This window comes from Pristiophorus japonicus, chromosome 21, assembly GCF_044704955.1.
Source record: "Pristiophorus japonicus isolate sPriJap1 chromosome 21, sPriJap1.hap1, whole genome shotgun sequence".
NCBI classification, from domain to species: Eukaryota; Metazoa; Chordata; class Chondrichthyes; family Pristiophoridae; genus Pristiophorus; species Pristiophorus japonicus.
The window spans coordinates 13769060-13841148 of record NC_091997.1 but is presented as its reverse complement, the minus strand read 5'-3'; the positions used below and the strand labels follow the sequence as shown (position 1 = coordinate 13841148).

Below are 72089 nucleotides of genomic sequence, written 5' to 3'. Positions count from 1 at the left end.
TCTCTGGAGTTTAGAAGAATGAAAGGTGATCTCATTGAAACATACAAGATTCTGAAGGGGATTGACAGGGTAGATGCTGAGAAGTTGTTTCATCTGGCTGGAGAGTCTAGAACTAGGGGGCATAGTCTCTGGATAAGGGGTAGGCCATTTAAGACTGAGATGAGGAGGAATTTCTTCACTCAGAAGGGTGTGAATCTTTGGAATTCTCTACCTCAAAGGGCTGTGGATGCTGAATCGTTGAGTGTATTCAAAGCTGAGAGAGATAGATTTTTGAACTCTAGGGGAATCAAGGGATATGGAGATTGGGGGTGGGGGGGAAATGGAGTTGAGGTCGAAGATCAGCAATGATCTTATTGAATGGCAGAGCAGGCTTGAAGGTCTATATGGCCTACTCCTGCTTCTAATTCGTATGTTATTATAGCTCGACATTAAATCTGAATTAAATAAAAATTTCACTAAGTTCTAATTGTGTCGATTCATTGTGTTTTGTTTATAGTTTTCTCTCCCAGTTTTCCCTGTATCCCTTCCACCAACACAAAGTGAGCTCCTCATATCTATGTTTCTGTTTTATTCGAGAAGGCACAATAATCATGATATCTTCATTGTAAGCCTTTAAACAAAGTACTCCAGGTTCCAAATTTTTCAACGGGAGTAAATTCCAGGCCAGTGAGTCTCTCGCTAATTAGAGTTCAAGGTTAAAACCTTCATTTTGTTCTAGATTCAGGTTCACTGTGGTCATTGTCTCATTCATTTAGACAATACTAGGGACTATTCTATTGCAAAAGCTATCAATTTAATCAGAGCTTCAAGCTTCCACTCATTAATCTATGAGGTCTTTTGTTTTCCTGGTGCAAACTTACCTTATCCGTGATACACATGCATGGAATTGTTGCAAGGGTTCTCCGGCATAAGATCCAAGGAACCCCTGGAGAAATGGTTTAACTATTGACTATTCCAACGCATTCCTGACCGGCCTCCCAGTTTCTGTCCTCCGTAAGCTTGAGATCATCCAAAACTTTGCTGCCCTGTCCTAACTCGCATCAGGTCCCGCTCACCCATCACCCCTGTGCTCGCTGACCGCTTAAGCAACGCCTCAGTTTTAAAATTTTCATCCTTGTTTTCAAATCCCTCCCTGGCCTCACACATAAGAACATAAGAAATAGGAGCAGGAGTCGGCCTTTTGGCCCCTCGAGCTGCTCCACCATTCAATAAGATCATGGCTGATCTGATCATGACCTCAGCTCCACTTCCCTGCCCGTTTCCCTTAACCCTTCACTCCCTTATTGCTCAAAAATCTGTCTATCTCTATCTTAAATATATTTAACGACTCAGCCTCCACAGCTCCCTGGGGCAAAGAATTCCAGATTTACAACTCTTCGAGAGCAGAAATTCCTCCTCATCTCAGTTTTAAATGGGTGACTCCTTATTCTAAAACTATGCCCCCTAGTTCTAGATTCTCCATGAGTGGAAACATCCTCTCTGCCTCATCCTTGTTTTCAAATGCCTCCATGGCCTCGCCCCTCCCTATCCCTGTAATCTCCTCCAGCCCTAGAACGCCCGCCCCCCCCCCCCCGCCCCACCGAGATATCTGCGCTCCTCTAATTCTGGCATCTTGGACATCCCCAATTTTAATCGTTCCTCCCCAACCCTTTCTGCCCCTCTACCTCTCTTTCCTCCTTTAAGACACTTCTTAAAACCTACCTCTTTCCTGCCCTAATCTCTCCTTATGTGGCTCATTGTCAATCTTGTTTAATAACACTCCTGTGACACACCTTGGGACATTTTACTATGTTCAAGGCATGATATAAATACAAGTTGTTGTTGTTGTTGTTGTTGTAAATGGCTGGTCATGTCTGGTTTCTGCCAATCTTCCTCCAAAGTTCCACTGGGAGATCAGGAGGACACAGCGGAAATTTATGCCCACAAATATGATGAAGAATCTCTGATTGTATCATGCTTGATTGTGTGTTTCCAAGTTTCCATTGTCATTTTCCTGATTTGAAATAATCAAAGCCTCTGTGAAAGCCTTTGTAAATCCTATTTACTATTCTGTAGATGTGCAAACTGTAGATGTGAAATGTTCTGGCTGCAACAGAAAGGAGCTTTCGAGTTCCTTGCTCAGTACTTTTTCATTATTTTTTAAAAGGCAGTTTTGTTCAGCTTAGGAAGATTGAGAAAATATTTATCCGTGCAGAAAGAATTAAATATTAATAGACCATCGTAAGATCTTATTTAAAAACATGCTGATTTAGGCTCTTAAGTTCCACATTCCTTTTCCAATTCTGAATGGTGTTTAGCAATGTTACTGTTGTCTCACTGAGAGTGGTGTTGAAAAATGGATACAGCAGCTTTTTATTAAAGCTCAAAAATGCTCTATAACTATGACTAGGCAGTCAATCATGCAGAAATGTATTTGGACATTTGCAGCAAAGTGCGATAGGCTAATCACAAGCCTGGAGGTTACATTGAAAAGTGACTTTAAATGTTTGCTAATCAAGTCATAAAAATGTCATACAATCTGATTTCCCCTAATTTAGGAGCAAGCACCTTCAATTCTCTCATGTACTATTGAATTGCTAACGGCTTGCTGTTCTACTGTGGAAATGTTGCACTTTCTAACCAAAATGAATGTCCTCCAGCATTCACCAAATTTCATCAAAGGGCTAAAATTCTTCTGTGAATTATTTATACACTGTTCTAATGGTGACCAGGGCTATGATTTTGCCTACTGGGTCGGGAGCGAGGCGGCTGGGATCCGTACCGAGTTTCCGGCACGCGGCTGGTTTTATCCCGCTCTCTCCAAGTGATTGTCCCTTGGATTGGGCTTGTTAAGCCCGCCCAGCGAGATTCCCGGTCAATTAAAAGGAAGCGGCTCTGATGAAGTCATTAGATGACGCGTTATCAGCTGGTTTCCTTGGAGGGACCATATCCACATTGATTTTGACATTTGTACTGTCAGTGTTCTACAGCACTGAGTTGCTGCAAACACTGGCCAGCACTGCACAAAGGTGCTCGGCTGCACCCAGGCTCTTCCATCACTCCCTCCATATGTTTATGGAGGGAATCACAGCACGTTGGGACGTTCTCTTCCTTTCCAATTGCCAGAAGAAAACCTCATCAGGAGACCAATGCAGCCTGGTTGTACATTGCACAGGAGGGCACAAGCAGGGATGTCGTCAGGAGGAGCAGGCTGCAGTGGCGCAAATCTTTCAATGATCTCAATAGATCACGAAACATTATTGCAAAGCCACAGTGAACCTCATCCTGCTGTGCCACTCATTACATCCCCATCACTCTGCCTTCTCTACCCTACTCCTGCACATCCTTGCTCACACCCACTTACCTTGCACCTCCACCCATCCCTCTCTATCTACATTATCACTTCCCCATCTCAGTAGCCATCCCTCACATTCATCCTCATCCTAGTCTGAGTATACCAACTAACAACAGTCAATGGTAGGCACTTGGGTGTTATCGCCAATGTTCATGTAAAGTTTCTATTATTGTGTTGTCAAACATTGAAATCTTTATTTTCAACACATTGCTTTCTTGGACAGATTCGTCTACACCTTTAGAAGTGGTTTAGTGAGTTGCTGTGACTGGTGAGACAAAGGTACCCCCCCGCAATGGCGATGAGTGTGAAAGGAATGGGTTGGGCATTGCAGGATGCTTTATGGTGCTGGAGTGGGGTGGTGCCAACCTGGCGCTTCATGTGGCAACCAGGGTGTACAGCGTCAAGTGAAGTAAATCTTGCCATGGTGAGGCCATTCCTGGCGTTCCGGGCAGCAGTGTGGTCGGGTGCTGATGCCCTGTGTCCTGTGCAGCATCTGTTGATTGCGGAGAAGGTTGGTGTTGTTGATGCTGCTGGTGTGCCTGGTGATGCTCGTGTTGGGGCTGATTGTGATGGGATTCTGAGGACCAAGGTGAGACTTTTTTCAAGGGCACCGATGCTGATGAAATAGATGGCAGGTGAGGTTGAGGTGACAGAAGCAATGGTGAGAGAGGCTGTTCCAAGGAAGTGACGGTGGATAGATAGTTTACTCCAAACACTTCCAACCTGCATAAAGCTCAAAAGTGTCTTCCAAACCCTGAAGGCTCCATCTTCTGAGATTGGAAAGTGAACAGCTGTGAAATGGTAGCTTTTATATCACATTTGAAGCTGTCAACTATTCAGAAAAATGGATACTGATGGATACCCGACCTACTTACCTGACGTGATCTCTGAGCACTGTGAACTTCATCAAAAGGCTGGAAAAATGGTAAGTACATCGCAAAAGGGTGTTTAATTGGCTTTTAACAGACTCTTAATAATCTAAGTTGCCTCCTGCGTCGCTTGGTGTTGGGTCTGTTAACCGCTGACAGACCCAAGGCATGGGAGAGTAGCGAGGAGGCGGGTTGACAGTGGGTTCCAGACCCGCTGTCAATCATTTCTATTTTGACAGCTGACCCACTTCTGATCCCACCCTCTCAGCGCTGGTAAAATTGCAGCCTACAAGTATTTTATTGGCTGTAGGACATCCTGGGGTTATATAATTGCAAGTTTCTTTCTTTCTAGTGCTTTGGTAAACGTATTTGCATTACGTTCCTGTATGTGCTATTTTAACAAAGTTGTGAGCAATATTCCCTCTAATTCCTTTTTGTATTGGACGGGCCACAAATTCCTTTGAGTGCGACCTTTTTGACCATGGGCAAATTTTACAACAGCAGCTTTTCCAATAACATCTTTTCCCAGGACAACAACAGCAACCTCTTATAAACATATATACAGTATGGCATATTACCCACCGACCCAAATCATGAGACAAATAGACTCTATGCAAGTTTAACATAACTTCCCTGCTTTTGAATTCTATTCTTCTGGAAAGGAACCCTAATGCTTTATTTTCACTTTTATGGCCTCTGGAACCTGCGTTGCTACTTTTAATGATTTGTGAAGATGTAGCCCCAGATCCCTTTGCACCTCTACCCTATTCAGACTCTTATTTTCCAAGGAGTAGGTAGCCTCCCTTAATTCCCCTAATGCACCACCTCACACTTATCTGTATTGAAATTAATTTGTCATTTACATGCCAATTCTGCAAGTTTGTTTACGGTAGAATTAGTTAAAAGCTTTGAGTTCATCATGTACAAATTCTATTTAAAAAAAAAATGACTTGTCAGAAATGACAAGGATATAAAAGAAACTGCATTAACACTTCAGAACAGTCACTCAGTTACATGGTTATGCATCAACAACCAATCCAAAAGCCCAAAATGAGCTGAAAGAGGCATATCTATTTGCAATTTGTATTAATTTTACAGTTTTCAACATATTAGCCCATCCCTCATGTTCACTATAGCAATGGCTGAACAAGCAGCAGAAGCAGTGGCTTTTCGATGGCGCTGACGTGCTGTATGTCCACATAAAGAATTTGAATATTAATCACAATGCAACCAGACAATCAACAAATATAAAGTGCTGTACTTTAGTTCACAGTATTAAAAAGAATTGAACAAAAATGGGTAGCCATATTTCCAACTTCAATCACTTCCATTAATAATCCTTGCTCTTATCACGAAAAGTGCTGAATTATTTTAGGTATTTTGCAATAGATTAGCGGGAAACAAACTTCATTGTACTTTTAATTTTTAATCTCCTATTTCAAACATTTATATCAAATCGAAATTGTACATTATCAGGTTAATCAAAGTATTTTCTGTGCCTCACTTAATAAACAAATAATGGTTTCTTCTAAAATAGCTACTTGTAATTTTTATACATCATTACATAACTCTTGTTTCTATTAACATTCCACTAAATGCTTAAGAGGAAATCTATGTTAATATTATTCCTGGGACTTAATAGGTCTATAGAATGACAGACAAAATAAAATGGTTTGTGTTTTCCCCGTTTTTGGTTCTCTTTATAAACATCTTAATTTTTTTTAAAGTAATATGTAATTCCTACAAATCCTCCCCTGCCTTCCCCCTCCTCAGCAGTATGGTCGCAGCATGCTTGTGTAAAGCTACTCACTTCAGTCGATTGTTCAAAATCAAATATCAAGAAATTTCAATTTTAAAAAGTTTAAAGCAATTCAGAGCCTCTTTAAAAGCATTTGGGCTTCAAGACCTGGTTGAAACTTGTTTAGATGAAGGAAAAATAGATTTTTGCTTGTTTCTTTCAAAGGGGGAATAAAACTGTTTTTAACACTTTTTTTGTGAAAAGTTCATGAAAAATCTTTAAATTTTTTCAAATCTCGTTGCAGCTTTGACCAAAGAAGTTGCTCAAAGTTTCTCTTTCCCTCTTCAACGCTGTCATTAAACATGCAACAAAAAAATAAAATAAACTCTAATTCCAAATGGAGCTCAAAGAAGAAAGTGAATAAAGTGGTTAAACTTCCTGAGCAGGCGGTGAGGTTATCTATCCCCAGCCTTGCCGATGAGTTGGGATCAGTTTTGGAGAAGCTGTTTCCTCTTTTTCTGCTGCTGTTCCCTTTGTCTCTCGCAGAGTCTGAGGAACACACATCACAAACTTTCCTCCCCTCTCTCATAGCATGATTTAAATATCCTTTTTAGGGGATAACACCTGGCCAAATTTAATTGGAACTTACTGCAGAACATTCAACATCACTATCCTGTACTTTTTTTTGGCCTTAAACAATTTTCCAAATTAAAAAAATTTTTCACCGCGGGCCTAAAGATTCTACGATTACACTGAGCTGGGACACTCAGGGCACTCAATTCATTGGGAACACGGCCACCTCTGTGTTATTCCAAAGTGCGGCCACCTCTGTGTTATTCCAAAGTGCAGCCACCGCTCAGTTCTCGGAATGGACTACATGCACTTGGACCCTCACCCCTCTCTCCTTCTTTCGCTCTCTCTCTGTCCCACTCTCACTCTATTTCTCTCTCTCTCCCTCTGTTTCTCTGTCTATCTCTCTGTTCCTGTCATAGAAACATAGAAAATAGGTGCAGGAGTAGGCCATCCGGCCCTTCGAGCCTGCACCGCCATTCAATGAGTTCATGGCTGAACATGCAACTTCAGTACCCCATTCCTGCTTTCTCGCCATACCCCTTGATCCCCCTAGTAGTAAGGACTACATCTAACTCCTTTTTGAATATATTTAGTGAATTTGCCTCAACAACTTTCTGTGGTAGAGAATTCCACAGGTTCACCACTCTCTGGGTGAAGAAGTTTCTCCTCATCTCGGTCCTAAATGGCTTACCCCTTATCCTTAGACTGTGACCCCTGGTTCTGGACTTCCCCAACATTGGGAACATTCTTCCTGCATCTAACCTGTCCAGCCCCATCAGAATTTTAAACGTTTCTATGAGACCCCCTCTCATTCTTCTGAACTCCAGTGAATGCAAGCCCAGTTGATCCAGTCTTTCTTGATATGTCAGTCCCGCCATCCCGGGAATCAGTCTGGTGAACCTTCGCTGCACTCCCTCAATAGCAAGAACGTCCTTCCTCAAGTTAGGAGACCAAAACTGTACACAATACTCCAGGTGTGGCCTCACCAAGGCCCTTTACAACTGTAGTAACACCTCCCTGCCCCTGTACTCAAATCCCCTCGCTATGAAGGCCAACATGCCATTTGCTTTCTTAACCACCTGCTGTACCTGCATGCCTTCAATGACTGATGTACCATGACACCCAGGTCTCGTTGCACCTCCCCTTTTCCTAATCTGTCACCATTCAGATAATAGTCTGTCTCTCTGTTTTTACCACCAAAGTGGATAACCTCACATTTATCCACATTATACTTCATCTGCCATGCATTTGCCCACTCACCTAACCTATCCAAGTCACTCTGCAGCCTCATAGCATCCTCCTCGCAGCTCACACTGCAACCCAACTTAGTGTCATCTGCAAATTTGGAGATACTACATTTAATCCCCTCATCTAAATCATTAATGTACAATGTAAACAGCTGGGGCCCCAGCACAGAACCTTGCGGTACCCCACTAGTCACTGCCTGTCATTCTGAAAAGTACCCATTTACTCCTACTCTTTGCTTCCTGTCTGCCAATCAGTTTTCAATCCATGTCAGCACACTATCCCCAATCCCATGTGCTTTAACTTTGCAGATTAATCTCTTGTGTGGGACTTTGTCGAAAGCCTTCTGAAAGTCCAAATACACCACATCAACTCCCTTGTCCATTCTACTGGAAACAGCCTCAAAAAATTCCAGAAGATTTGTCAAGCATGATTTCCCTTTCACAAATCCATGTTGACTTGGACCTATCATGTCAGCTCTTTCCAAATGCACTGCTATGACATCCTTAATAATTGATTCCATCAATTTACCCACTACTGATGTCAGGCTGACCGGTCTATAATTCCCTGTTTTCTCTCTCCCTCCTTTTTTAAAAAGTGGGGTTACATTGGCTACCCTCCACTCCATAGGAACTGATCCAGAGTCTATGGAATGTTGAAAAATGACTGTCAATGCATCCGCTATTCCAAGGCCACCTCCTTAAGTACTCTGGGATGCAGACCATCAGGCCCTGGGGATTTATCGGCCTTCAATCCCATCAATTTCCCCAACACAATTTCCCGACTATTAAATATTTCTCTCAGTTCCTCCTTCTTACTAGACCCTCTGACCCCTTTTATATCCGGAAGGTTGTTTGTGTCCTCCTTAGTGAATACCGAACCAAAGTACTTGTTCAATTGGTCTGCCATTTCTTTGTTCCCCGTTATGACTTCCCCTGATTCTGACTGCAGGGGACCTATGTTTGTCTTTATTAACCTTTTTCTCTTTACATATCTATAGAAGCTTTTGCAGTCCATTTTAATGTTCCCTGCAAGCTTCCTCTCGTACTCTATTTTCCCTGCCCTAATCAAACCCTTTGTCCTCCTTTGCTAAATTCTAAATTTCTCCCAGTCCCCGGGTTCACTGCTATTTCTGGCCAGTTTGTATGCCACTTCCTTGGCTTTAATACTATCCCTGATTTCCCTTGATAGCCACGGTTGAGCCACCTTCCCTTTTTTATTTTTACGCCAGACAGGGATGTACAATTGTTGTAGTTCATCCATGCGGTCTCTAAATGTCTGCCATTGCCCATCCACTGTCAACCCATTAAGTATTATTCGCCAATCTATCCTAGCCAATTCACGCCTCATACCTTCAAAGTTACCCTTATTTAAGTTCTGGACCATGGTCTCTGAATTAACTGTTTCATTCTCCATCCTAATGTAGAATTCCACCATATTATGGTCACTCTTCCCCAAGGGGCCTCGCACAACGAGATTGCTAATTAGTCTCTCTCTCTATCTCTTTCCCTGTTTCTATTTCTATCTCTCTCTGTTCCAGTCCCTCTCTCCCAATCTCTCTCTGTCCCTGTCTCTCTTTCTGACTCTCTCTCTCCCTGTCTCTCCCTCGCTCTCTCTCCCTCTCTGTCTCTCTCTCTCTCTCTGTCTGCCTTTCTCTTTCTTTCTTTCTTTCTCTCTCTCTCTCTCTCTCTCTCTCTCTGTCCCTGACCCTCTCTCTTCCTCCCTCTCTCTAAGTCTCCATCTCTTTGTTTTACTGCCTCTTTCTGCAAAGAACATCGGAGCAAAAGGAGAACCAGAGAATCGGTGTCTATTCAGGAGAGAGCTTTCCTCTCATTTTTTTAAACATTTCAAATCCAGTCAGTGTTGAAAAATGAGCAGAATTATTTCCTTCTTCGGGGAAACGCTTCTTGACCAGCTTTTCTATCTGTGCTCTTGTAATAATTAAGGTGCTCATAGCTCCAATAATGTATTCCCAATTAGTTGAATGCCTTAGTGTCCTAACTCAGTGTGATTAGAGAACCATAGAAATTGCAGCACAGAAGGAAGCCATTCAGCTCATTGTGTCCATGCTGGCCAACAAAGAGCTAATCCCACTTTCCAGCTCTTGATCCGTAGCCCTGTCGGTTGCTGCACATCAACTGCCTGCAGCAGCACGCGCTGCTCCCTCTAGTGGCCCCGGCCCGCTGATGATCTTGCGGGCCGGGACCCCGCTGGTTTCCGGGCCGGACCGCCACACATTGCAGGACGATCAGCAGGCCAGGGTCATTTGTGGGTACGGCGTGCGGGGCCCAGCCCGGAGATCGATGCGGCCCTGGCCTGCGGGACCATCGGCGGGCCGGGGCCATTGGAGGGAGCAGCGTGCGGTGGCATACCACTGCAGGGAGCAGTGCGTGCTGCTGCAGGAGGGCGACGGCTGCGAAGCCAGGTCGCTGATTGCAGGCACAGCTGGAGGGGCAAAGGAGCGGCAAGAGTTGTTGAGGGAAGTGACCGGGGCCCAGCAGAGGTGTGAGTTCGGGACCCAGCAGAGGTGTGGGCCCAGGGGCAGCACGGGCCAGCACACACTGTGACATGCGCTCTAGGTCCTTGCAGCAGAGCTGGTCTCCAGTCGTCTTGGTTAATACTTGCCACTGGACCTGGCTCTGTCAAGCCCGTGTGGTGGCTGGTGTGCAACGGCCACCACACATTTTAAAAATCCACACACCGGCATCTTCCATCCTTCAAGATGTAGTTCGAGATCTGGAATATCAGATCCTTCATTGAAACACCTGTGAACTTATCCCTTTTTGGCGTGGAAGCAAGTCATCCTCGCATCGAGGGACTGCCTATGATGATGATGATCCAAGTTCTTTTTATATGTGGTGAGGGTTTCTGCCTCGATCACCCCTTCAGGCAGGAAGTTCGAGACCCCCACCGCCCTCTGGGTGAAAACATTTCTCCTCAAATCCTCTCCACACCTCCTACCACTTACTTTAAATCTATGCCCCCTAGTTATTGACCCCTCTGTTAAGGGGAATAGGTCCTTTCTATCCATTCTATCTGTGCCCTTCATAATTTTGTACACCTCAATTAGGTCTCCCCTCAGCCTCCTCTGTTCAAAGAAAATAACCCCAGCCTATCCAGTCTTTCCTTATGGGTAAAATTCTCTAGTCCTGGCAACATCCTCGGATATCTCCTCTGTACCCTCTCTAGTGCAATTACATCCTTCCTGTAATGCGGTGACCAGAACTGCACACAGTACTATAGCTGTGGCCTAACTAGTGTTTTATAAAGTTTAAGCATAACCTCCCTGCTCTTATATTCTATGCCTTGGCTAATAAAGGCAATTATCCTGTATGTAAAGTCCTGACCCTGCAGTACAGACTTATACGAGGCATATGCTGAATCAACGTCACTCTGGACCTGCACCTTTATTTCACAGCTCTCGAGTGCCACACTTGCCTGAGACCTGCCTTTATATACCTGTGTGGAACAGGTATGCAGTGTCTCCTACAAGTGCACCCTGGTGGTAAAGTATGCTTGCAGTTACAGGTCATATCCAGTTACAATCATGTATAGCATGGTAAGATACAGTTATATACAGTAGTGTGAGATGCATGACATCACCCTCCCCCAAGGTCTTATTGTCTTTATAGATTCAGTCTCTCAGGTGGTCTACGCTCTCGCGTGGAGCATCTTAGTTGTGGTTCAGTTGTTTGCCTTGGTGCCTGTTTTTCTTTCGGTGTGATTGCTGGTATCTCGCCTGGGCTGTCTGTTGAGACTGCCCTTTCCTCAGGTTGTTCCCTCTGTCTGTCCACCAGGTGTGGCGTGAGTTCCACATTGTAGTCTGCCTCTGGTTCTGCAGTGTTGTTGGTGAATCTACTTTTTACTCGTCAGGTTTGTCCATTGTCCATTTGTACAACCAGTAGCCTGTTTCCTTTCTTGCCTGTTACTGTCCCTGCAAGCCATTTGGGACCCCTGCCATAGTTTAGCACAAACACTTTGTCCCCTATCTCATTCCACCTCCCCCTTGAATTTCGGTCATGGTACTCAGTTAGCTTCCGGCGCTTTGCCTCTACAATTTCATGCATGTCTGGGAGGATTAACGAGAGCCTAGTCTTTAAGGTCCGTTTCATCAATATTTGCACGGGGGAAACCCCAGTCAACGAATGCAGACGAGATCTGTATGCCAGCAGCAGTCGTGACAGGCGGCTCTGCAGCGTGGACCCTTGGATTTTTAGCATGTCTTGTTTAAAGATTTGCACTGCTCGCTCCACCTGGCCATTGGAGGCCGGCTTGAACACTGCCGTCTTAACGTGATTTATGCCATGGTCAACTATGAAATCTTGAAATTCTGCGCTGGTGAAGCACGGACCATTATCATTGATCAATATGTCAGGAATTCCGTGCATTGCAAACATGGTTCTGAGGCTCTCCACAGTGGTGGAGCTGGTGCTCAAGTTTAAAATGGTGCACTCGATCCACTTTGAAAATGCATCGACGACTACGAGGAACATTTTGCCCATGAATGGGCCCACATAGTCTACATGCACCCGTGACTACGATTTCGTGGGCCAGGGCCAGGGGCTTAGGGGGGCCTCCCTGGGGGCATTACTGAATTGTGCACAAATGGTGCACCGCCGGACGCAGAACTCCAAGTCCGCGTCAATGCCAGGCCACCAGATGTGGGATCTGGCTATGGCCTTCATAAGAACGATCCCCAGGTGCTCACGGTGGAGCTCCCGGACAAATGCCTCTCTGCCTCGCAAGAGCATAACTACTCGGCTGCCCCACATCAGGCAGTCTGCCTGGAGTGATAGTTCATGCATGCGCCTATGGAAAGGTTTGATCTCCTCGGGGCAGGCATCGCGAGCCTCTGCCCAGTCACCAGTTAAAACACATCTTTTGACTAAGGATAACGTGGGGTCGCTGGTTGTCCAGGCTCTGATTTGGCGAGCCGTCATGGGCGAACCTGTGGATTCAAAGGCATTAATTGCCATGACCATCTCACAGTCCTGTTCGTCGGACCATTCTGTGGTCGCCAGGGGTAGCCTGCTAAGCCCGTCGGCACAGTTGTCTGTGCCTGGTCTGTGCCTTATTGTGTAGTCGTAAGACGTCAGCATGAGTGCCCACCGCTGAATGCGCGCCGAGGCATTGCCATTTATTGCCTTGCACTCGGATAGCAGGGACGTGAGGGGTTTGTGGTCGGTTTCTAACGCGAACTTGGCCCCGAAAAGGTATTGGTGCATCTTTTTGACACCGTACACGCACGCGAGCGCCTCCTGCTCAAACATAACGTACCCACGCTCCGCCTGCGAAAGTGACCTGGAGGCATAAGCAATGGGTTGTAATTTACCCGCATCATTGACACTGTTGGAACATAGAAGGTTGCGTGCCTTATTGAAGGCGCGTTCTTGGGCAACCCCCCAAAGCCAATCGCACCCCTTTCTGAGTAGCATGTGGAGAGGCTCCAGCAGCGTGCTCAAGTTCTGCATAAAGTTCCCAAAATAATTGAGTAGCCCGAGAAAGGCGCGCAGTTCCGAGACATTCCGGGGCCTGGATGCCAGACGAATTGCTTCGCTTTTGGATTCTGTTGGGCGGATTCCATCAGCGGCAATCCTTCTGCCCAAAAATTCAACCTCGGGCGCGAGAAACAGACACTTGGATTTCTTAACTCTAAGGCCTACCCGGTCCAATCAACTTAGTACTTCCTCCAAATTGCGAAGATGGGAGTCGGTGTCGCTGCCTGTGATGAGTATGTCATCTTGAAACACAACCGTCCCCGGGATGGACTTGAGCAGACTCTCCATGGTGCACTGGAATATAGCAGCTGCCGACCTGATGTCGAATGGGAATCGATTGTACATAAAAAGGCCTCGATGTGTGTTGATGGTGGTGAGTAGCTTAGACTCTTCGGTCAGTTCTTGCGTCATATACGCAGATGTGAGATCTAGTTTCGAGAAAAGTTTTCCTCCAGCCAATGTGGCAAATAGGTCCTCCGCTCTGGGCAGCGGGTATTGGTCCTGTAGGGAGATTCTGTTTATTGGAGACTTGTAATCCCCACAGATTCGTACGGATCCATCAGGCTTCATGACGGGGACGATGGGACTTGCCCAGTCGCTAAATTCCACGGGTGAGATAATGCCTTCCCACAGAAGCTGATCCAGTTCGTGTTCAATCTTTTCCCTCATCACATAAGGCACAGCTCTAGCCTTGTGATGGACCAGTCTAGCATCCTGTGTGATGTAGATTTTAACTTTAGCCCCTTTGAAGGTGCCCACACCTGGTTGAAAGAGATGTTCAAAACGACTTAGAACTGTTGAGCAGGAGGTCCATTCCTCTGACGACATGGCGTGAACATCATCCCATTTCCAATTTAGTTTTGCCAGCCAGCTTCTCCCCAACAGTGCTGGGAGATCTCCGGGGACAATCCACAGGGGAAGTCGGTTCATCGTCCCTTTGTGTGTGACTGAGAGCATGGCGCTGCCAAGGACTGGGACGATTTCTTTGGTATAGGTCCTTAGTTTGGTGTCGATCCTTGTGAGTTTTGGTCTGTTGCTTTTGTGCGGCCACAGCTGTTCAAATTGTTGGGCGCTCATGAGAGATTGGCTAGCTCCCGTGTCCAGTTCCATGTTGATGGGTATCCCGTTGAGTCGGACCCTCATCATTATTGGAGGCGTCTTGTTGTAAGAACAGTCGACATTGATCGTGTTGACCCGCTGTACCTCGGTGTCCCGGGCACTGTCCCCACCGTCTTCTGGTCCGCTTTCGTATACCAGCCGAGCTGCTGTTTTTCTGCACATGCAGGCCAGATGCCCTGTATAGTCGCAGTTTCTGCAAACAGCATGCTGAAATCGACACCCCCTTGTTGAGTGCCTTCCCCCACATCTCCAGCACAGACCGCTTCCATTGTTTCCAAAGGATGAGCTGCGTCTGGCTGATCTCTCTTGAACTTCTCTCAGTCTGTAGTTGATTGCTTGCATTGTGGGTTGATGAGGTGTGAACGGCCATTCATGTGGCCCTTGATGGCTTCTGGCGCCACTGCCTGCTGTTGAGGGCCTGCTCTCCTGCCTTTGTCTGTGTGTGGGGGCAACGGCTTGTTTCACACTGTGAACCCCTTGTTCCGATGTTTCGTTAGTTGTCGTACCCGCAGTGTAGATCAACCTCGTTTCTTCTTCTCCTGCCAAGAATGTCTGTGCGATCAGTGCTGCTGCCTCTAGGGTAACGTTCTTGGTCTCTATAAGCTTTCGGGATATTCCTGCGTGACCTATTCCTTCAATAAAAAAATCTCTCAGTACTTCTCTCCTTAGTTCATCGGAGAACTCACATAAACTAGCCAGCCTCCGAAGTTCTGCCACAAAGTCGGGTATGCTCTGGCCCACACAGCGTCTGTAGTTGTAGAACCTGTGTCTAGCCATGTGTAGGCTGCTCGCTGGCTTCAGGTGGTCTCTCACCAGTGTGCTCAACTCCTCAAACGACTTGCTTCTCGGGTGCCAGCAGGTCCTTCATTAAGGCGTATGTTTTCGAGCCACAGCTGGTCAAGAGATAGGCTCTTCTCTTGTCTGCCTTATCGTCGCCCAACCAGTCTTTGGTTACAAAGCTTTGCTGGAGCCTTTCTATAAAGTCCTCCCAATTGTCTCCAGCATTGTATTTCTCATCTGAGCCGTTGGTAGCCATTCTGTGGATTCTGTGATCCCGTAACTCGTCGCCACTGTAAAATCCTGACCCTGCAGTACAGACTTACACGAGGCACATGCTGAATCAACAACACTCTGGACCTGCACCTTTATTTCACAGCTCTCGAGTGCCACACTTGCCTGAGACCTGCCTTTATATACCTGTGTGGAACAGGTATGCAGTGTCTCCTGCAAGTGCACCCCTGGTGGTAAAATATGCTTGTGGTTACAGGTCATATCTAGTTACAGTCATGTATAGCATGGTAAGATACAGTTATATACAATAGTGTGAGATACATGACACTGTATGCCGCCTTAACCACTTTATCTACCTGTTCTGCTACCTTGAGGGATGTGTGGACAATCCTGAGCGATAACTGCCTGCAGGTTTTAGAAGAGACGATTAAATGAGGCCCTGTTGGTGGATGTTCAAGATTTTTTTTACCGCTATCATAAGAAGTGCAGGGAATCTCTCTCCCCAGTCTCCCTCTCATTCCCCCAGTCTCTCTCACTCCCCCAGTCTCTCTCACTCCCCCAGTCTCTCTCACTCCCCCAGTCTCTCTCACTCCCCCAGTCTCCCTCTCACTCCCCCAGTCTCCCTCTCACTGCCCCAGTCTCCCTCTCACTCCCCCAGTCTCTCTCACTCCCCAGTCTCCCTCTCACTCCCCCAGTCTCTCTCACTTCCCAGTCTCCCTCTCACTCCACCAGTCTCTCTCACTCCTCAGTCTCCCTCTCACTCCCCCACTCTCTCTCACTCCCCCAGTCTCCCTCCCCCAGTTTCTCTCTCTCCCCAGAATCTCTCTTTCTCTCCCCCAGTCTATCTCTCCCTCTCCCTCCCCCCTCAGTTTCTCTCTCTCTCTCTCTACCCCAGTCTTTCCCTCCCCCAGTCTCTCTCTCTCTCCCCCACCCCCTCAGTCTCTCTTTCTTTCTCACTCCCCCAGTCTCTCTTTCTCCCCCCTCTGATCTTGTCCTTCTCTCCTCCCTCCTCCGCTCTTCCCAGTCTCTTCCCCAGTCTCTGTTTCTCTCTCTCTCTCTCTCTCTCTCCCACAGTCTCTCTCCCAGTCTCTCTGCTCCCCCTACCATGTATGCATTTGTCTCTCTCTCCCTCTCCCCAGTCTCTCTCTCTCTTTTCCCCCTTAGTCTCGCTCTTTCTCCCCTTTTGATCCATTCTCTTTTTAAAAAATCATTCGCAGGATGTGGGCGTCGCTGACAATGCTCATTCCTAATTCACCTTGAGAAGGTGGTGGGGAGCTGACCTACAACTGAGTAGCTTGTTAGGCCATTTCAGAGGGCAGTTCAGAGTCAACCACATTGGTGTGGACCTGGAGTCACTTATCGGCCCAGATAGGGTAAAGATGGTAGATTTCCTTCCCTAAAGGACATTAGTAAACCAGATGGGGTTTTACAACAACTACATCCAGTAGTTACATGGTTACCATTACTGATGTTAGCTTTTTATTCCAGATTTATTTAACTGTATTTAAATTCCCCAGCTGCCCTGGTGGGATTTGAACTTATGTCTCCGGATCATTCGTCTAGGCCTCTGGATTACTAGACCAGTAACCTATTCCCAGCAGAAGGATAGTGCAAGGTAGAAGATCAGCGTTGATCTTATTGAATGGCGGAGCAGGCTCGAGGGGCTGAATGGCCTACTCCTGCTCCTAATTCTTACGTTCTTATGTTAAGAACCAACTCCTGCACCTATTTTCTATTTTCTATGTAACCAGCTTCTGGAGAAGAAGCCATTGTCAGATATATACTGACTGCATTAGAAGAGATGGGAATGAAATCATGGAAGGGCAGTTCCATGCAGCAGAAGTAGTGGAGGATGCTGGCGGGACTGATCGTATCAGTATCGTGGTGAAATAATACACCATGGTCGGATAGAGTTGGTAACTTTGGCCAAGGTGGTTTTGATGTGGACAGGATTGAAGCCAGACAGGAGGGATTCAGACAGAGAGTGGTGGTAGAGATGAGCACAGAGAGAGGAGGCAAAGACACATTCAAAGGCCTTGGACAAGAAGGGGAGGTTAGAGATGGGGTAGTAGCCGGAGCAAACAAATGGATCAAGACTATTGTGTATGTAGGCACCTTTGGTAATGACTCCACGAGGCAGGGTATGGTACTTAAACTGTGTAGACTGTAGTCCTTTATTGCAGCTCCTAGAGTGAGGACACCAAGCTGTGAGCTCCCTTTTATACTGGGTTACCTGCAGTATGCAGGTAACCCTTAGGTCTCCAGCAGCAGCACCCTCTGGTGTACAGGTAAGGTGTCTACAGTGTAAGGTACATTCAGTGTTACAGACATCATATAACAATACAAGCATGCATACATAACAAAGACCGCAGGCAAAACCGCTTTACATGTGCAATTCCATATATAAGTGCCAAGAAAAATGCATGTAGAATAATCGGAACAAACTGCAAAATCTCACACAGCACAGTTAAACTGTACTTAAGAAAAGTCAGGAAATAAAACAAGCCATTCAGCTCATCAAAGCTTATCCTGCAGTATGCTGCTATCATATATCTAATTGTATATTAAATAACTCCACCATCTCTGTTTCTGGGTAAATTATTCTCAACTGTTATCCTTGCCGTGATATGGTTTTCATATCACAGTGGCTCAAGGTTAGCAGTACAGCTGTACTACACCAGTATCAGTTGGATTCTTGGCTGGGATTTATATTTGAAGGAGATTGTCTCGCTCTACTTCAGCTTTGCTAAACTTCAGCGTTATGCTACACCACTCTTTTGCTTGCAATGTTAGAAAAGAAGTAACTCTCCATTCTGCTGTTTTCTGACATGAAAAACGGCAGTTGCCATCAGATACCAATGAGTGCAACTCTCTACTTTGATTGAGTAGACCGGAGAGTGAATAGGCCAATATAACTCAGTGCTGTCCACTTTCACTGCTCTAAAGTTGCTAATGGTATCAAACCAATCGATGTAATACAAGCACAATAACACAAAGGTCAGAATGTGTTAGCGGCAGTATTGTGAGGCATTCAGTTGATATAGCCCTCCAGAGAATTACTTGAAATAAAATAACATTTTATACATTTAGTTGCTCACAATTTTCCTCTGCTAATTTGCCTCCCCTCCTGAAGATGGGGACCAGTTGCTGTCTCATTCCTCAGCTAAGCGGCCATTTTTCTTCACATGGACATTGGCAAGCTATAATCATTCTGGGGGCATCATTGTTCAAAGTCCACACACATGCATTTCCATCAGGCTTTGGTGGATAGCAATTGGGAACAAAAAGCTCTGCCCAATATTCCCCTCCCTAGTCTTGGAGTATGGGGGCCAATTGTAGTGGCTCAATTGATGTTCCAGCTGTGAACGACACACCCGGTACTGAATGGGGAGCTTTCTCCTGTGTACAACTACCTATTGGATAAGCTCGCTGAGCCATTCCAAGAGCCTCAGCAGAAACAGAATTCCACAGAAATTAATGTGGGAATCTTCTCCACTTAGACTGCAACGAAAACAGATACGTTTCAGAAATTGGATCAAATGTGTAACAAGCGTAATTTACTTCCTAAATAATTATGTACTGCTTATGATGCACCCATTTCTATATTTATGTGCTTTATTCGCAGTGGCCCTGAATTTGCGGTTGGAGGCTTCCTGCGGGAAAATGCCCGCACACCTGGTGGTCCGGGAGGTGCGGAGACTCGCGGTCCTGGGCCTCTCCAGGTACACGCGGATGCGTATCTCAAGAAGATTCTTAACAGATCGCAAGTTCCGGTTTTTTGCGCATGCGCTTCGCGTGCGAAAACCCGGAACTTGCGCGATCCCTGCGGGCGCGTCGCACCTCGTACGCACGCCTACTGACCACAAATTACGGCCCATTATTTATAAGGATTTTTTAATACTGTTTGAATATTATCATTGTTTCTATGATATAAACATTAATATTGGTAGCTTTTCAATCCTCCTATTGCTACATAATCATCATTGACAAGTACATGAGGTTTCATTAGGCTCAGTTTGGGTAATTTCTTTATCGATTTTAACATCTGTCACCAGCGCAGCATAAACAGCCTTTTGGCAGTGAACCCAGGTCATGAGCATAATTTGCATCAAACATACCCTGGCCCCTGTCATGCCAAATTTGATTTAAATCTCCAATAAAAACAAATTTAGGTTTCCTTATTAAAATTATATAATTTTATGTTGCAAAATCTTTAATGTCTTTAATGTGTGAATGCTCCACTGGCTTCACAGTGTAATAAGCATGATGCAGGAAACATTTATTATCAATAATTTCAGCTAATAATTTCAGCCAATGTGAACTTTTTCTGCTATTTAACACAATGAATTAGAAGTGATGCTCTTCATATCACATTGACCACAATCCCATCAATGACATTTCTGCCAGCTCATAAAAACTAATGGCATTTTGATTGTTGAGCTTTTAACCTAACTACATTAAGCCATTGTGGTGAAACAATGAAAGTGATTTCTCAAAATAATTTTAACTAGCTCTGCAAATGTCTAGGGGCTGAAACTGCCCCTTTTTAAAGGCCTGTTACCACCTCCAAGAGGCTCCCTATAGGCTTTGAAGCGTCCCTCCCTTTTACTGACATAACCGCCGCACTGAAATGGTCAACGTGATGGTGATGGAGACCACCCCGCTCCCGATGCAAACTTGCCCCTGCACCGACTCAAACAGCACCCCAAAGCACCGGGAGGCGGTGTCACAGTTGGAGCCGAATTTTCCGCCTCTTCCCTCCGACTCCCGCCAGGCGGTCATAATTCGAATAATCCGCCCGAATGGGGCGGAGGGCAATTTCCCCCCTAAATTTTATACAAGAATAGATTCATGTACATTTGTATTTCTGTTTAATCTATTATTCAAGACCAACAACCAAGGACAGCAATGTCTTTTCACCATCTTCCCCCTTTCTGATGGCTCTGATGTAATTCATACTTTCCAACTTCAGTGAGTTGAAAATATTGTCTCAGATTTTGCTGGAGTGGGGGAACTCGCATCATGCTCCGTTTGTTGGGCCTGTTCGTGCATGTTTGGGTTTTAACATATTTTGCTCACAAAGTTGCTGGAAGTGCAAACTGATAATGATGCAGCACAGGCAACATGGCATCTGGGACCTTGGTGAACAACAGGACAAACAGTGTATGTCTTTAAACCAATGAGTATAAGGATTGAGAAGTAACAGAGGAAGGACTGAGAAGGAGGGTGAATTAGAGTGGGTGAATTCAATACCAAATAAGGTAGAGAGAGAAATAAAGAGAGAGAAAGAAAGATTGGACTAAGAGACAGAGAAAAAAATTGACAGAAAGAAAAAATAAATTTAAATTGGACTTTAAAAAAATCTCCAACAACAATTCACAACCTGACAGAACAAGACTCCACACTTTTAATTGTTAACTTTCTGGGCAAGAGAGGTTGATTGGCAGTCATTAACAATTATCACGTTGTAAAAGGGTACTTACGCTGTTAATTACTATACTTAATTTTCTGTAGTGAGTTCCATGGGCATATAATGTACAAATGCAGCAACTTCATGAAATTCATGGGGAGGTTAATCGCGAGATGCTGTTTTTGTGAACCTAATGGCGGAGTGGCACATCGGCCAGCAACTTGTGATGATTCGTAATTCAAAGGGTATCTCTTCCTTGCCACATGTTACTGGTCGATTTGCACATTAATAAAGGTATGTGTCATTCAAACCCTGTTAGATTTTCAGGAAAATCTGGCTCATTCTGTTTGATTTGAGTAACTGTAATTGTTGTTTCCATCCATTACTTTCTCTATAGGCCTTCCTTCTCGCCTTAGTGAAGACATATTGCGTTCTACGCCTTTTTAAGTTTATTTCAGCTAAGGTTCAAGATTTTGGTGACTGACCAGTCCCAACTAGCAGCAGGCGAAGACATAAAAAAAGATTGAGCACTGAATATCTTAAACACCATTTTTAAAGAATATATACTATAAAATGAAAATCCAGGATTATTCTATTAACAAATATTGTACAATAGAAAACATTGTCACTCGTGTACATTAATATAACTGTCAGTGATAGAAACCCAGAAATCTAATCTGAATTCAGTAACTTTGGATAAATCCAAAATCGGTGTGTTGTGGGGGCATTGATAATGGATTATAATTCTACAAGAACTTTTGTTTTCACACCAGAAAATGAAATATTCTGGGCTACTCTGGGTGTTCTTGTAGATTACAGCTAGATACCGATGAGGAAGACCGTCTGGAATCTAGTGCTAGGATCATATTGGATCAGTCGGCTTTCTTTGGTTGAAACATAGAAACATAAAAAATAGGTACAGGAGCAGGCCATTTGGCCCTTTGAGCCTGCACCATCATTCAATAAGATCATGGCTGATCATTCACCTCAGTACCACTTTCCAGCTTTCTCTCCATACCCCTTGATCCCTTTAGCCATAAGGGCCACATCTAACTCCTACTTGAATATATCCAATGAACTGGCATCCACAACTCTCTGCGGTAGGGAATTCCACAGGTTAACAACTCTCTGAGTGAAGAAGTTTCTCCTCATCTCAGTCCTAAATGGCTTACCCCTTATCCTTAGACTATATCCCCTGGTTCTGGACTTCCCCAACATCGGGAACATTCTTCCTGCATCTAACCTGTCCAGTCCCGTCAGAATTTAATATGTTTCTATGAGATCCCCTCTCATCCTTCTAAACTCCAGTGAATATAGGCCCATTATAACCCCATATAACTGAGAAAATTCTCACAGCTAGGAGGAAGCATGGCTGAGAGACTCAGATGGGAGATTTTGCATACTTCTATTCCTGCATCAAGAAGAAATATGGATCAGTTGTGAAAACTTCCAAACCAGGGGCAGGGGATGGTAGAAATAAATGGATTTTCAAGAAATGGAATATAATCACATTAAATTCTGGGGGTTCAAATAGATTAAAAAGTTTGAAGCCAAAGGACAAAGATTGTTTAATAAATGCAAAATCTTAAGATTGGGGAAGGGGAATAACAGTGCTAATATAAGCTAAATGATAGTCTAGAGGACTCTATATAGGCAAGAGGATACTGGTAGATAGATGACTAAAACCATCAGTGCAGTGTGTGCAGCAATATAGAGATCAAATAAGGGGGGCTAATTTTCCAAGGGCACATTGGCAGTGAGCAATCTCACTTTCTATCACTGCCTATTGGAAAATCATGGTTTTCCATCCATTGATTTCAGAGATGGCTGCAATTTTCTATAAGTGCTGGTGGAGGTTAAGGTTTCCTGCTGCAAGTGCATATTTGGAAACCTTTGGAAAATATGTGACAGGAAAGCTGTCTCCAGTGGGATTCCGCCGGGCTCAGTAATAGGTTCCTTGGTTTTTGTTGTATATATCAATGCCTTAGACTTCAATGTAGGGGACATGATTAAGAAGTTTGTCGATGATACAAAAATTGGTCCTGTGGTTGATAGTGCAGATGAAAGCTGTAGACTGCAGGAAGATATCAATGGACTAGTCAGGTGGGCAGAAATTGGGAAATCAAATTCAATCTAGAGCAGAGTGTTGTAATGCATTTTGGGGATTGCGAACAAGGCAAGAGAATACCAAATAAATGGTAGGATACTGAGAAATGTAGAGGAGCAGAGGGACCTTGGAGTGCATGTCCACAGATTGCCAAAGGTAGCAGTTAAAACAGCCGAGGCCTGGAATAAAAGAGCTGGGAGGTTATGCTTGAACTGTCTAAAACACTAGTTAGATTACTGCGTACAGTCTGATCACCACATTACAGGAACGATGTGATTGCATTAGACAGAGGAAATTGAGGATATTGCTAGGACTAAAAATGTTTAGCTATAAGGAAGGATTGGATAGACTGGTGTTGTTTTATTTGGAACAGAGGAGGCTGAAAGGAGACTTAACTGAGGTGTATAAAATTATGAGGGGCTGGATAGATTGGATAGGAAGGACTTATTTCCCTTAGCAGAGAGGTTAATAACCAAGGGGCATAGATTTAAAGTAATTGGTAGAAGAATTAGAGGGGAGTTGAGGAGAATTCTTTTCCATCCAGAGGGTGGTGGGGGTCTGGAACTCACTGTCTGAAAGGGTGGTAGAGGCAGAAACCCTGATCACATTTAAAAAGTACTTGGATATGCACTTGAAGAGCTGTAACCTACAGGGCTACGGGCCAAGAGCTGGAAAGTGAAATTCGGCCAGATAGCTCGTTGTCGGCCGGCATGGATATAATGGGCCGAATGGCCTCCTTCTGTGCCGTAAATTTCTATGAATTGACTTGTTGTCAATTACCAAATCCTTTCCCTCAAGCAGGAATACTTCAGATACAGTGGTATCTTATGTCCTGAGGTATGAAGACCTATTGATTTGCTCCAGTAATCAGTCTAGTTCACCTAAAAAGTGGAGCTCTATATATCTGGGTTTGTATTTCTCAGGATTCTCCCAATTTTCTACTACAACTTCAGCAGAAGATCAGCAGAAATCAGAGAGAAACAAAGTAAATGGCCATTTTTATCTTCCACTGGAGAAACCGCACAAAATTCTAGGTGATGTAGTTCTATATATCTGTAGTGCTATATACCTGTCGTGCGTTGAGACACAACAGAACATCTATGGGCTAGCTAGTTTTGTCCATTGACTATGAATGGTCAAGAGTCTAGCCTCGAGTGACTCTGGATTTCAATTCCCTCTGTGATATTTTTGATGCACTGGTTAACATATTTGCATTAACTTCCTGTCTCTGTTACTTTAAGCCAATTGTTAACTTATTTTAAATGAATAGGTTAATAACTGCATTAAAAGAGCTTAGACAAGAATTTTCTAAAATAGCTTCATCAGCATAGGCAGTCCCTCGAAATCGAGGAAGACTTGCTTCCACTCTAAAAGTGAGTTCTCAGCTGACTGTACAGTCTAATACGGGAATTACAGTCTCTGTCACAGGTGTGACAGACAGTGGCTGAAGGAAAGGGTGGGTGGGGAGTCTGGTTTTCCGCATGCTCCTTCCGCTGCCTGCGCTTGATTTTTGCATGGTCTCGGCGATGAGACTCGAGGCGCTCAACGGCCTCCCAGATGCTGTTCCTCCACTCAGGGCGATCTTGAGCCAGGGATTCCCAGGTGCCGGTGGGGATGTTGCATTTTATCAAGGAGGCTTTGAGGGTGTCCTCTGCCCACCTGGGGCTCGTTTGCCGTGTAGGAGTTCCGCGTAGAGCGCTTGCTTTGGGAATCTCGTGTCAGGCATGCGGACGATGTGGCCCGCCCAACAGAGCTGGTCGAGTGTGGTCAGTGCTGCAATGCTGGCGATGTTGGCTTACTGAGTGAATAAAGGCCCCACTGAGTTTAATTTCCTCGGCATGTTCTTTTTAATGCACCAGTTTTGTGTAAATTATTCTGCATTAATGTTAATGCACTCTATTTTAAATGGGATAACACTACATTAAGCATGGTGCAGAGACAAATTTACATGAAAGTGCTACCTGGTGCATTAAAATAGTGCACTGAGGAAATCAAATCCACATATGAATGTGAATGGATGGGTTTACTAGGAGGATGGAAAGAATCATAGAATCATAGAAATTTACAGCACAGAAGGAGGCCATTTCGGCCCATCATGTCCCTTATGTCTCACCATTCACTGCAACTCTCTAAGCCACTTCCAAATGTTCATACAAATCTGTCCAAGAATGCAAAGGGGCCGAAATTGCCATGCACCCCATTTGGGAGAGGTAACTGGCGCGGAAGTCTGGCCCCAGCCACAAAATTAAGATTACCGGCCTTTGCAGGAAGTGGAGCGCTATGTCGCACGCTGCACTTTCTGTTAGAGCGGTGTCCGAGGCGCAACGCGGGTGGGATTGTCAGCACGACATGGTCTCTCCGGGGGCGCTGCGGCCCTGGGTGTGACTAGTGGGGTGTGGCGCTTCAGTGCTCGCGCCTCCGCTAACTCCCGCGCAATTTCGCAGGAGCCGGTAGAGCCCCCCGCCCCCGGGCAAAAATAGGCTCGCGCCTCTTAGCACCTCCGGAAGCGTTAACTTCACCCCCAAGTGTTCAAAATAAAGATTATAAAGTTTGACAACACATCAGCAGAAACTCTACATGAACATTGGCTAAAAGACCCAAGAGCTTACCCTTTTGTGTTAGGTGGTAGGATTGCACAAGGATGAGGGTGAATGTGAGGTGTGGCTAGTGAGATGGGGATATGATGATGTAGATAGAGAGGGATGGGTGGAGGTGCAAGTTAAGTTGGTGTGAGTAAGGATGTGCAGGAGTATGGTAGGGAAGGCAGAGTGACATGGATGTGATGAATGGCACAGCAGGATGAGGTTGAGTGTAGCTTTGCAGTAACGTTTTGTGATCTACTGAGATCATTGAAAGGTTTGCGCCACTGCAGCCTGGTCCTCCTGATGACATCGTTGCTTGTGCTCTCCTGTGCAATGGGGAGGTTTCTTCCACCCATGGGAAGGGAAGAGAACCTACCTGCATGCTGTGACACCTGGAGCATCTGGAGGGAATCATGGGAGAGCCGGGGTGCACCATGCACGTTTGTGCAGTGCTCGTTAGTGTTTGCAGCACCTCAATGCTGCAGGACTCTGACAGAACAACTGTCAAAATCATTTTGCGCATGGTCCCTTTAAGAAAACCGACTGATGACACATCCTCAAATGACGTCATCAGACCCGCTTCCTTCAATTGGCCAGGATCCTCGCCGAGCTGAAGATTCTTCACACAAAGCGCGACGAGGCGAGGAGTGGGGTCGCCACCCGCCCCCGACCTCGGCTGCCCCAGACCCGCCATGGTTGGCAAGATCGCGGCCTGCTTGTGGAACAACATTTTTAACGGTAACGTTTTAGTCCAGAGAGAAAATATATGGCACAGTGAATTGGATGACACAGTGAATTGCAGAGCTAATCTCCAGTCATCTTGGCTAAGCCTTGCCACTGGACCAAGACCTAGCTCTGTCAAGCCCGTGTGGTGGCTGGTGTGCAACGGCCACCACACGTTAAAAAAATCCACACACAGGCATCTTCCACCCTTCAACATGTGGTTCGCGACCTGGAATATTAGGTCCTTCATTGAAACACCTGTGAACTCATTCCTTTTTGGTATGGAAACAAGTCATCTTCGATACGAGGGACCGCCTATGATGATGATGAATTGCAGTATTTTGATCTGCCTTTAGAAGTCAAATCAGAATTCAGTCCTGACAAAATGGATTAAAGAATCTCCTTTCTGGTAACTGGCTATTTGTGTAAATGGGTACCAATCCAGAAGCTAGGGACTAACATTCAGGTTAATTAGGATTGTGTGGGTTTGACTCCTCTTTCCAACTTCCCTTCTGTTTCTGTGGGAAATATCTTTCTTTCCACTCGAAATTTCTCTTGACTGTATTCCTTGATCCGCCACCTTCAGTCCTTGGCATACTACCACCAGGTTCCAGCATGCAGTGCTTCAATGGCCCTTTTTCCGAGAGATGCCATCCATATTCTAAAACAATGCACCTATCCCTTCACCTTCCAATTTAAGAGCACTGTAATTGTAAAGGAAATATGTGAAACTCTGTGAAGTTTCTGGAAGTTCAAAGACATTATTTCATTGCAGGAAATGGCAATTAAAAATAAATGCATGTCAAAATATATAAATCTGAATATTTCTTATAAATGATTCGGCTTGTAGTATCTTCTTCACACTGCTCTTATTTGTGTCATTACCCTTGGAGCAAGTACTTGCAGGCTTGGCCAGACCATGCAGTTCAACAAATAATGAACGTAGTCTCCACATAAGTGTCTTGGAAATGTTAGTAAATTGTCATTACTCAAAGGGCTGAAGATAGCAAATCTGAATGCTGTCTTTAGAAAAAAATGACTTTTTCCAAGTTAAGATATAAGGGGTAATTTTCAAGTCCATGCTGGTGTTGAGGAGCCTCTTGTTGGCAGAACATATCTGGGTGCCTTTTGCTCCAATTTTCAATCATAATTCTAAGGTTACTCTGAGTGATGATGCATCGCCCAGAATTGTAAAATCATCCGTCTAGATTAAGCCAGCCACAGCCTGATCAGATAACTGTTATGGATGAATAAAGAGTCTGACTGGATACTGTGAGCTCAAAGTAAAGTGTGACCTTAGTCTTTTATTGCAGGTCTCCAGAGTGCCTCTCCAGCCTGTGAGGCCTCTTTAAATACATGTGCTCCCAAGGGATTATGAGATCCCTTGGGACTCCAGGGGATGGGCCCTCTGGTGGCTGTACAGAGTATATACAAGTTTACATATATAACAATAATGTTATCCGGTTGTCCAAGTCACTTCATTATCTCTCTTTAAAATAATAGTTATAGTCACGCAAAATAAAATCCAGTTGTATTAAAAATAATACTGTGTTGAACATTTTATCTTAACACAACTTTATCAGCTGTTTCCATAAGGCGTTGGTGTTACATGAATAAATGGATGGAAAATCGGTCAGCTGGTGAACAGGGTAGCGGAAGACCCAGGCCAAAGAGACTAGCACAAGTGCCTCTACAGATTTCAGTTCATATTACAGGTGCCGATTCCACAGAAAAATGGAGCTGTCAAAATGTGTGTCTTTTTTTTTATGTCCTGTTTCTGCCACCCGGCTTTTTACCATGCAGAAATTGCAGTTAATGAAATACCACCAATACCGCCCTGAATTTACACTTCATCCCCACCCTGTTCCCCAATTTCTCCCTCCTCTCCTGGAGGCACTGCCTCTTGTTGGAATGTGGTGCTACAAACACTCGCAGCCCTTCAGTATCTGAACGTGTGACCATTCATCATGTGTGACCCCAGACAGTGATTGTTGGTTGGCTGTCCAATTGTTGGGTGAATCGTACACATGATCATCATCCCATCCTCACCTGATCTCCACAAGTGCTCTTCCAGCTAGGTTACTAGATAGAAGTAGGTACTATGGCTGATTGTTTTCCTCCTCTTTGGCATTGAGACCAACTGTTGCCCACCAAATACTGCCACCGAGTTTCTCACAGACCAAAGTGTGGCCTTCTGATGTGCATGGTTTACTGCTACTCTGGACTGTGCCTTTACTCTGGGAAATCTTAATTTATACATTGCTCTGTGTAACAGTGCATTCTTCTGTGTCCGAGATTACTCTGAGTAATGGTGCACTCTGATTCCGAGGCTATTCTGAGTGATAATACATTCTAAAGATGCTCTGATTCATGATGCACTATTAGTCCTCTCTCCACATTTCCTCTGAGTAACAATGCATTTTTCTAATACTGAAATTATTCTGAATAGCAATGGACTCCTCTGATTCTGAGATTTCTCTGAAAAACCTGCGATTGTTTTTGTTGACGTTAAATGCAATGACCATTTTCCTTTCAATACATTTTTATCGCTGTTGAAAATGAGCACCGGGTTAAGTTTTTGTAAAAGTCGTATACCCAACAAGTTGCATAATTATAACAACAGCGTAAGTAGGACTAATTGACTATAATCATAATTCCATACTCTGCTGAGCTAATATTATAACTGTATCTAAAAAATACATTTATATGAACCTCTTCTCATTCAGCAAGCTTCTGACCATCCCCTTCTATCTGTGCCTCTCAATTGTACCATTTTACTTGTGATATCCCAACATTAAACATTGCTGCTGAGAAAATGAACAGTGGTGTGTCAGGCTCTCCAGCCGGCACTATCAGCTGTTTGCCAGTTCTGCAGATAACCATGGCAGCTGTGGCTCAGTTGGTCTTGCCTCTGAGTCAAAAAGTTGTGGGTTCAAGTCCCACTCCAGGAACTTGAGCACAAAAAATCTAGGCTGAAACTCCAATGCAGTGCTGAGGGATTGCTGCACAGTCAGAGATGCTGCCTTTCGGTTGAGACATTAAACGGAGGCCCCGTCTGCTCTCTTAAGTGGACGTAAAAGATCCCATGGCACTATTTTGAAGATGAGCAGGGGAGTTCTCCCCGGTGTCCTGGGCAATATTTATCCCTCAATCACCTAACAAAAAACCCCAAATCTGGTCATTATCACATTGGTGTGTGTGGGAGCTTGCTTGTGCGTAAATTGGCTGCCGCGTTTCCTGCATCACAACAGTGACTAAGGCGCTATATAAATCTAATTCTTTTTTTCTTTCATGTTTCCAGCCAAAGCACTGACCTGAATTTCACCTTTTCAACTCATAGCAGGATAAGAGTTATGTGGCTATGAGTTTGTATTATATAAGCTAAGGATGGCAAGATGGTATAACAAAGAGAGTAGGTTGCTTGCTCAGGCTCTCAGTTAGGGATGGTGTGTGGCACATGGAAACCAACATAGGGCAAGGGGAGGAAATAATGGATGGGGGCGCGGGGGGAAATTGTTATCCCTGTGCCTGTTCATGATCCTGGGCCTGAAACTGCATGAAGTATGGGAGTTGCGGATGTAGTTTGTAAGTTATTTTTTCTGTGCTACGAAACTCATGTTGATGGATAAAAATAAATTTCTCCTCACTGGTAACAGTGACGAAGATAAAGGCTGCCAGAATCAGAGTTTTATTGTGCTAGTGTTTGAAATGCCAATTTTTTAGCACCTTGTTGATTCCTCGGGTAAACTGACACCCGAGAGCTGTGTAGTCTGCTGTGCTTGCAAATCAGCATCAGACTTTCCCGTCCACTGTAATCCGTTTCTCTCCTGCGTTTCTTTGTTAGATTTTGTTCAGAACTTTCACAAGTGACAAAACAACCAGAGGAAAGGTGGAAAAGAATAAAGTGTTGAGATATTGTCATGCTACGCGTTGTATGCATGAGTACTATCAAGAAAATGTATGATTGATGGGCATCATGTTAACTTTGTTTTTGTCTTGTTTAAGATTGTTGCAGTTTTCCTCTTGGGGTGCCTATATGTTTTGATGCTTTTTACTCTTCCTGTTGCTTGTTTGCCTTTTGCTTTTTTCATATAATCCACAGAGAGAAGAGGCATTCATTCAGTCACTCCAAATGTGATTCAAAGCCGATGGATGAAAGGACACTGTTTTAACCAACTGTGCCACACAATTCTTCATCACTTTAGTTTTCCAATATTGGGTAGTGAATAATAATAATGATAATACACTAGAAAAAGAGAGTTAACTGCAGTTGAGTCCAGATACATGGAGACTTTTTTTTGCAAAAAATTTCATTAATTATGATCTTTGCCTGGCTGCAAGACACACTTAATATACATGTTCAACCTAATCCTTCACCCAGTTCAAATGAAGGGCATGGGGTGATCATAGGGACCAAACCAGTTAAACACAAATATTTGGTTTAACATCCATTTCATACTAATGCAGTGCTTCACATGGTTGAACAGGTTGTTAATAAAAATTCTCAATGCTGGCTTCTCTGTGAGAGGCCTATGGATTTCTGTTCATAATACAGGTGCCAATTCCACAGAAAAATGGAGCTGACAAAATGTGTCTTTTTTATATGTCCCATTTCTGCTACCCCTCCTCACCATCCCTGATTATAATTGTTCAACCATTGGTGGCTGTGCCTTCTGTTGCCTAGGCACCAAGCTCTGGAACTCCCTGCCTAAACCTCTCTGCATCTCTACCTCTCTTTCCTCCTTCAAGACGCTCCTTAAAACCTTCCTCTTTGAATAAGCTTTTGGTCACCTGCCCTAATTTCTACTTGTGCGGCTCGGTGTCAATTTTTTTAATCTCATAATACTCCTGTGAAGCGCCTTGGGACATTTCACTACATTAAAGACGCTATATAAATGCAAGTTGTTGTTTCTGCCACCAGGCATTTTACCATGCAGAAATTGCAGCTACAGGATACTACCAATACTGCCCTGTACCCACCTTATAGGAATTGAAAGTGACCGTGGATAGACCTGTTTCGATAATATCTCATATTCTGCTAATCACTCCCTCAACACGGGATAAGATGAGAAACTTGCTATATATGCATAATATATTTCATGTTTGGTCTTAGAACTCTGGAAATAAAAGCCTTCTTTCTACAATGTAATGCCTTATTGAAGCAATGAATTCATGAGGTGATTTACTGTGGGTTCTCAACTTTAGAAAAAGTCAAAGCATTAAAAATGATCCTGTTTGGAACAAAGCACACCACAGTGTTATGAATCCAGAATATAGGACTTCCTCGTGTACATTTATAGTTTTTATTTTCACATGTGAACCTGATTGACTGTGTATTCATGAATTATTTTATGTCACAACTGAGTTATGGCCATAAGTGAAAATTGAATTTATTACACCAGGGGGTGTTTAGCATTCATCCTGCACAAATGACTATGAAAACAATCGTATAGTTCACAGTTAAAAACATTTACATCCATCTAAAAAGTAAGGTGTTGAGATAAAAAGAAAATATATGAATGTTGGAAATGTTAATTAACATAAATAATGCTGGAAATGCACTGAGCATTAGTCAGCTTTAGAGGGAGAATGATAGGTTAATGTTTCAAGGCACATCCTTCACCATAACCACTGGATTCCAAAACAAATTGCAAGAAACTTTTTTAAGCTTTATTTTTGTCCACTTTACTGGGTAAGAAATTTGAGTAAAGTGATTCAGGATATAGCAAACAAGAGGAAAATAGCTTTAAACTTTCCATCTTAAAAATACAAATGGTAACCAAAGCTGTTTACTCAGCACCACTAGTATCTTTAAGTGAACAGTTAATGGCATAAAGGCAAGGATAAGTAATGGATGCACGATTGGAAAGACCTTTACTTAGTGGGTAGTAAGGAGATAAGTGCCTCCCTCCATTGTCTGTGTGGGTGTTCACTCAGCTAATGGACATTAAGCAGAGTATTGGGTGCTTGATCAAATGTTGGATTTGACACATGAAAGTGAGGTCGCAACACCAATGACTTAAATGGAAGTGATGGAATAAATGATTTAAAAAAATGATCATCCTGGTTGTCCACATGTGATCCATAAGGATACAGGAGTAGCTGACATTTCTTTTTTATATTTCAAGAAGGTAAGATGTGACCTTGCAATGGGCACCATCGCAGACAGAGATGATTTAAAATGTCTAATCTTGCCACTGACAATCTACTACTTCTCTTCCCTACTTTAATCATTCTATCTTGCACAGATGCATTGAATATGATCACAGAATATATGTAATATAAAGAAATGCCTTCCACTGCCATCATTTTTCATTACAAACTTTTATGAACAATATGTCCTGTTTGATAGAAATACCAGTTTTCAGGAAGATTTTCAGTATTTGTTTATTTCAGTATGTTATCCCACATTTCCCTTGGGTTCCTCAGCTCACATCTGTGCTGGCCAATGAGAGGACAAGCCTGCTCCCAGATCTTTGCCCAGCTGTGAAAAATCAGAAGACACCACCCAGGACATCTATGTTTGATTGTTTCCTCCCTCCCTGTGGGGAGATGCCATTGAGAGACTTTACTCAGCCAGTTCCTACTTGACACAACTGAGTGACGGATTGAACTTGAACCATTCCCACTTAGTGGAACCGAATGTTAATGCACCAACACTCAGCACCGTGCCCTTAAGAGGGCTTCTGTAAGAAAGAGATACACAATTACATCATTCCAGCATCCATTATACCATCACTATTAATCTTTGGGCATCTCTACTTCGAATCCATTAAAAAAAAAATTGCATTTCTGTAGCGCCTTTCACAACCACCAGACACCCCAAAGTGCTTTGCAGCCAATGCAATACTTTCTGAAGCATAGTCACTTGTAATGTGGGAAATGTTATATATGCAGACTATAGATATACTCTCTGTGTAGTCATTGTATAGTTGCACAAGATGGAGACTTGTTACCTGATGTACTATCAATAAGGTTTACACTGTGTATATACTATGCTGGCACCACTAGAGGGTGCAACCGGGATTTCCTGCCCCTGTGGTGGGAGACCTGAGGGTTACCTGCATAGGTGTGCAGGGCACAGTATAAAAGGCTGCTCACCATGCTTGCACCTCACTCTGGAGTTACAAATAAAGGACCAAGGTCACTACAGTTTGAGTACAACACATTGCCTCGTGGAGTCATTCATAAGTGCATTACAGACATAACAGCAGCCAATTTGTACACAGCCAGCTCCCACAAACAGCAATGTGATAATGACCAGATACTCTGTTTTAGTGATGTTTGTTGGTTGAGGGATAAATATTGCCCAGGACACCAGGGATAACTCCACAGCTCTTTGAAATACTGCCATGGGATCTTTTACATCCATCTGAAAGGGAAGACTGGGCCTCGGGTTAACGTCTCATCCTAAAGACCACATTTCCAACAGCGTTCCCTCAGCACAGCACTGGAGTGTCAGCCTAGATTTTTGTGCTCAAGTCTCTGGAGCAGGACTTGAACCCACGACCTTCTGACTTAGAGGCAAAGGTGCTATCCACTGAGCCACTGGCTGACATGGGTCAAGCATTAGGACAACAATGCCTTAAAATGTATCCATTGATCCCCAACGCTGGATGTATGTAACGAAAAGTTGCAACAGTCTGTTTGTCGATCTGAGCTATATTCTGATTATATTTGGCCCGAGAGAATCATACTCAAAATGGCTCTAGAAAATTTCCATGGCTATTCATCTTAATGTCGGCATCAGTAACATCGATAGATCTCTGTCTTTGTGTTTTTACCTCAGTACGCTGACTTTTCATGTGCCACCTCCATAAAATCAACTTCTGTACAAGACGTTCTTATAGAAATTTATCGTAATCCACCTTTAAAAAAAGACTTGAACAGCTATAAGACTAGATTAATTACGGATCAAAACGCGAAATAAAAGGAGACAAAATATATTGGCAATAATTTGCAACGAAAGGAATTGCATCCAGGCAGGAGTTTATAAATTGGGCTCACGTTGTGGAAGTGAGTAGTGGTTAATTGCGACACCTACACGTTTTCAGGGTAAATAGCAATTCCGAATGAGAAATACCTACCGAGATTCGCGCTTGTGAAGTCGCACCGACAGTAACATGTTGCAGGACGGTGTATTAATGCAGTCACAGCAGAGCCAGTCTGACGCTCGCTTGTTTGATCTGTAATATATCTAGATATATCTGTAATATATCTCTCCACTGCAATTAAAACTTCAAAGCGAATTTAAAGTTACAAGGATGTCATTTGAACCCATCTATAAGTAACGGTATTGATTTTTCTGTATCCTGTAGGCTAATGGTTAGGAGAATTTACCATTTCCACATCTGGGAGTATTTTTCAGTGTAATGAGCGTCTCCTTTCTATATCACTCCCCAGATAGTGATTAAAATAGTGCACTATCTCTATGAACTGACGGTTAAAGTTGGTATTGTTAAGGCAGTCATTCATAATCAGTCAAATGTGGAATTGATGCAAAATAATTGTGGTATAAGTATCACAAAGGAACTCAAACCATATTTAAAGATCATTTGCTTATCTGCAATACCACTTGAAAAGTGTTCAAAGGATTATATGACAACTTCTGGTTAGGCAAAGCCATGACATGTAGAAAGTAAGTTTTACATCATAACTTGTGTGAAATGGTGTATTATATCCATGTCACGTCATCTAGTGGGATCCACCGAGAATTACTGTTGTAAACATCTTGAATTGAGGTTTAAAGTGTTTCTGGGCTAGAGAAGTCACAAATCTGCATAATTCAATATCAGCTTTCAAAGAGGAATTGGATGACTACTTGGGGAAAACATTGCAGGGATATGGGGAAAGGGAGGGGGGAGTGTGGACTGACTGGATTGCTCTTGGAAAGAACGGGCTCACGCTGGATGGGCTGAATGGCCTCCTTTGTTGTACTATTCTATGATTCCATTCTATAACTACAGGGCGAATCTAAACCAAAAACAGAGGGAATTTTAACATGCGTTAATGTTGAGCTAGGTTTATGCTGCAGCCCAGAACAATGAGGCACTGGTTCATGTCTGAGTGGATCTAAGCAGTGAAAGGAATTGTGAAAGGAGTTTGAAAACCGCCTTTTTTGTGTCACCGTCTTAGATGCCCAAAAGTCTTTTGTATTTTCGGTTTAATTATTTCCCAACTTCTGTTTAGATTGGATTTAATTCACTTGAATGGTTTCCTCAAGTTATCAGACATTTAATCTCTCGGTTTTACAGTATTTAAATTAATCAAAAGTTGGTACGTCTAAAGAGGAGGAACAAACTCGATAGGACTATGACTGTAATTATAGGTTTACGTTGTCATGGCCCAGAATTAAAGGGCCGATGTTAATTCAGCTGCATGCTTTGTGCAAAAAGCATCCAAATTGAGTTTTATAGTTTTAAGGACACCTTCAGTAAAAAGTATCTCAAAACTTTTCAGTGTTTGATCGAATTCTATTACTATTGAAATCTTGATTTGTGTATTAAATACTATTGCAATGATTGTAATGTATTAATAAAATAGCATTTATGTTTGCTAAATTCTCTTCTCTTCTATTAGTATCACAATATTAGAACAAATTGTCATTTTAAAAGGGTGGAATTAAAAAGTTTTGTAATTTGAGACCTTTACCATATACGCTATCTCCTCCCCAAACATTGCATGCATTGCTGGAAATGATCAAATTAGGGATTAGGTACCTCGGGAATTAATCCTAAATGTCAATTCTGATACTTGTCTATTTGTTCCTTTTTGCCTACTTTGTTTTTATTGGGGAGGGGAGGCGTATTTTATGATTTTACGGAAGATAAGCTATCTGTCAGGTCCGGGGGAAAAAAACAAGGAAAGTGAGTGGCTATCGATTTTTCAATAACTCATTAATGCAAAAATAAGTCTAAGGAGGTCGATGACAAAGGAGCGCCTCCCTCGTGGTCTTAGAGCCCGCGGATATAAAAAGGAGCCGAGATCTTGAGCAGCTTCAGAAGAGAACTGAACACAGCTGAGGAAAAGAGTCAGGACAGGATTTTCTCTGCTCGTCGACAAGGCATCCAGACAATAGAAAATGTAAGTACACGTGTATTTTATCCAAGTGCACTCTTTCGAATTCCCAAGTTACTTTATGTTGCTCTCCCCCCTGGCCACAGAAACGGTGTTGGCACTTTTAGAAATGTTTCAATCTTTTAAAATGAAAGTGTAAGATTGTCGAGGCGATGACAGCCACGGATAGAAACTTAAATGAATACAACTTCACATCTGAACAGTGGTGCATGCTAGTTCTGTAGCTCGTAGAATCCAATAGTTGTTGCTGTCATTTCAATAACATGTAAGCAGTAGATTTTGACCATCACTGTAAATATGTGAGGTGGAAGGAGAGAGAAGAAATTGAATTGAGCACTAGAAAAAAAGAACAACATAAAAGCTTTCGGTACACTCACTGAACTAAACTGCTTTAAATTCAGGATAAAGGTGGTTGCAAAACCTTTTTTGGGGTTGGGAAAAACTGCATCATTTGTGCTTTGTGGCATGAGGTGAACAGGATCCATTGATTGATTATAAGTTATTATGTTGTCTCTGCTCAAAACCACATGAAAAGTTTACCGAACTTCTTTTAATCGAAGGGATCCTTAATACCAAGTACAGTGATGTAAATTATTTGACATGGTGCCTTTAACAGTAAGCACTGCTTGTCGGGGTATGACTTGCGAGCAGTCTATCTATGCTGCAGCAATTACGTCTTGTAGAACTTTAATGGTACAATGGAATCCCAGTTAACATAATTAGAAAATTAACTAAGTGGAAATCTAATCATGTTTATGCCTGAATCACAAGTGAGTGGGAGTGGGACTAGCACAGACCTCTATATTTGGAGTCACAGTTCATTTAGCCAAACTCCAATGCGTTGTTCAGTGCTATACATTGGATTGGTTCCAAGTAAAGGAAATGTTCATTATTATACATATTATTATATAGTAGCAATAAGGCACTTAAAGAAATATGGTTAACTTTTTATAGTACACTTGGTTCAATTGGCTTATTTCATCACTGTAGCTGACAATGTTACATATGACACCAGTCTAAAGAATTCATTTGGGAATGAACATGAGTTAACTGACAGCAAAGAAGGTATAAAAATCTAAGAAACGACAAAGCGTCCATACAGATCAGCAGAAAATGAGAGAATAATTCAGAACCTCAGTTTTTAACATTAAAGTAGAACAGAAATTCTTTGAAGCTTAAAGTGACAGAACTAAAAGTGTATTTTGTTGATATTAAGGTGGTTTGTTTAAAATCATCAAAACACAGCATCCATTATTTGTTCTCCCAGGTGCTAATTTTAGTTACTCAGGCCTGAATTAAAAGTCTTACCTTCTTTCCTTTGGTACTTTCACATCTGGCATATACTCAGTTGTATTATTTCGAAATACAAATGGAATATTTCATTTTTCTTTTCTCTTACAATCAGACCGATTGGTTTCTGACTGTTTCAAATGTATGGTTTGCAAGTGTTTGTGTTAAATATTATTAATAACAAGTAGCATTTTATGATGAATAGACAATTACCGATGGCGACTTCATCAGATTTTTGCTTCTTTCTTCCACTCTTGTGTTTATCCCTCTCTTAATTTTGATATTGTTTTGCTGCTTAACTTTTCTGGTCTAATTCATGATTTTCTGAATTCCTTTATTTGTTTGAAACATCATATATACACTCATTTTAAATTGTGTTGTCCTTGTTCATCCCATACAACTTTAAACTTTCATTCTGGCGTCTACCACAAACTGATTTCCAACCTTGAGTGCTACATTCCAATAAAATGTTACACATTTTCAAGCAATGGACAGAAAAGTATGTGAAGAAATAAATAGAGACAAAGAACTTTCTTCGGGTCTTGAATGGGACAAATTGACCCTGCTCAGATTTTCTCTCTTCTGGTGGCTGCATCCTTCCCCAACGCTCACCTCTCCCTCCCCCCTCCCCCCTCCCCCTCCCCGCCAACCTACACCCCCCCATTCCCCGAACCACCACCAGCTTGGTGCTTCTCCCATGGACAGCCAGATTGAGAACAGGATTGTATATCCCACCACTCCATGGTGCATTGTGTTTCCATGCCAATGCGTCAGCAAAGTTTAATGGAACTCGAATCTGATGAATCTTAGTGAAGGCAAATGAGCACCTTTTTTTTTAAAGAACTGGAGAAATTCCTTGTGTCTATTACTCAATTGCATGCTCAATTTAAATTCTCTCTGTTCTCTAATCAATACTCGTACTTAGGACTCTACTGTTAAATGTGAAAAAAACCTTTGAAATTGTTCCAGGGTTAAAGTAGTGCAGCATTTGTGATATAAATACTTAAGCCAGCTTCTAGATTACCTAAATACACTAAACTCATTTATGAACAGTCTTTTCCTGATTTTCACGTGTCTATTCTTGGCATGTTGTGCTGATTTTGGCTTTTCCTTCCCCGTGTGACAGATGGTGGCTGTGCAGAAACCTTGGACTACCCTGATTGCTCTTGCTATCTGTGCGCTGGTGTGCTTAGGAACCTTGGTGGATGCCTATCCCCCCAAACCTGAGAATCCAGGAGAGGATGCACCCCCTGAAGAACTGGCGAAGTACTACTCCGCTCTCAGGCATTACATCAATCTCATCACACGGCAGAGGTAAGCTGGAAGCACACGTCATTGAATATGCAAGATAACAACCAAGTCCGCATCTAATCACGCTGCATATTTATAACTCACACTACAGTCAGTTCCTGCTACAGATCATTAACAGTGCTAAGCAGTCACCTCATGTGATTGATTTGATTTACTCCCTTTAATTAACATAATATAGTTTTCTTTTTAAAAACAAGCATAAGGTTCCCCAGTTGCTTATTTGGCAAGTGCACTCCCAACTGTGTCACTATGCTGTATGGTTCAGCCAAGTCTTGGGTTCAATCCATGATCTAAGCAGAGTTAGCTATCAGTTCGGCTTCCTAATGACTTCTGGTGGCTCCTGCTGGAAAGTGTCTGTGACTGGGCATTGGGTGAGACTTGGAACAAGCTTGGCTGTGAAGCCTTCCTGATCCAAATAGCTTGCCAACATGTACTATCCAGGCTCACACTTGGAACTTGGGCAGTTGAGTGAGGCACTGGCAGCAACTGGTGCCTGTGGAGCATGAGTCAGCGAAAAGAAATCAAAACAAGTTTAAAGCTTCTGTTTCATGCAGTGCAGCTATATGTGAGCAAGCTTTACAAATTGTCTTTGAATTAGACCACTCTTCAGTGTGACCTGCAAAGCTAATCTCTCCTATGATGGGGTCCTTAAATTAAGGACCAGTACTGTTCCAGGCTTTGGTTTGAAAACATAGCAAATTAATTAATCTGGGGAGCACAGAAGTCACTGAACCAAACTGTTTGGTTGGAGGTACTCAATCAAGTAATAAATGCATTGTGAATATGGAACAATTCATCAACAAATCTTTACTGTATGATCATTGTTCATCTTTGGCTATAGCTATATGCTGTCAAATTGTTTCCTGATTATAATTGTATTAATAATAGATTCGTACATGACTAATAACATTCATGAATAAATGAATAATGACAGAGCCTTGTTCAAACTTTAAAAAAAAATCTTTAAACTTTTCTTATTAGATTGTGGGAATAGAATGAATTATTTTTAGATAAAAATATAAAAGTGCAATTTAATTTCTAAATGTTGTCTATAATGTTGACTTTAAACCAGCAACAAATTGAGAACAATTAAATCTATTAAGGCTATCGTATGTTTATAGGGAGTATAGCTACAGACCTCCCTATACATTAGAATGTATAGAATAAAAGAACGTCCATTTATATAGCGCCTCTAACGACCAAAGTGCTTTACAGTCAATGAAGTACTTTTGAAGTATAGTCACTCTGGTAATGTAGAAAACGCAGCAGATCTACTTGCTGGCAAGCATCACCATTATAAAGCAGAGAGAAATGAGTACCCAGGCATTTTAGAAGCTTGTAAATCAGCATCCAAGGGCACATATATATTTCAAATTGTGTTCCAAGGACATTCTGAAGATTTGTTTTATTTCTGAATTACATTTCATTTAATAACATGTGTTGTAATCTATCCTATTGTGACAATAGGAGTGCTGAAAATGGCTATTGATGTTGTAAAAACCCAGTATACTCACACAAAATATTAATCCATAATTTTAATGATACCTTCTCATTTCAGTGACTTGTTTTTAAACATACCTTAGTATTTTGTGCATTTCCTGTTTACTAATTGAAGGCAACAATGAACTCTTAAGATGTCTGTATTTCAGGGTTTTTAAAAACTCTGCTTCACCTCCCAATCCCTGGTATAGTAAAAACCCTGCTCTCTGTCCATCTTGTCATTCATTATTGTTTTATAGATGAAATGCACTTGAAAATTGAGTGATCTTATTGACTCATCACTCTATTCTGTTTTCCAACACTCAGACAAACCTTTAAGCCTAACTCTATATTGTAAAACGTTAACCTAAAATAAATATAAACTTGGTTTATGCTGAACCTGCATAATTGACTGTTGCCACTATGTTAGATTGGAATGTTGGAGCTAATTAAAGTACTGACTTTATGCTTTAATGATGCTCCCGTTCCTGCTCAAATCTAAAATCTAAAATCTAACCGTACATTCTCTGCATCTTTATTATTGCACATGTCAGCAGTTTGCTGGTCCTATCTCTAGCTTTCGGCTTTCTAATGTTTTTTTCAACAGTATAGCTTCAAAAGAACACAGTAAAAACAATTACCTGGAAAGGTTTAGAGGAGAGTAAGTTCACCTGAAGTAATATTTTTTAAAAACTGCAAATGCTGGAAATGTGAAATAAAAGCCCAAAAATTCTGGAAATACACAGAATTTAAATCCCAATCTGTAAAAAGAAAAAAATAGATGAGGATACTTCAGGTACCCTCTATGAAACTTCACTGTTTCTCTTTCCAGATGCTGACTGACTTGTGTATTTCTAGCATTTTCTGTTTTTATGTTCATATCATGTTGTACTGAGTAATCAGTATACCTGGAGTGATGTCAAAGTGTTTAATGGGATCCTAGTATTTCTACAACATCAAGAATATTCAACACATTTAACAGCACTGGTTTGTTTTCCTCACACTGTTGAATTTGGCAAATGATTCCAGAGTGTCTTTTCCTAGCTCTATATTGAACAAATAAAATGGATTCATCTTTATTTTTAAGGCATTTAGAACCACTCTTGCATTTTTTTAAATTGGTAATATATGTGACTAGATGCCACAAAGCTCTTTTGTCAACAGTTTACTTAAGGGACAATGGACAGCTGTTCTGTACTGTGTGGAGCAACAGGGATGGATAGGAAGAACATAAGAAATAGGAGCAGAAGTAGGCCACCTGGCCCCTCGAGTCTGCTCCGCCATTTAACAAGATCATGGCTGATCTGATCAGCTCCACTTCCCTGCCCACTCCCCATAACCCTTCACTCCTTTATTGCTCAAAAATTTGACTATCTCCGCCTTAAATATATTCAATGACCCAGTCTCCACAGCTCTCTGGGGCAGAGAAGTCCCTAGATTTACAAACCTCTGAAAAAAGAAATTCCTCCTCATCTCAGTTATAAATGGGCGGCCCCTTATTCTGAGACTATGTCCCCTAGTTTTAGTTTCTCCTACGAGTGGAAATATCTTCGCTGCATCCACCTTGTCGAGCCCCCTCATTATCTTATATGTTTCGCTAAGATCACCTCTCATTCTTCTGAACTCCAATGTGTATAGGCCCAACGTGCTCAACCTTTCTTCATAAGTCAACCCCCTCATCTCCAGAATCAACCGAGTGAACCTTCTCTGAACAGCCTCCAAGGCAAGTATATCCTTCCTTAAATACGGAGACCAAAACTGAACGCAGTTGTAGCAGGACTTCTCTGCTTCTATCCCCCTTGCAATAAAGGCCAACATTCCATTTGCCTTCCTGATTACTTGCTGTACCTGCGTACTAACATTTTGTGTTTCATGCACAAGGTCCCCCAGGTCCCTCTGTACTGCAGCATTTAGCAATTTTTCTCCATTTAAATTATAGTTTGCTTTTCTATTTTTTCTACCAAAGTGGATAACCTCACATTTTCCCACATTATACTCAGTCTGCCAAATTTTTGCCCACTCGCTTAGCCTGTCTATATCCTTTGCAGAATTTTTGTGTCCTCCTCACAATTTGCTTTCCCACCCTTCTTTGTATCATCAGCAAACTTGGCTACATTACACTCGGTCCCTTCATCCAAGTCATTAATATAGATTATAAATAGTTGAGGACCCAGCAACGATCCCTGTGGCACCCCACTAGTCATTGTTTGCCAACTGGAAAATGATCCATTTATCCCTGACTCTCTGTTTTCTGTTAGTTAGCCAATGGTCTATCCATGCCAATATATTATACCCAACCCCGTGAACTTTTATCTTGTGCAGTAACCTTTTACGTGGCACCTTATCGAATGCCTTCTGGAAATCCAAATACACCACATCCACTGGTTCCCCCTTATCCACCCTGCTCGTTACTTCCTCAAAGAACTCCAACAAATTTGTCAAACATGATTTCCCTTTCATAAAACTATGCTGACTCTGCTTGATTGAATTATGCTTTTCCAAATGTCCCGCTTAGGTATCATCCTTCAATCACCAGTTTCTCAGTGCTGTACAATAGCCTCAGCCTTAATCATCTCTCCTTCATTCCCTAGTACTCCAAGCTTCTCATCTTAAATCTTCCTAATAGTAACAATTCAGCAGCTGTAACTTGATGTATTTAATTCCCTAATACAGCACAGGAAGTGTCAGCTATTAATATTATTCAGTTCAAATTTCAACTGCTGATTCAGCTATTTTCTTGTTTTCTTCCCCATGTGCTTCATAGCATTCAAATTTGCAGCCTCAGCTCAAACATACATTCCTAGAAGGATATTCCATAGTTATTATTGATTGGGAGCGATTGATTGAAACTTGCCACAGACTCCTCCACACACAATATGACAGTGTCTCTTGAAGATATCTTAAAATGATGCTTAGTATCCTGAAATGACTTTGAGAGCTGATTAGAATTCACTGGTGAAATTATCAGTATAAGACCAGTTAAAGTATTCAAACTTACCAATCAGAGGTCTTTCAGATCTCTTCAGGTTGTTCTCGGAAGGAGCCATCACTACATAGATTTTCACTGAGTAAATTTTTATTCAAATTAATATCAAGGGCATCACTATTTGTGAATTGAATATTTTTCTCACTTTTTGCACACTACTGTTAACACCGGGGAGGCCAGTTGCAAAGGAAAACTCCTTCTGTTCTACTCCATAGAGTTAACGTACTTCTGAGAACAACACTTTCTCATGAAATAAAAACAGAAAATGCTGGAAATACTCAGCAGGTCAGGCAGCACCTGTGGAGAGAGAAACAAAGTTAACATTACAGGTCGATGACCATTCATCAGAACTCATCGGTGGAATGACTGCCCCTGTGAACTGGGTTGCAACTGAAACTCATTTCACATGAGTCACTTCCACCAGTCTTCAGATGAGTTGAAAGAGACTCTGAACTCATCAATCTAAGCTGCTTTCAAATCTGGGACTGAGGTGAGAGGACTGTGTTCTAAGCTCACTGTGCCATTTAATTTGTAAAAGAAGAAAACCTGAGAAAATAATTGTAGGATTGCTGCTGGGAAGCAGTATACTGAACACTTACACAAAGTGATGGGTGTATGGGTGGCCTGTACCAAAACACAGATGGCTTTTTATGTCAAACTAAGTGCAGTGGGGTCCACTTACTGCCTTTGGTTTAAAACAAAGTCTGAGCTCTTTTTAATATCTCTCCATTCACTTTCTGATCTAAACGTGCCATTTTCTTATTCTCATCACATATCACCACTTTTTATACTAAATTATGTACGTGCCACTGTATTCCTTCAATTCCTTGTCATTCCATTCAGACTCTAGTGCTCACAGTTCCCTGTAAATGGAGGATGTGAACAGAAATCTCTTCAGGATTGCACGTTCAGTCACTGCAAAATGGGAATTATTCATTGCACAAACATGTTATCATAAAATGGTTCCACCTGAATGTTCAGCTCGAAGGGAACTGACATCCCATTAGACTGGAGTGAAACCTGCTGTCACTTTATCCATCAAACTGCCAAACTAATAAATGTGAAAGTAATAAGGATCTTCTCTATTAATTTCGCTTGATGAACATTGTTAATTAGATTATATATATATATATTTAGAAAAGAGGATTTGGATTGGCAGTCTGTCACAGATCCAAGTCTTTGTATACGTTAGGTGTGTTTCTTTCGCTCTTGAATTAGCCAGGGGGAATATGGTGCTATATTACCAAGCTCCATCTCAAGAGGGGATAATCATACCAGTTGGAGGCTAAATGGCATTATGCACTCAGAGACTCTATAAGGCCTCCGTTGTACAATGCCACCCCCAATCTCTACGATGGGCAGGAAAGGGTTGGGCGAAGGGTTAAAATCTTGTCTCCATCCCACCACGTTCCTGTCCGCCGTAATATTAATGGTGGTGATTCAGGTCATCAATGAGGCTCCTGCTAAAAGCAGGCGGGGTCCTACTTAAAATGCAAAAGTCACAGACCGATGATGTCATCGGCACCACGACATAATGTGGCTGAATTTGCAGCTCGTACGGACACGTACGAGGTACATATGCGTCCGGAGGGACCACGCAAGTTCCGGGTTTAGGCATACACTGTGCATGCACTAAAACCCAGAACTTGCGATCTGTCAAAAATTCTCTTGACAGTACGAATCCCTGGGAAAAGGGCATCCACAGGCAGAGCGTTGGGCTATTTGCCCAACTTCTGCCCAGCGAATACCCGTGAAATTTGTACGCCTGATAAAAGCAGGTGTATGGCTTACTTTTACCAACAAAGAGTTTTAAAAAACATAAAAATAAAATCTTATCACCCGTTAAAACATGTAAATTTATTTTTCAAAAAATTAAATTTTTGTAGTAAATATTTAATTAAATGCCATTTTAATTCATTTTCAATATGTAATTTAAAAAAATGTATTGTTATGCTAAATCTATGTTATGTGATCCCCATTCATGCTTATGGGTTCCGTACATATGAAATCCTCATGAGCATGAATGGGATTCCCTTCTTTGATTGGTTGGGCCGGCTCACATGATCCCAGGGGTGCTTGCGAACAACAGGCACCCCTGGGATACGTGGGCCTCTACACAGGCCTACACGTAGAGGCCCAGGATGTCAAATCTCCGTGGATCCTGAGGTAGTAGGTAAGTGCACAGATTTTTTAACTGGTCGGAGGCATCCGCCAGCAGGAAGCCTCCGGCTGCAAATTCAGCCCCATTATTAACATCAAGCCAGGGGGAGTCCTGGAATGTCTGCTGGCCAGCAGCAGGGCCATGGCTGGATGAGCTGAATGGGCAGAAGTGGACAAGGCAAATTTCAAAAATGCCCGTCTCTTTGAAATCCTTGTGGGCCAGGAGGAACAGGGGTGCTCCACCCTCTCCGGCCCTTCCGATCACCAACCACGATTGCCGTGGAATTCCCCTCCTCACACTGTCAGCCAGGGATCATTCCTACAGGTCTTCGGCTGTGACCAGATTCCTGCTCCAGCTCATTGGCCAAATAGTTCATCTGGCCAGGTCTTGGACAGGACTCCGGAAGTTTTATTTAAATGTGGTCATGCCGTGTCCAGGGTGTGCCACCCGCTACTGGGCTCACACCTATCATTCCCGCTCCTCCCTCCCCCACCCCCTGTAAAAATCAAGGCCCCATGATCTCTTAGCTATACGAGAAAAGTGGAAGTAGGAGTCAGCACAGGGAGAGGTAAGGAGGAAAAGAGGAAGATGAACTATAAATGGAAAAAGAGAATTTAACTTACCAAAGATATAAGAACTTAAGAAATAGGATTAGGCCATATGGTCCCTCAAAGCCTGGTCCGTCATTCAGTAAGATCATAGCTGATCTACTTTAACTCCACTTTCCAATCCTATCTCATATCACTTGATTCCCTGAGTGTCCAAAAAGACTATCTCTGCTGGAGGAAAGACTTGAAAGACTTGCATTTATGTAGCGCCTTTCACGACCTCAGAGCGTCCCAAAGCGCTTCACAGCCAATTAAGTACATTTGAAGTGTCGTCATCATCATCATAGGCAGTCCCTCGGAATCGAGGAAGACTTGCTTCCACTCTTAGCATGAGTTCTTAGGTGGCTGTACAGTCCAATACGAGAACCAGAGTCTCTGTCACAGGTGGGACAGACAGTGGTTGAGGGGAAGGGTGGGTGGGGAGCCTGGCTTGCCGCACTCTCCTTCCGCTGCCTGCGCTTGATTTCTGCATGCTCTTGGCGTTGAGATTCGAGGTGCTCAGCGCCCTGCTGGATGCACTTCCTCCATTTAGGGCGGTCTTTGGCCAGGAACTCCCAGGTGTTAGTGGGGATGTTGCACTTTATCAGGGAGGCTTTGAGGGTATCCTTATAACGTTTCCTCTGCCCACCTTTGGCTCGTTTGCCGTGGACAAGTTCCGAGTAGAGCGCTTGCTTTGGTAGTCTCGTGTCTGGCATGCGAACTAGGTGGCCTGCCCAGTGGAGCTGATCAAGTGTGGTCAGTGCTTCAATGCTGTGGATGTTGGCCTGGACGAGGAGGCTAATGTTGGTGCGTCTGACCTCCCAGGGGATTTGTAGGATCTTGTAGTCACTGCTGTAATGTAGGAAACGCAGCAGCTAATTTGCGCAAAGCAAGGTCCCACAAACAGCAATGTAATAATGACGAGATCATCTTTTTTTTAAGTGATGTTGATTGAGGGATAAAAATATTGGCCAGGACACTGGAGATAACTCCCTGCTCTTCTTCGAAATAGTGCAATGGGATCTTTTACGTCCACCTGAGAGAGCAGATGGGGCCTCGGTTTATCGTCTCATCCGAAAGATGGCACTGGCGTGTCAGCCTAGATTTTTGTGCTCAAGTCCCTGGAGTGGGCCTCAAACTTATAACCTTCATGTCTCAGAGGTGAGGGTGCTACCAATCGATCCACAGCTGACACTAAGACAAAACCTAAGACAAAATAAGACAGGCAATTTTAATTTTTCAGACCATTAAATTTAATGAATTAACATGCTCCATTAATATCTAATTCTAAGCATTAATTCATTTTTATTATTTCATCTGGGTCGTGCAAAGATATTTAAAGGGGCTTAGTTCACTTATCTAACAGCAGCTATTGACTAATATGGAGAGAAAGTATAGTGTCCCAAAGCGCTTTACAACCAATGGATTTGTATTAAAATGCAGTCACTGCAGGCAAATTAAGCACACAACAAAGTCCCACAATCAGCAAACAAATGAATGAGCAGTTTGGTGGTATTGGTTGAGGTGTGAATATTGGTCAGGACATCAGGAGAACTATCTAATCTTCTTTCAATAGTGTATTGGATCTTTTACTTGCACTTCAACAGGCAGATGAAGCCTCAGTTTAATATTTCGTCCAAAAGACAGGAGAGCACTCCCTTTGGGCTATACTGAACTATCAATCTAGATTTTGTGTTCAAGTCCCAGAGTGGGGTTTGCGCTCCGTGCTGATTCAGGTGAAAGCGCTACCAACTCAGCCTGCCTACATTTAGCATGTTATGTATGTGTACACAACGGCACTGGTAAAGAACGGAGTGGCAGATGTGTATCTGATTCCTCATTATTTTTAGGACTTTCAGCTGTACAACTTGTACACACATACTAACCCAAAACTCGGTTGTACAGACATTTGTAATTCACCAATTATACTAAATTGTTGCAGTTATACTACATATCTTGTATTAGCGCAAAGCAGTTTTTTGAGTATAACTGGGCCAAATGTACATCGATTCAACATTTTTCTAAAAGTAGAAGAGTTGGTCCTGTACCATTTGCACTGTACACGGGCTGCTGTATAACTGCATTTAGCCTAAAGCTAACTTTAATGAGGGAAAATAGTTGGCAAATCATCTGTTTCTTAACTATAGAAATGTCATTAGATTAATGTTTAAGTGGCATGACTAGGAGATAGGCTGCAAAACCAAACATTTAACTCAAGTGGACCTCGCTGTTATAAAACAACAACAACTTGCATTTATATAGTGCCTTTAATGTAGCAAAATGTCCCAAGGCCCTTCACAGGAGCATCATCAAACAAAATTTGACACCAAGCCACATGAGATATTAGGACAGATGACCAAAAGCTTGGAAAAAGATGAACCATTTAAGGACCGTCTTCCAGGAGGAGAGAGAGGTAGAGAGGCTGAGCGGGAATTCCAGAGCTTAGGAAATGGAAAAGGAAAATGGAAACAAACACCAAAGGCAACAAATCGGAGACAATTTGATTGTGGAATAATGTCCGTGCCCTCATGACATTATGTCAAGGGCACATTTGTGGCGTTTGGGTGAGGACAGGATTAGGCTCGATTATGATGAGATGCTTGATAAATTGCCTGCCAACAATCTTCGTCCAGGCTCACACAGAAAGACCAATCATTTGGGAAAGGCACTGAATGCATGTAAAACAATTTCCCAATATTGACTTCAGAAGAGGAGGGGAGATTTGACAAGATAAATGGTCTAACAATTTACACTAAATTTCTGAATCTTAAAGTATTTTTTTAACAAAGTCCATTATAGTAAGCAGCCAATGTTAATAGATGGCACCTCATCATTAAATATGATATTGGATTTCAGTGAGTGGATTGAGTTCTGAAAATACACGATTATCTTCTCATTTTGGATGATAGTATATAGCCTTATTCATAGCATCTCTCCATTTGCTCTGGTCTTATGCTCTTTTTCTCATTTACCATGATCCTCTACAATCAACCTGTGTTTCGGAGACCTTTCTCAAACACTTGTTGCCATTTAATTTCCTAGTGGTCTCCTGCTTTTCATTTTAACATGTCGGATCCTTTTCACCATCCTCTCACACATCTCCCTCCCATTTTATTCTACCTCTCCTGAATTTCCGGCTCATGAGAAAATCCAGGGACGAATAATATATAAAAAAGCATGGAGTGAAAAGCCTGGAACAATCAATTGGGTTATCATCGTTAGCCAATCCATTACAACTCCTGAGGAAACATTTATAAAGTTTCTCCCTACCTCCCAACGGTAAATCCAGAATATTTATCTGACCTTTTACCATGCATTATTCAGTCTTCAATAATTGTCTGCCAAGATATTTCTAAACTTCAAACTTTCAGGAAATATCATGTCCACAAAGCATTTATCAGGAGAAACCTCTTTACCCAGAGAATGGTTAAAATGTGGAACTCGCTACCACAAGGCAAATAGCAAAGATGCATTGAAGGGGCAGCTAAATAAGTATATGAGGGAGAAAGGAATAGATGGAAATGCTGATAGGGTGAGATGATAGGGTGGGAGGAGGCTCGTGTGGAGCATAAAAACACCAGCATAGACCAGTTGGGTCAAATGACCTGTTTCTGTGCTATAAATTCTATGGGCTCGACTTTGGTGGACCCCCCAATTCTCAGCGGTCTCGCGGTGGTCGGTCAATCTTCACCGCCTGCTACCGCTGGGGCAGAGTGCTAGCAACATTGGTCTGGGCGGTCCTGAGCGGTGCGTCAGCGGAGTGCGACGGATAGTCTGCTCCGGCGGTGCAGGGAAGTTGTCTGGGACTCGGGACTCTTCAGGTCCCAAATTCTGCGCACGCGCACTCTTCCATTGACCTCCGACCCGTTTCGCGCCCCCAGGAAGAGCAGTCCGGAGGTCAGAGACTGCCGATGTTGGATCGCAGGTAAATGTCTCCAGGTAAGTTTAGATTTTTAATTGTTTTGTGCAGTGCTTTTGATTTATTTATAATATTTATATATTTATTTATTTATTCGTGCATTTTTCGGGGGGGGGGGGGCGAATAGATCTCTGAGGGGGGGGGGAGGACTAGATCTCTGGGGATGTGATTAGATCTCTGGGGGGGATTAGATCGCGGGGGGCGGTTAGATCTCCAGGGGAGGATTAGATCTCTCTGGGGGGGTTAGATCTCACTGGTGGGGATTAGATCTCTCTGGGGGGGGGTTAGATCTCACTGGTGGGGATTAGATCTCTCTGGCGGGGGGGGGATTAGATCTCTCTAGAGGGATTAGATCTCTCTGGGGGAGTTAGATTTCTGGAGGGGGGGATTAGATCTCTGGGGGGAGGACTATATCTCTGGCGGGGGGGAGGAGAGTAATAGATCACTGGGGGAAGGAGTAGATCACTGGGGGGGGGGGAGGAAGATTGTAGTTTACATACCGTCAACATATCATCGGCATAAAACCATCTTTTTTCATCGGAGCGTCGGCGGTATGCTAACAATGTTGGACTTTTGGGCAGTCTGTAGGGTGCTCCGTGTGGGCGGACGATATGCATACCGCCCGGCGGTATGTTGCTGATGAATCTCCCGCCAGGCGGTATGTAGGTATTTTTTGATCAAGTTCGCGATTTTGGGCGGTATGTTGGTGGTCTGCGGGTGGTATGCGGCGGTATGTCCACCAATTTTGGCCCCGATGTAATTCTATGTAATAAAGCATTTAATCATCCGCTCCACATATTTTTATCATCCTCAAACCCATAAGGAAAATGTCATTATATAATCTTTTAAATAACAAAGTTGATTAGTTTCAACAATATCCTGTTCTCTTACAAATACTGCAGCAACATATTTAACAGTCACTTCCAAATATATTATATGCCTCAATATTTATCTGTAATTGCAAACAATATATATGCAACGTGGAATATCGGTTTGATCACTCCGGTGAAGGAAACTACTTAAAATTCACTTGTAGCTCTCATCTTGAGACCTTTATTCATGGAGTTGAATCAATATTCACTCTTTGTTCCTCATTATGTATCTTCCGTCATATATTCAGAATTGATATTCTTCTAAAGATGTACATATACAGTTACAATAAACCAAAGAAAGACTTGAATTTATATAGCGCCTATCACAACCAGCCGACGTCTCAAAGCGCTTTACAGCCCATGAAGTACTTTTGGAGTGTAGTCACTGTTGTAATATGAGAAACACGGCAGCCAATTTGCCCACAGCATGCTCCCACAAACAGCAAGGCGATAATGACCAGATAATCTGCTTTAGTGACATTGATTGAGGGATAAATATTGGCCCCATCACCAGGGTAACTTCCCTGCTCCGAAATAGTGCCATGGGATCTTTTACGTCCACCCGCAGGAGCAGACGGGGCCTCGGTTTAACGTCTCAGCCGAAAGACAGCACCTCCGACAGTGCAGCACTCCCTCAGCACTGCATTGGAGTGTCAGCCTAGATTTATGTGCTCAAGTCTCTAGAGTGGGACTTGAACCCACAACCTTCTGACTCAAAGGCGAGGGTGTGCTACCCACTGAGCCACTGCTGACACTAAACCAAATGTAATACATTTTCCATTTATTAGTGTTCAGACTGATTGAGATACGTACATGGAGGTGGCCGGAAATCTGTGGGAGCTCCTATATTATGCTAATTATAGTGGTGCCAAAAGTTACTGCAGGGAAGGTATTTTGAAATTCTGTTGCTTAATATACAAAGGAAATTAGAATTTTGGAATTGAACTGACTTGTTGTTTTCTCCAACAGATATGGGAAGAGAGATAGTCCAGAAGCTTTGTCAGATTCCGTCTTTGATGATAGCAGGGATCACATTGGGAGGTCAAGGTAAATACAGTTTTGAGATGTCTTTCTAATTCTTAAGAGCTCAGTGTCCTACAGTGAAATGATAGCGACTCACATCATCACACAAACAGCTTTTCAACTTGCTCAGTAATTATCATAAACCTGCAAGATGATTCACTATCTTCTGTTCCTAAAAGTACTTTGATTTTTGTTTAAATCACTTTAATTCCTTTTACTTATAAGAACATAAGAAATAGGAATAGGAGTAGGCCATACAGCCCCTCGAGCCTGCTCCACCATTCAATAAGATCATGGCTGATCTGATCATGGACTCCACCTCCCTGCCCGCTCCCCATAACCCCTTATCCTTTTATCATTTAAGAAAGTGTCTATTTCTGTCTTAAATTTATTCAATTTCCCAGCTTCCATAGCTCTCTGAGGCAGCGAATTCCACAGATTTACAATCCTCAGAGAAGAAATTTCTCCTCATCTCAGTTTTAAATGGGTGACCCCTTATTCTAAGATCATGCCCTCTAGTTCTAGTCTCCCCCATTAGTGGAAACATCCTCTCTGCATCCACCTTGTCAAGCCCCCTCATAATCGTATATGTTTCGATAAGATCACCTCTCATTCTTCTGAATTCCAATGAGTAGAGGCCCAACCTACTCAACCTTTTCTCATAAGTCAATCCCCTCATCCCCGGAATCAACCTAGTGAACTTCTCTGAACTGCCTCCAAAGCAAGTATATCCTTTCGTAAATATGGAAACCAAAACTGCACGCAGTATTCCAGGTGTGGCCTCACCAATACCCTCTATAGCTGTAGCAAGACTTCCCTGCTTTTATACTCCATCCCCTTTGTAATAAAGGCCAAGATTCCATTGGCCTTCCTGATCACTTGCTGTACCTGCATACTATCCTTTTGTGTTTCATGCACAAGTAAACCCAAGTCCCTCTGTACTGCGGCACTTTGCAATCTTTCTCCATTTAAATAATAACTTGCTCTTTGATTTTTTTCTGCCAAGTGCATGACCTCGCACTTTCCAACATTATACTGCATCTGCCAAATTTTTGCCCACTCACTTAGCCTGTCTTTGTCCTTTTGCAGATTTTTTGTGTCCTCTTCACACATTGCTTTTCCACCTATGTTTGTATCGTCAGCAAATTTGGTTACGTTACACTCAGTTCCTTCTTCCAAGTCGTTAATATAGATTGTAAATAGATGGGGTCCCATCACTGATCCCTGTGGCACCCCACTAGTTACTGGTTGCCAACCAGAGAATGACCCATTTATCCCTACTCTCTGTTTTCTGTTAGTTAGCCAATCCTCTATCCATGCTAATATATTACCCCCAACCCCATGAACTTTTATCTTGTGCAGTTACCTTTTATGTGGCACCTTGTCTAATGCCTTCTGGAAGAACCAATTTTTTTTTAAATGACAGTATTAGTGAAGTAAAAAAATATGTTGACTGGAACTCTTAAAGTAGCAAACCCAATAGAAAGGTTCATTAAATCAGCTTCAGAGCTTTCCTCATCTCCAGAGATGAAGGAAATTCGGTTGAATTCTGAAAGTTATGCTGGAATCAGGACTATGCCCAGGTCACCATTTATAGTAACATCAGGTAAAATCAGCAATTTACAAAACTTTGTACCGTTCCCTTTAACAGAAAAGACAGAAGCAATACATACTTTGCACAGAAAGTGCATTTCTAAAGTAGCTGCGACTGGAAGGTATAGTTTGGCAGCAATTGATTTCATTTATTGTGCTTCAAATTATAATCTGGATTACCAAGCAGCATCATACAGCAAAAGAATTGGTATTTTGAGTCTAAAAGCCAGGCTTTGATCAAGAACACTTCACTGTGGGTGTGATTGAAAAAGGGTTTGGTGCACTAGATAATCCTGGAATAAACTTAGCAAAAATTTGACTGCATTTCATTTCCGCAGACCTGTCTTCCTGGGAATGAATCATGTGTCGGAAGCTGTACGTATAGAACATTACACTCATTTGTAATGCCCCATTGTGAGACGTTTCTCAATATGAATGACCTGAAGTTATGGGTCATGTTGTATTCCTAGCATTTGATGGTGTCACACAGTCATACACTGGCAGTGGTATGATATTAATATTTGGATGTCTACCTGAACAACTTGTACAGTATTGCACAAAGTAGAACAATATTTTAAGCGTTGCCAGCAGCAGAACATATGAAACCTATGCAGAGTCATTGAGAATAGGGTTAACTATGTTTTGACTGCATTATTATCATTATCATTAAATGGAGTCATGGAAACCATACTATTAAATCCAAATTAAAATGGCATATAGAATAGAATGTTCTTATACAAACAATTCCAAAAACGATGCAGAAATCTTTATTTAGTCCTGAAATCTATATCAACTCATCATATAGAAGTATATTGCAAACGTATACCAGCCCTTTAACATTGCTGGACTTTATATCCTTTTCTGCTGGTTCATAAAGGACAATCCAGAAAGCAGTGAGTTGGTGTTCACAATATGAGATGTAGTAACAGGACTGGTATTACAGTGCAACACATTGTAAATCTCGTAGTTCCACTTTATAAAGCTGATTATAAAGACAAACTTGATGGCTCCTTCCATTTAAAAAAAAAAGGAACCTGTTGAAACATCGTTACATATAAATGCCAGTCAGAAACAGTACCAAATGTTATTGTTGTTCTTAATAGCTGATGTTCGATGCATGGGTGGATTTTAACTCGGAGCGGGCAGGAAACCTCTCTGTTAAGCTCATTCCCTGCTTGCCAGAGATAGCCAGAGCTACAGTGACTTTAACAGCTGGGCTTGACTAAAAGCTGCCCCGTCCACTTCCCCACCCATTCCGGGAAGGGTGACTGCTGGTAGGAGAAAATTGTGCACTCTTGGCCTCCTAGCATCTTCCAGGCAAGTGTCAGGGAAGGGGTTTTGGAAGGGTTTCATGAGATGGAAGGTTGGGCGGGGGGAGGTGGAGGAGTCCAGGGCAGGGGCCGTGACTTTACTTGTGGGGCCCACAACACCTCTACTGCTCCTACTGGCCCCACAATGGAAATATTTTGACTCATCTGGAGGGATTCCTCATCCTTACCGTTGGTTACTGACCTGCTTCAGTCTGGTGGGAAAACCGCGGCAATGTCTCCACTCAGGCCCTGGTTAAAGTGCCAGCAGGGTCCTAAAGAGATAATAGGATCCCGATCAGCAAAAAAATCATGAGGCTTCCGCCTGCTTTGGGCGGGGACCTCAGGTTACCAACAGATACGGCGGGAGTTCCAAGATACATGCTCATTTTTTAACTACGCATCCATCTGCTGAACGATTAGGGTTAAAATCAAAATTTCTTTTTATGTAACTATTTTTATACTGTAATAAAACTCAACCTTAAATACCGCACTCAACAGCATATAGCAACCAGTTTACAACATTTCCTGAAGACTTCTGCTTTGTTGTGTGCTCTAGTTAATTCTTTGATGATTCTATAGCGGACACTTTTAGTTCCTAGGAAACAGGTTGCCAGCAAAAATTGTCAAATCGATGTTCAATAAGACTGACTTTTCAAAAACAATATCTAAGTGAGATAATTCAAGAAAGACTATTGCAAAAGGTCTGATGCAGCCTGAAAGAAGGGAAAGTAAACATTTGAAGGCTGGAGATGGAAGGACGAACGCATTAATATTAATCACAAGCCAGTGTGTATTTTTTTTCTCTTCAACGCTCAAAAAAAATAATTGCCGGCTAGACAATAAGTAGAACAATGTAGACTTCAGCTGCCGGCACAGTATTTTGATTAATTACAGTAAAAGCTGCAAATTATATTAGATAAAAATTACAATTTTATATCCTAATTTATTTATTGGCCCTAATTGACCCTCTGGTCCTTTCTTTATCATGTAGTCTATTTCCTGTTAGAGTAGAGTTGAGATGCTGTCTGTATTGAAATTGCCTGTTTATGATCAGTCTGGATATTTCCAAATTCACACTCAGATCAATGTAAACTTCATATGGCACCAGTGCACAATACTGATTATTACAGCTTCAGGACATTCACACAGCATGAGAAGATCACTTAGTCGGAAATCTAAAACAAAATTGCTAATCCAATCGAAACTCAATTAGGAAGCACCCAGCCGCATGCATCTGTATTATACTTTGTTTAACACGATCACTTTTTTGAAGATATATATCTTGGCTAAACTGAAACAAACTTGAATCTAAGCTCATATTGTGTTTAGATGTGTCTAATTTTATATTTAACTCATAGTAATATATTTGTGTGGACAATTAGCACAGTTAATCATTTTGTCTGTTTTGTAACATTCCTTTCACCCTATTTCTCAACTCTATTATTCTGCCTTTCTGAATTCAGTCTCTATTCTCATTTCATATTTTCTCTTTTGATTCTTCACTGGTTCAATTTTTCTTTTTCCACTTTATTTCTGAACTCTTGTGGTGTCATAGTCTGAAGGGGTAACATGATTCTGAAATAATGGGTACCGCTGTATTCTATCAAAATGATTGCAGAAACACAAGGTCAACTTTCAGGAGCACAGTGTGAAGAAAATTGTATTTTGTTTTATTGAGCCCAAGTGAACGATATGCTGTGGTTAAAAAGAGTAGGAGAGATGACATATAAATCAAGGAGTAATGGTTGGGTGATGTGACGAGTTCCTTGAGGTTTTGGAATGAACAAACTTCAATAGGATGAGTCGTGATTTAAACGCAGTGAAGTTGTAAAGAACAGGAAGAGCATGTACGTTGGAGTACTCGGAGCCTAGTCTAGTCTTTAATATTTTCAATTGACATCCATCTCAAGCACACTCTGTATTAAGATGAGGACTCTCCTTTCTCCGACACTGATTGTTTTGGGATTTTCAATGCTGTGTAATGGAACTGATTTGTAAGTTCGGGCGAAATGATAATTTAAATGTGTAAACATTCAGTTGTACTCCTGCTAATAACATTTTATGTTAGGCTTTTGCCAATTTTCCAGTAATTTTCACCATAATTGATATTATTACTGAGTCCTACCCTATAATTTTCCATTTGCAAGAGTAAAGTTGTTTTATTAGTAATGAATAAAACCCAGTTAATACAGAATTATATTGTAAGGTCTTGAAAATCACACTGCATATTGGGAACAAACTGTTTAGTTGGTTTGTTTGCAGTTTCTTTGTCTGGTATTTTAATGGATATTATCCGTACTTACTGTGCGCTGCAATCTAATGCATGTATTAGTCTGCTTTTTAACAGTTTTGTTATCACTTTTCACAGGTACGATGATTCTTTGATGTGGTGATTCCATCCTCTTTGTACCTTGTCTACCTTTTGTGTCTTTGCGTTTTAATTATGGTGCAGAAGGACCTGACCTCTAAAGAATTGTGAAGACTACACCAAACCAAAAGGATCACTGCATGCAAACCTTTTTCATGCATTGAGAAACCATTGAAGCTTTTTTGTGGCAGACAATTGTACATAATTTATTGTTAAATATAATATATGGCAATCAAAAAACAAAATGTGGGGTCTCTCTGAGAAAAATCTTCTGTTTGTATTGTAAAAATGTTTATGTGCAATTAAAGTTTAATGGATGAATCAAATTTGCATCCAAAAGAAAGTCTGTGCTTACATTTTTACTGCCTGGGCATTCTTAATGCACTGACTCCTCAATATAGAACAATCTTGTTTTTGTATAGTGCCTTTCATGACTTTAGTGCTTCACAACCAATGAAATACTTTTGAAATGTAGTCACCATTGTAATGTAGGACATGCCACAGTCAATTTGCGCACAGCAAGGTCCCACAAACAGCAATGAGGTAATGTCCAGATAATCCATTTTAGTGATGCTGCTTGAGGGATAAAATGGCTACAACACCCCTTGGAGAACTCCCCCTGCTCTTCTTCGAATAGTGCCATGAATCTTTTATGTCCACCAGAGAAGGCAGACATCTCAACAGAAAGACGACACCTCCAGTAGTGCAGCACTCCTCAGTACGTTATTGGAGTGTCAGCCTAGATTTTGTTCTCAAAATTTTGGAGTGGGACTTGAACCCACAAGCTTCTGACTCAGAGGCAAAAGTACTGCCAACTAAGCCAACACAGACACCTCAATCTAGCATTCTCTCACAAATCGTGTTCAAACCATTTGTGTGGCATATGGTAAATATCAATTTGCTCTCTACAGCATATTTATCAAAATATGAATGTTGTATGTTGAAAGAACATTCTTTAAAATCCTGAGCTGGGATAACTTGTTAATATTTCAACATATGCTTCGACAGAAGGAGAGGCCTGGCTGTTTTTTACACAATGCATGCTGATGTTTTCCAGGAGGTGGAAGTGCTATTTTAAATTCATTGCTTTCAGTCGAAAACTTCTTCAAATTGCTTGAAATGATATGGCCAACACCATGCAGACTTTACAACAACTGTGCATTCATTTATCCTGCCAAACACCTTATGTTACAAGTGAAAATACTCAGAACTCCTTCCGACATGCTAATGAGACAAAAAAGACGTCGACCTAAAATATTGAAATTTCAAATACTTTGTTGCCCATATCAACTAAAAGTCTGTCAATAAAATATTGGGAGCTCTCCCCATAATAGAGGAAAAATAGAAAACATCCTCTACAGTCTATGTCTTGTCTACCTTGAACGCAGTCCAATGCAGTTTCTCAGGTCCTGATAGATATTTTACTTCAGTTAAAATCCCGGCCATCAATATTCCCTCACAATTAGCATTGTATGAAGTATGCTGAAACGTGTTGGTGTTGGTTCCCCAAATGAGCAGTGGTTTTAATCGCATGCGTCACCCTGTTCCCAGTATTCCCCTTTCCATTTTGGAAATGTTTGAATTTTTAAAGCAGCATTTGCAGCCTTAATGTACGCAGGAACTGTGAAAGAGAGCATTGCATAGGAGCGTTTCCATGTTTTGTAAAGCCTAGGATATATGCGTACGGTCATAGGCTGAAAGTATGGTGCACAAAATGGCCAATTAGCCTATAAAGTCCACAAGTATGTTATAGAACAGCGTTGTATAACACATGCAGTCAATGTTATGAGGGCATATGAATCTTGTATACTCCAGTAAAACCCTCTTTTTTGTCAGCTGACACTACTATAGTCCTGGTCCATTATCATGTAAGATACAGGTCACGGTGTAGAGCTGTACAGAAACCTTAACCAGACATAATTATGACAAAAATGAAAAATATATAATAATGGTAAAAATCCAGTAGGAAATCTATAAGAGGGGTGGATATTTGAAATATGTGTATTAAGAAAGCAAATTATACCAGTAGATCTCCTGTAGCAGGGCATGGGACCAGGGAGCAGACTGCTGGATTGGGAAGAGAGTATTGGGCTGGGAGGTGGTAACCAATCTATGGTTGAGTTAGACATTGCCCCAATTGTAACTTGGGGTGTAAGTGTGATGTGTAGGGGGCTGAGGTGGGCAGCAAACCACTCACTCACCCAAGTGTGAGGCCTAGGAATGAACTCTTAGGCCTAGTTTAAATTGACAGGAATCGTCACCTGACCGGCGGGTAGGAATGGGATTTCCAGTGGCAGGAAGCCGCTGCCATGGACCTAAGGGAATGGTCCTGGCATGTGGTAAGTGCGTACGGGGAGGAGGATCCTGAGGTGATCGAGGTCGTGGAAGGGAGAAGGAAACCTGGGGCAGGGGAGGCCCAAGGTTTCCTCCTGGAGCTCTGAGGGGCACTCTTCAAGAAATTAAAAAATAAAATGTACCAGACCCTCTTCTGGCCACCATACTGCCTGCTACCAAGTTCCACAGGCGGGTCAGGCACGGAGTGTCACTGTCGAAATCGGCCGTTAAGATGGTGTTGGAGTCAGAGTAACATCATCAAACCCCCACATTTAAATATTTATGAGGTCCCTACCTCACTGTAGTTAAAATGACGGTGGGCACAAATGCGTCAGGAGCACGGCTTTAAGTGCATGACCGTCATTTTAACCACCTGCCTGTTCCGTTTCTACGAGGCAGGTATGGTTAAAATTGGGCCTACCGAGGCTGAATACGCTGGGATTACAGCGTGCCGAACAGCAGAAACATTGAGTGAGTCAGGACCTGGCAGTACAGGAACAAAAGAATGATTACAAACCAGGGAAAACACTAAGGCTAAAAGTAGAATTTTTTTTTTTAATTGGCTCTTATATTATGAGAATCTGATTGGGCCACAGTATCATGTGGTTAGCAGGGATTTTTGTTGAGATCTTATTGGTCATGGTGTCATGTGGTTAGGATGGACCAATCAATGTCATCAGAAGCTCAATATAATATTACAAGCACAAAGGGCTGATTCCCTGATCAGGTGCTTCCAACAGGAAGTGGCACTCATAGGGAGTGCTGCTTAAGAGACCCCAATTTTCTGTCCATTCATGTGAAAATCACAGATTGTGAGCCTGCGATTTCACTACCAGCCACTCCTCACTGGCAACACCTGATTGGAGAATCAGTCTTCAAAACTTTAATCATCTAGAAGGTAGATTCCAGCCTCCCCGACTTCGTTACCATGTCTTCACCTCGTGTGATGTTTATTTGGAAAAGATTCCTGTTCTGATTTTTTCTCAGGATGTGGGTATTGCTGGCAAGGCTGTGCTTATTGCCTATTATGAACTAATGACTCCTGGGTTGCTAGTCCAGTACCGTAGCGATATCCTGTCCCAACTACCACATACACTCACAAGACTACACCCTTGCTCCTTCAGAAGGTAACATTGATCTCTTAACTGACTGTGACTAACTTTTAGTATTTGGTTACAACTTGATTCTATGTTCTGTATTTCCCATCAATATCCCACTGCAAATCGTGGTGCAAATGTTGTGAACATAGAACTGTAAGGCCTACCACTGTGTTCCTGCCCTGGCCTCAATTTTCATCCCTGACCCCAGCCGGGAAGGCCCCCGACCACCACTTCCTCATGCACCACATGCATATGTCAGCTGAAAGGTAGGCACGCTGCTTCATTTCCCTGCCATCTGCCAGCACTTCACCTTCTGCCCCATTAACACAGCCCCACCCAAATTCTCCAGGCTGGCAATGGTCAGCTCCATCTTGGTGGCGGGGATTTCCTTTCACATAAATTAGAATTGGTAATTAAGGGGCAATGACGATGCAGTTTAACATATTTTAGTGCATAGAGTTGTGGAATCTTACAGCACAGAAGGTGGCCATTCAGCCCATGGTATCTGTGCTAGCTCTTTTAAAGAGCTATCAAATTAGCCCCACTCCCCTGCTCTTTCCCCATAGCCTTGCAATTTTTTTTCTTTTCAAGTATTTATCCAATTTCCTTTTGAAAGTTGTTATTGAACCTGCTGCTACCACCCTTTCAGGCAGTGAATTCCAGATCCTAACAACTCGCTGCGTGATTGACCCATTCACCAGTGGCAACAGTGTCTCCTGATGCTAATAAAGCCCCTCATTTTGTACACTTCTATTAACTATTCCATTAACCTTCTTTGCTCTAAGGCGAATAATCCCAGTTTCTCTAGTCTCTCCACATAAATGAAGCCATTCATCTCTGGTATAATTAAGAATATAAGAAATAAGAGCAGGAGTAGGCCATACAGCCCCTTGAGCCTGCTCCGACATTCAATAAGATCATGGCTGATCAACGACCTCAACTCCACTTTCCTGCCCGATCTCCCCTTGACCCCCAAAATCTATCTATCTCAGCCTTGAATATATTCAAACTCAGCATCCACAGCTCTCTGGGACAGAGAATTCCAAAGATTCACAACCCTCTGAGTGAAGAAATTCCTCCTCATCTCTGTATTAAATGGCCTACCCTTTATCTTGAGACTGTGCCCTCTAGTTCTAAACTCTCCAGCCAGGGGATATAATCTCTCAGCATCTACCCTGTCAATCCCTTCAGAATCTTATATGTTTCATTGAGTTCTCCTCTCATTCTTCTAAACTCCAGAGAGTATAGGTCCATTCTACACAATCTCTCATAAGACAGCTCACTCATTCTAGTAAATCTTCCCTCCACCCTCTCTCAGGCCTTGATATCCTTTGTACAATGTGTTGCCAAGAATTGGACACAATACTCCAGCTGAGGACAAACCTCTGTTCTCGAGTATGCTATTCTACCATTGGTTCAATGTTTAACCAAATGTTCAATGGATAATATTCACTGATTCCCTGAATCATGTTCATTGTAGAAAGGTAACCAGTTGAGATGTTAAAATGTGATTTATTTAATGACTAGCACAATGCGGCAATGCTACATTCCAATCCAACTTTATGAAACTCCTTGCTATAATGTCATATTATTGTTGACCGAATGATTGATAACCTTATTAAAAGGACACTGGAAAGGTATTTGAAACAACTGTTTAAGGAGGGAATGGTCAGGTATTATTTTCACCATGGGAACATCACACACCAGTGATACGATAATGCATTTTAAAATAATGTTTTATGATCATGTACATTTCCAAACAAATGAAAAATAGTTTTGTAAACTCATTTTAATGAGCACAGTCTCCCTTTAGGGACTGTAAACTATTTTTTTATGGGTGAGCAGTAAAGTTGAAAGTTGCAGTTCTTAATTAAAATCCACTTGATTAATATCTAGGGATGAATAAAATATATAGCATCAATTTATTTCTAAAACCGATGTTTGATTTTATATCATTGAAAGCCAAGAGATTTTTTACATTTCAAACTGACATCTGCATAAAGGATTGAGAACAAATAAAAACCTAATTTTTCCTTATAACTTGGCTCTTGTTCATTTAAAATTTTTCCCTGGAATTTACTCTCCTTCATCAAAGGTACTCATGCGACACCGCAGCATTATGGGTGCATGGCAACACCTTGCCCAGATGGTAGTTTCTCAAGCTGAGATAGTGAGCAGCCTAAAGCTCTTTGATCAGAGGAAGCACTGTAATCGTGCCCAGTCTCGCCTCCACCCAAAGTCAATTGATGCGCATGTACCAGTAGGAATGATGGGACATCAGTGAGAAGAAACTCTGGTGTAATCCATGCACTGATGAGTAGGCTCACAGGTTCGTAGAGCTGTTGCGTTGTGAGTGGCTTAGCCAGTCACGTGATGTTCACAAGACTCAATGGGTTAGAACCTCCACATTTTTTGCATGCTTAATGCCCACTTAACTGCTGAAATGATGTATAACGCCCAGATATCACCCATTTAGCCACAAAATGGAAACTGATGCCCATTTTTAGGAAACTTATCACCAAGCATTACTTTCCCCATGTGCTTAATGCTGGGGAAAAAATATTACCGCCCGGCTACTTTTTTTGGGTGGAATCATCAGAATGGGCGAAATCAACGGCCATAATATCGACCAGCGTTAATTTCCGCACTGATTTAATGCCGAGATTCAATAATACTGCCTGTCCACTTTTTTTGGTCGTAAAGAGCATATTTACCGAAACAAGCGGCCGTGAGATCGCCCAGCGTCAATTTCACCACCTCGCACACATATCGCCCACAATATCGCTCACCCAAAAAAACAGTCACAAAAAGTGGAACTGTTCTGAACGAATGCCAGCGGTGTGGCTGGCATTTTTAAAATCCCAATCTTGCGTGAGGAGCTAATATCTGAACGATTTGCCTGAAAGAGCGTAGATGTGAGTGACAATGCTGACACACTGCTGTGTGTGCAGCTCAGACATCAATGGTGCCCATCATCTTGGTGCCAGTTAAAGTTTACGTTGATTGATGTTAGGGTTAAATACAACTTGTCATGTTAAGGAATTACCAATGCGTAATGGTGCAGCTATCTGAGACAATGCGCAAAAAGGTTATGTTCAATAACAAAAATTTTATACCAACATTGGTCTGAAATCAGAAGTATCACAGGCAATAACACCCAACCCCCGCCCAACCACCACTTTTTCCACCATTGACATAAATCACATGTTTAACATGTCCAGCAACAGAGAATACAAAGGCAAAGCAGGAGCCTGGTCCCCAGCCCCCATACATTGCAACATATTGCATACATCCAGATGGAGATATAACACAACCAATGTTGTGTATCTGTAAAGCATACACTCCCATGTTCCGCCACAAGGGAGTGCATCCCCTGAAGTCCCAAGGGATCCCAGCATCCCTTGGGAGCACTGTATATAAGCCAGCCCCTAAGGCCTGTTCCTCACTCTGGAGTGTCGTAATAAAGACTGAGGTCACTGTTACTTTAACCTCCTTGTGTGCAGTCTCATCTGTGTTAGAAACACAATAACTAGCGACGAGTATACGAATCCAACGCAAAGATGCAGAAAACTGTGGACATCCTGGAAAAGTTCTCGGAGGGTGAGGACTGGGAAGCCTATGTTGAATGGCTAGACCAGTACATTGTAGCCAACGAGCTGGACGGAGAAGGAAGCGCTGCAAAAAGGAGAGCGGTCCTCCTCACGATCTGCGGGGCACCGACCTACAGCCTCATGAAGAATTTTCTGGCTCCGGTGAAACCAGAGTCTTATGAGGAGCTGTGTACACTGGTTCGGGAGCATCTTAACCCGAGGGAGAACATGCTGATGGCGAGGTATCGGTTCTGCACGTGCCAGCGATCTGAAGGTCAGGAAGTGGCGAGCTACGTCGCCGAGCTAAGGCGACTTGCAGGACAATGTGAGTTTGATGGCTATCTGGAGCAAATGCTCAGAGACTTTTTTGTACTGGGCATTGACCACAAGACCATCCTACGAAAACTTTTGACTGTAGAGACACCGACCCTCAGTAAGGCCATTGCGATAGCACAGACATTTATGTCCACCAGTGATAACACCAAACAAATCTCTCAGCGCACAAGTGCTAGCAATGTTCATAAATTAACTGTAACTGTTTTTACGAGCAGAAATGTACAGGGCAGAAATCACAAGTCTGCAACTGCCAGCAAGCCTCAGGTGACCCAGATGACTCAGAGTCTGCAACAAAGGATGAATGCAAGGTAATTCACACCTTGTTGGTGTTGTAGAGGTTTCCATTCAGCCTATTCAATCCGCTTCAAAGGGTATGTTTGCAAGAGCTGTGGAACAATGGGGCGCCTCCAACGAGCTTGCAGACGAGCTGCAAACTCTGCAAAACCTATTAACCACCACGTGCCAGAGGAAGATCGGTCCATGGTAGATCAAAGCAATTTCGAGCTTCAGTGAGAAGAGGCAGATGCTGAAGTACACGGGGTGCACACATTTGAGATGAAATGTCCACTATAATGCGAAATGTAAAATTGAATGGCTGACCCGTAGCCATGGAACTGGACACTGGCGCTAGCCAATCCATCATGAGTAAAAAGATGTTTGAGAGACTGTGGTGCAACAAGGGACTCAGACCAGCCTTGAGCCCCATCCACACGAAACTGAGAACGTACACCAAAGAGCTTATCACTGTCCTGGGCAGCGCCATGGTCAAGGTCACCTACGAGGGCACGGTGCATGAACTGCCACTCTGGATTGTCCCGGGTGATGGCCCCACACTGCTTGGAAGGAACTGTCTGGGCAAAATCCGTTGGAACTGGGATGCCATCCGAGCGCTTTCACATGTTAATGAGGCCTCTTGCACCCAGGTTCGTAACAAATTTCCTTCCCTTTTTGAGCCAGGCATTGGAAAATTTCCTGGGGCGAAGGTACAGATCCACTTGGTCCCAGAGGCATGACCCATTCACCACAAGGTGCGAGCAGTACCTCACATGATGAGGGAGAGAGTGGAAATCGAGCTGGACAGGCTGCAACGCGAGGGCATCATCTCCCCAGTGGAATTCAGCAAGTGGGTCAGCACGATTCTTCCAGTACTCAAAAGTGATGACACAGTCAGGATTTGCGACGATAATAAACTAACTATTAATCGTTTCTCGCTACAGGACCAATACCCGCTACCTAAGGCAGACGACCTATTTGCGACGCTGGCAGGAGGCAAGACATTCACCAAGCTCGACCTGACTTCGGCCTACATGACGCAGGAGCTGGAGGAGTCTTCGAAGGGCCTCACCTGCATCAACACGCACAAGGGACTGTTCATCTACAACAGATGCCCGTTTGGAATTCGGTCGGCTGCAGCGATCTTCCAGAGAAACATGGAGAGCCTACTCAAGTTGGTACCACGCACGGTGGTTTTTCAGGACGACATATTGGTCACAGGTTGGGACACCGTCGAATATCTACAAAACCTGGAGGAGGTCCTCCAGCGACTGGATCGCGTAGGGCTGCGGCTGAAGAGGTCGAAATGCATCTTCATGGCAACAGAAGTGGCGTTTTTGTGGAGAAAGATCGCGGCGGACGGCATTTGGCTCACAAATGTCAAAACAGAGGCTATCAGGAACGCGCCCAGGCCACAGAACGTCACGGACCTGCGGTCGTTCCTGGGACTCCTCAACTATTTTGGTAACTTCCTACCGGGGTTAAGCACTCTCTTAGAACCCCTACATATGTTATTGCGCAAAGGTGAGAACTGGGTATAGGGAAAAAAACCAAGTAATTGCTTTTGAGAAAACCGGAAACATTTTATGCTCCAACAAGCTGCTTGTATTGTATAGCCCGTGTAAAAGACTCGTGCTAGCATGTAATGCGTTGTCGTACAGAGTCGGCAACAAGCTAGCGTTGCGGGGAAGTTGCAACCTGTTGCCTATGCCTCTAGGAGCTTGTCTAAGAGCATGATTGAGAAAAGGCATTAGCGCGTGTGTTCTGGGTAAAGAAAAAGCATCAGTACCTGTTTGACCTCAAATTTGAGCTGGCATCCAATCACAAGCCCCTCATATCCCTGTTCACTGAAAACAAGGGGATAAATACTAATGCCTCAGCCCGCATACAAAGGTGGGCGCTTGCACTATCGGCGTATAACTATACCATCCGCCAAAGGCCAGGCACCGAGAACTGTGCGGATGCTCTCAGTCGGCTACCATTGCCCACCACGGGGGTGGAAATGGCGCAGCCTGCAAACTTGTTGATGGTGGCGCAGCCCGCAGACTTGTTGATGGTCATGGAAGCATTTGAAAATGATAAATCACCTGTCATGGCCCGCCAGATTAGGACTTGGACCAGCCAAGATCCTCTGCTGTCCCTAATAAAAAACTGTGTACTGCATGGGAGCTGGGCCAGCATCCCCGTTGAAATGCAAGAGCTCTTCAAACTGTTCCAGCGGCGAATGGATGAGCTGTCCATTCAGGCAGACTGCCTGTTGTGGGGTAACCGTGTATTGCTACCCAAAAAGGGCAGTGAGACATTCATCTCAGATCTCCACAGCACACACCCGGGTACAGTAATGATGAAAGCGATAGCCAGATCCCACGTGTGGTGGCCCGATATCGATTTGACTTAGAGTCCTGTGTATGGCAATGCAGCATGTGTGCTCAGTTGAACAACGTGCGCAGAGAGGCACCACTAAGTTTGTGGTCCTGCCCCTCCAGACCATGGTCGAGGATCCATGTCGACTATACGGGCCCGGTTCTCGTTAAAATGTTCCTGGTGGTGGTGGATGCTTTTTCAAAATGGATTGAATGTGAAATAATGTCGGGAAGCACCGCCACCGCCACCATTGAAAGCCTGAGGGCCATGTTTGCCACCCACGGCCTGCCTGACATACTGGTCAGTGACAACGGGCCATGTTTCACCAGTGCCGAATTCATGACCCGCAATGGGATCAAACATGTCAACTCGGCCCCGTTTAAACCAGCCTCCAATGGGCAGGCAGAGCGGGCAGTACAAACAACCAAACAGAGCCTTAAACGAGTCACAGAAGGCTCACTCCAAACCCCTGTCCCGAGTACTGCTCAGCTACTGCACGAGACCCCACTCACTCACAGGGGTGCCCCCGGCTGAGCTACTCATGAAAAGGACACTTAAAACCAGACTCTCGCTGGTTCACCCCAACCTGCATGATCAGATAGAAAGCAGGCGGCAGCAACAAAATGTAAACGATGGTCGCGCCACTGTGTCACGGGAAATTGATCTGAATGACCCTGTGTATGTGCTAAACTATGGACATGGCCCCAAGTGGATCGCGGGCACGGTGATAGCTAAAGAAGGGAGTAGGGTGTTTGTAGTCAAACTAGACAATGGACAAATTTGCAGAAAGCATCTGGACCAAACAAGGCTGCGGTTCACAGACTGCCCTGAACAACCCACAGCAGACACCACCGTTTTTGAGCCCACAACACACACCCAAAGGATCAACGACATCAACCCGGACCCATCACGCCCAACAGCCCAACAAGGCCAGGCTCACCCAGCAGCCCTGCAGGGCCAACAACACGCCAGCCCAGCGAGGGCACAACCAACACATCAGAACAGACATTTGTACCAAAGCGGTCCAGCAGGGAAAGAAAGGCCCCCGACCGCCTCACCTTGTAAATAGTTTTCACTTTGACTTTGGGGACGGCGGGGGAGTGATGTTGTGTATCTGTAAAGCATGCACTCCCATGTTCTGCCACCAGGGAGTGCATCCCCTGAAGTCCCAAGGATCCCAGCATCCTTTGGGAGCATTGTATATAAGCTGGCCCCTAAGGCATGTTCCTCACTCTGGAGTGTCTTATTAAAGACTGAGGTCACTGTTACTTTAACCTCCCTGTGTGCAGTCTCATCTGTGTTAGGAACACAATAACCATCACCTGCAGACATGCACCTCACTTTCTTTCTCCCCCCTCCCCTTCTTCTCCCCACCTCTACCCCTTCCCCTCCTCGCTCCGCGGAGCCTGGCCGAGGAGCTCCTCAGGCGATGCCTCATTTGGGGGGATGAAGGCAAATGCGTTCTTTGCGCTGGTACGGGAGTGCGGGGTGCTGAGGGGGCAACATTCTCTGTTGCAGAAGCAGGATCTTGGTCCTTGCTCTCATCTGTCGTTCGCAGTGGTGTTGAGGAACCTAGGGGCGGAATGCAGCGCTCGGGACCACTGGAAGGCCTGTGTTCCTGGCTGTCGCATCTAGGGCCTCCGCCATCCGCGGAATGTACTCGATAATGGTGGCCAGCTGCCGGGATATGCCCCCCAATGCTTCGATGAGATGGTCACCAATGTGTACAGTCCTCCTGGACAACTGTACCATCTCTCCGCAGTCATGTGGCGCTCGTGGAACAGACCTGCCGCATCCACGGGACCTCTGCGGGGTCGGTGCCGTCCTTGGGACAAATGGGGTGCCCTGTGGCAAGGTGCTTGGGGCCGGTACCTCCAGAGTGGAGGCGGGAATGACCGGAGGACCACTCGATGGCTATGGGGTGGAATGGCTTCTGGAGCGTGGCGATGCAGGTTCCTCCAAGTCCGCGCTCTCATCCATGGTGAACAGACCCAGCGGATTGACGGGTGAGAATCGGAGCTCCTCAGCACCAGATGTTGGATCGTCCACCGAGTCCTGCCCCACGCCCCCACCTTCTGGCCTCTGTGGTTTTGCTTTGGGACATGCTGCTGGCTGAGCTGAAAAGCACAAATGAGGTTATTAGAGGAGAAGAGAGTGCGAGGGTCACAAGGTGAGTCCAGTGCTACACACAGCATATGCACGACAAAAGCACCACCGCTCTCAAAATCATCACAGACATCACATTTCGTGACCTTCAACACATTTGCATTCCAATGATTTTCATTAGGCCATCATTATTTCTATGACAATTTTAGAAATCGTCTATCATATATGATTGTTCGGATATGAGTGGCTGTGACATCTATTGACTTTACATCACGCAATGGTGTAAGTTTTACTCACGTGGCATCACTTCAGGGTCTGCGGATGCTTCCGTGGCTGTCCGGGGGTGCTTCCCCACGAGTGCGAGCACACGCTCCTCCATCTCTGTGATGTCGCTCCCCTACCCATTCGCCTCTGCACAGACCTCATCGTTGATAGCTTCTTCTGTGAAAGGTGACAGGGCGACATGACATGAGATTATTGAATGATATCATTGCTAGGTATTGTCACAGACACTGATACAATACATAACTGACAGATGTAATCATGATTATTATGAAAATTATCATTCTTTACATAACGATGTACACCGTGACCGCAGGCTTTGAGTAAAACATTCCCGGTAAAAGTGAAAGACCTCACATCTGATGATAGTCACTCATGATTGTTACAAATCAAATTATATAAATACATAAGTACATGTAAATCAATGTAATATTTACTCTTGCGGATCCCACAAGGTCGTTCCATCGTTTGCGGCATTGGTTGCCCTCACGCACCTCATTGGTCGCTGACGAGACCACCTTGGCTATCTCAGTCCATATCTTCTGGTATGCCTTTGGGGTGGGCTTCCCACACCCTCCCTGTGTCAAATCACCCCAGCGTGACTCAACCTCCTGCAGGAGGGCCTCGTTCAAGAACCTCCTAGCTCTTTTGCGCCCTCCAATGTGCTCCTCTCCCGCCTCACTGCTCTCTCTAGTGTCAGTCTTCACAGCGTGCTGTGATGCCTTCTCCTCTCTCTCCATTATAGGCCAAATTTGGGCAAATATGTGGCTGGTAACAGCTCATTTTTGTTTGCCTACTTGCTGTGAAGTTCTAACGTCTCCCTCCTTCCTCCCAAAGCAGCCACACCACACCCAGCCACGCCTTCAGTCCCTCTGAGCTCCCTCTCTCTCTGTCTCCTCTTCTGCGCATGTCATGATGACCCTTGACCTCCTGAGTCGCGGGAATCGAGTGTTGCCATGCTGTTGCTAAGGACGGCCACACTTTATGGCAGAAGCCCAAAAACATTTAACGCTACCGCCCATTTTATATCGCTCACGGTAACGCCCATTTTCAAAAGTGACTAGGTGCTTTGAGAATGGGCGAGAAGCCGGCGATCTGAAAACCGCTTTTTTAACGCCCACGCCGGAAATATCGCCCATTTTTGGGTGATAACCACAATAGTGGAGGTTCGAGCCCAATAAAACCCCAGCCAGTTGAGTTCAGGGGGAAGGTGGTTGTGAGCCTGGCAGATTGAACTGTTTATGTGTAATGTGATTGTTAAACCTTTGCTAATAAACCAACTAGTTCTCAATAGCAATGTGTTGCTATGAATTCTTAAGCAAAGAACTCATGAAGCAAATACATTACACCTGGCTACTGTATTTTTAGCCAAAGGTGCAGAGGCAAATTGTAGCTGTAGCCCTGGTTATGACTAATGAACTCCAGAGACTTGAGCACAAAATCTCGACTGAGAGAGCACTGCACTGTCAGAGTGCAACTTTCGGCTGAGGCGTTAAACCGAGGCCCCGGCTGCCCCTCAGATAGACGTTAGAGGTCCCATGACACCATTTCAAACACGGGCAGGGAAGTTCTCTCTGGTGTCCTGGTCAATATTTATCCCTCAATCAACATCACTGAAACAGATTGGTTATTATCACTGTTTGCAGGATCTTGCCATGTGCAGGCTGGCTTTCACATTTCCTACATTAACACAGTGATCATACTTCAAAAATACTTCACTGGCTGTGAAGCACTTTGGGATGTTCTGACACTATGAAAGGTGCTACATAAATGCAAATCTTTTTTCAGCACAGACATTTTTTAATTATTGAAGATCTCAGCACATAGTCATTGTGGTGTCACCTGGTGTTCTGATACCCTGCATTCCAGCAACAATAACACCAACTAGTGTCCTTTCTGGATCAGGGACTGTGCTGGGTCAGGTACTGGTAATGTATACGTCTGTGAGTATGCTCACAGGTTTGTAGAGCTGTTGCATACGTTCGCGCCAGGGTGTCCCTGGAGATGGAGCTCGCGGTGTCCACCGGTACGCTCGCGGCCTTCCGCGAGAGGTGGCCGCTGGAGGGACTGGAGTGCATCATCACCCCCGGCAACCAAATTTTAATTTAATCTAAGTTCCCTTTTTTTATTTGTAAATTTGTGGGTTCTAGTGCCCTTACCAAAAGGGGGCACTTGGCTTTAAGTTCTATTAAAATAGTTGTCGAGCTGTTGCATTGTGAGTGGCTTAGCCAGTCACATGATGTTCACAAGTCTCAATAAAACCCCAGCCAGTTGGGTCAAGGTCATCCACGATGAGATATGCAGTTGTGAGCCTAGTGGATGAACTGGTAATGTGTAGTGTGATTGTTAAACCTTTGTTAATAAACCAACTAGTTCTTAGCAGCAACGTATTGCAATGAATTCTTAAGAAAGAACCCAGAAAGCAAATACCTTACAGTGCTGAATGCTTTTTTTTTCACAGCAATTAAGTTAATATAAAAGGGAAAAAACATGAAAATACAGAAACGCCCAATATCAAT

General features: G+C 43.2%; 1 protein-coding gene across 1 annotated transcript; it reads left to right on the top strand.

Annotated features, from left to right (window-relative positions):
• The first annotated feature begins 38702 nt into the window (after positions 1 to 38702).
• On the top strand, positions 38703 to 57210 carry LOC139233609 (peptide YY-like). Its single transcript, XM_070864012.1, has 3 exons — positions 38703 to 38890; positions 51861 to 51938; positions 57186 to 57210. The coding sequence occupies exons 1-3, from the start codon at positions 38703 to 38705 to the stop codon at positions 57208 to 57210; spliced, it is 291 nt and encodes a 96-aa protein (XP_070720113.1).
• Positions 57211 to 72089: the final 14879 nt, after the last annotated feature.

Coding starts and splice junctions, on each gene's coding strand:
- LOC139233609 (XM_070864012.1), top strand. CDS start 38,703: ATGGTGGCTGTGCAGAAACCTTGGACTACCCTGATTGCTCTTGCTATC. Junction 38,891..51,860: donor AATCTCATCACACGGCAGAG/GTAAGCTGGAAG, acceptor TTTCTCCAACAG/ATATGGGAAGAGAGATAGTC. Junction 51,939..57,185: donor GATCACATTGGGAGGTCAAG/GTAAATACAGTT, acceptor CACTTTTCACAG/GTACGATGATTCTTTGATGT.